This window comes from Acomys russatus, chromosome 7 (assembly GCF_903995435.1).
Source record: "Acomys russatus chromosome 7, mAcoRus1.1, whole genome shotgun sequence".
NCBI lineage: Eukaryota > Metazoa > Chordata > Mammalia > Rodentia > Muridae > Acomys > Acomys russatus.
The window spans coordinates 1,444,186-1,516,274 of NC_067143.1; positions in this window are offsets into that span (position 1 = coordinate 1,444,186).

The window sequence follows — 72,089 nt, forward strand, 5'->3', positions numbered from 1 at the left end:
ACCTCCTTGCATCTGGGCAGCCACCAGAAGGCACCATGCATGTTTAGGGTTGGTCTTCCAATTCCTGGATAACCTAATCCAGAAAATCCTTCATTGGTTCCCACAGAGGCCTTTTTCTCTTAGTTGGTTCCAGATCCTGTCATGTTACAGACTAATCATCATAAGGGCTGACTTTGGACACTCCCTGAAGCCAATCAGGGAAAAGTCTCTAGGCAATTAGAAGTACCTAGGGGAAAATTTAGTGAAGCCAATGACCTTAGTGGCCTTTATAATTTCCTTCAACAGCTATCTATATCTTCATTTAAGTATAAGAATGGATTTCTAGTTTTTTTAGATATGGGGAAACTGAGCCACCAGAGCCCTCATTTTCTCATGGTGACATGGATATTACACACGATACCCAGCTCATATAGTCATCTATGAGTCTCCCCTCAGTAGGCTGCCTCCTGTGGTCACCTAGTTACCTACCTGCTAGAAGAGACTCACAGTGCCAGAGAGCCCAAGGACAGAGCTTAGGACAGCTCCACATCTGAGAAAAGGAACCGGTACTTCTAAACAGGGACAGCCTTAGTACTGGGTTCCTGCAGCTGGACTGGGAGCTTGAGGCATTCCATATAGGGGCAATTAAAGGTGTTGTCCTGGTTAGTTTTGTGTTAACTTGACCCAAGGTACAGTCATAAGAGAGGAGGGGGCCTAAACTGAGAAAATGCCTCCACAAAATCAGGCTGCAGGCAGACCTGTGAAACATTGTCTTAGTGATTGATGGGGAGGGTTCGGCCCATGTGGGCAGGCCCACCTTGGGCTGGTAGTTCTGGCTCCTAACAGAAGAAAGAAAGCAGGTGAAGAAAAAAAAGAAAAAAGAAAGAAAGCAGGTGAGCAAGACATGATAAACAAGCAAGTAAGCAGCACTCCTTATGGTCTGTGCATCAGCTCCTGCCTCCAGGTTCCTGATCTGTTTGAGTTTCTGCCCTGACTGCCTTCAGTAATGAACAGAAGCTAAATACAGCCTTTCCTCCCCAGGTTGCTTTGGTCATGGTGTTTCATCATTGAAGTAACAAAAAGAACAAAGGGGACTTTAGCAAGGGTTAGCTAAATGGATGATCAATCTGGTAATTGATGGATGCCCTAGTACTCCTTGGACTCAGATATCCTCCATCTTTTATGCTCAGGCATCTTCTGCCCTGAAAAGAAGAATGGAGCAAAAGAAGTACCCATCACTCAAAGATGCTCTCTCCTACCAGAACAGCCTTGGCTCATGCCCTGGATCAACTTTAAGGAAGAAAACTCACCATTTGCCCTTGATAATTGTTGGCTGGTCTGAAGAGTGCAGGCATGGACACGACCTTAGAAGGAGTCACACTTATACTCTGCATGTGGGTGACCATCATGGACAGATATAGACAACCATCTCTGTGTCCCACTGTCAAAACAATTGGAGAGCCTCTGCAATTGTCACACCCTCATGCTTTCTCCTTTATCCTGCCCACAGTTAGAACATTCTACCTCTGTCAGGAAGTCTCAGCCAATTGCTGGCCAGAAGGACCACCACAGTAACAGACACATTCATATATCTGCAATCCCCAGAAGCCTTGTGCATTATTTGGTTTCAGTCCCTGCAGCCACGGCCAGACCTGCGTGGTCTCCACAGGTTTGTTCAAAGCAACACATTCTGGAGATGAATTACAAGATCAGAAGAGCTGGGGAAATTGGTGCTTTCAAACAACACTGCTGAGATAAAATTTAATGGTGGAAGAAATACGATATTTTGAAAACCTGAGAATAAACATGCTGCAGAGCCTGGATATGAAGTCATGCATGGCTGCTAGTGAAAACCACCCAATCATAGAAGAAGTCTAATAATTTTTAACAGTCTTGTAAATTCCCCTTATAAAATGAGGCCACTGTAAACAATTCTCCATATTTTTAGTATTTATAGAGTGCTGTTGAAGTTATTAAATGTGAGTGATTTTCATTGATAACTCTTGCTCTGCAGGAACTGCCAGCTGGCTCGGTGAGGATGGTGACAGTGTATGTCCCTTCAAAGGTCAGGTGTATAATGTTGCTGGTGCCATATTCACTCTGAATTGAGGGTTATAGGGGCCAGTGTACACTCATCTACTTATTTAGTCTTCTTTTTATCATTGCAATGAAACACTCCATACAGTGTTTCACACTACTTAGGAAGTAAAGAGGTTTATTTAGCTCACACTTTGGAAGTTCAAAGTCTAAATGGTGTGGTCCTGGCCCTGGGCCCATAAGGGAAGGCAAATTATGTAGTGTGTGTGGAGAAAGAAAGCAACCACATCTTTGTTGATTTTGCTTTTTCTTTGTTTTTCTCCATTTTTTGTTTTGTCTTATTTTGTTTTGAGACAGTGTCTCACTGTTCAGCCCTGACTCCTGGATATAGATCAGGCTGTCCTTGCATTCAGAGATGCATCTGCTATCCACTTCATGAATGTGCAATTTTAGGCATGTTGGCGTCCTATCAGGCCAGCAACCACACCTTGAGTGGAGCAGAGAGAGAGAACAGATGGAGATATACTTGCTAGTTTTATAACAATATCTCAAAAATGCTAAAGAGCATGTAATATCTAACAAAAAGTCACACACAAACTAACTTCCAACTAACTCCAATGACTTATGGATCCCCATGAAGACCTACCTCCTAAAAATGCCACCACTGCCTATGGACACCACTCTAAAGATAAATCCCAGAATGGATGTTCAACACACCCTCAGTGTCCTAATCAAAGCATAGAGAGGTTAATGACAGGCACTGGTTTCTAAGATTTAACTTTCTGAATAGAAAAGTAGAAACAACTATTCCTTCAGTCTATTTAGATATTAGCATGTGTTATCACCCATGTTGCAGAAGAAAGTGCACAAAGCCTTGGAAACTGTGAGAGTTAATCTTGGTTGTCAACTTAACTCCATCTAGAATCAAGTAAAACCCAAGCTGCTGGACACTCCTGGTAGGGATTTTTTCTTGGTCAGATTATTCAAAGCAAGAGGCCCAACCCTAAATCTGAGCCACACTTTCTAGTGACTAAAGGGACATAGAAAAAGTTAACGGTTTTTGCCTTCTTGTCCTCATTCTCGAATGCAAGTTCATTTATCCTGTTGCTGTGGCATTCCTTTGCTGATAGTAGAAAAAAACCTCTTTGGAGTTCCAGTATAGACTGAAGACCAGCAGCTCTATGGAGATATTCAGTCTTGTGAGATGAACAATTACTGTTTTCTTGGACTTTCTGTCATGTCCATCATGAGACAGCCATTGTTGGATTACCAGGAACATAGTCTGTGACCAGTAAGGTAAATCACACACACACACACACACACACACACACAGAGAGAGAGAGAGAGAGAGAGAGAGAGACAGACAGACAGACAGACAGACAGACAGAGACAGACAGACAGATAGACAGACAGACTGACACAGAGAAAATAAATATATATTAATTCTGCCAGTTCTGTCCCTTTAGAGAATCCCAACTAATACATGAATATGGCAAGAAAGAAAGAGGAAAAAGAGAAAAAGATGTAAAAAATGATTAACTTTTATGGTTTTTATATAACTTATGGCCTAAAGACAGTCAGAGATATTAATCAAAAGATCATATAATATTGGGGAGCTCTTGAGAGTGAAGGCTAGATTGGTCCTGTCTTTAAGGTCAAGGAAGTTTCTAGCAAGAAGCTCTTGAGCTGACAGCTACACTAAGAACAAGACTAGAAGTCAACTTAGAACATGAGTGAAAAGAAAACAATAATGGAAGCAGGTACAAACCCTCATAAGATTCCTGCTGGGGAAGAAGAGCATGATAGATGAGGAACTGGGAAAACAAATGATTTGGAGGTGGGGGGCAGAAGAGCACAGACAAGGAAAACTCTGTAGGATGGCAGGTCTTTACCCCAAGGTTAAGGAAGGGGCTCAGAACAGTGCAGCATCAACAAGTCAACTGCAGCGGAAGCTGCTGTGTGGCTGTGATGGTGGTGGATTTAGTAAGAAGAGCTGTACCACTGAATATAGGGTGCTACTAACTGAAATGGAAATAATGAAAAAATAGCAGGTTGGTGGGGTGTAGGTAATTTTTAGACAATGGGCTCTATGGTATCAATCATACAGTGAGCTGAGATGCAAATGTGGAGTACACAGGAACGGTCTGAGGTATAATGAAAGTGCATAAAACCATCAGTGTGTGGATAGTAATTACAGTTGTAGGCATGGCTGCAGCTTTATTAAGAGATGATATAATGGCAAGACATGAATGGAACCCTGCAAAGTCTACTTCAAGTAATTGTCAATTTGTAAATAAACTTGTCTAGGTGTGACCTGAGGGTCTGCACTTTCAAGAGCATCACAGGTGATTCTAATGCATGGCCCTGAAACCCATCATAGATAAAGAGAGAGACCACATGGCAAAGAAGACAAAGCTATCAACTAGAGATACCATCCCCAAGTAGAAGGCATCAGTGAGCATGCCTGAGTAGGGCCAAAGTCAGTGAGGTCAAAGTTGGAGGTGTCACTGAGTTCTAGTTTCTGTTGCTGTGATTAAAAAAGAAAATACTCTGACCCATAACAGCTTGAGTAGGAAAGGATATGTTTCACCTTAGAGCTTTCAGGATGAAGTCGGAGCAGAAATGAAAAGCTGTAAAGCAAGAACAGAGGTTGAAAATATGGAAGAACTCTATTTATGGCTTGTTCTCTTTGGTTCACTGTTTTATAACTTAGGCCTATCTGCTTGGGAAAAGCACTTCCCACAGTGTGATAGGCCCTTCTACATAAATTAGCAGTTAAAAAGATGCTTGTAGGACCAAGCATCAGGCCAATCTGATGGAAGCAAGACTTCATTCGCAGTTCCCTCTTTCCAGGTCACTCTAACTCGGTGTCAAATTGATGGTTGAAGCTAACTAACTATAACACACTAGATCTAGCAACATGGAAGTCATTACTTACTTTAATGTTTGCCCTCTTCTGGCCTGAGGTGTACATGTAGACCACTGTATAAATAATCAATAAATCTTTAAAAAAAATACGTTTGATAGTGACTGGTTAGAAAGAGTGAATGCTTATTGTCAGAACATTTCACAGCCACAGTGAAGGAGGACTTCTGACAGTCACTGTCAGGCTACCAGCAAGTGACCATGACCACAAAGAACAGCTTCACAGCACCCACTTGTAGACATCCGTTTGCATGGAAATACATTTTCTATGCAAAAACCTCCAAAACAAGAGACATGATGGATTACTACCCGGGACAGAAGCTGGCCTCTTGTGATTGAAGGTTGGAGATGAAGTAAGAGAGAAGTCTCACTGCCTGAGTTGTCTGTTAGTTGCTGGAATCTCACATCACTGGAAATTATGGAAAATAAAACTGATGGGAAAATAAGCTAGAACAGGGAGATAAAAGCTGGGCTAAAGGATGAAGGAAGAGTGTTCAGAAACCATACCTACCATGTTACAGTCTTTAAAATTCACACAACTATGTTGACTTGCTTATATCATTGTTTTAAGCCAAGAAAATTCTCAAGAACCAGGCATGCTGTTTAGAATTGAGGCTGAGAGACGATCCATCAATGTCAAAGATCCACTGAGAGATAATGGCACATTTCTGAAGACAGTATAACTCCCAGGAACTGGACTCCACTTCAGAGACTGCTTTAAAAATAATCTACAAGGTGAAGAGGCAGGCTTGGGTTTGAATTTCCTCTTAATCCATAGTCTACTGGTTACCATAGGTGGGTATTTCATTTCTCTAAACCTTGGTTTCCTGCCTGTGCCATGAGATTGGTAAAGCCCAGCCTTTATTGTCTCCTGTAACCTAAGAACAATTGAGCTCTTGCATATGCTCCCATGCAGGGTGACAACCGTGGTGTCCTCCTTAGTGCTTCTGGAAGTATGAAGAAATATTAGAATGGGTACATGCACATATGGGTACATCCATAGGTGCATATATAAATGCAGTAGTGACCTTTACATCTTCAGGGCTCCTGACATGAACAACTTAAGGCAGAGGAGCTTTGCTGTTCTATGGTTTCTGAGGGCTCAGTCCAAAGTGTCAGGGAAGGCAGAGTGAAGCTAGTCAGTTTAGAGCAGTGGGAGCCCATAGTGGAGGCAGTGCCCATCACACCTGAACAGCAAAAACCGTGATGGGAACAGGGATTGGAAATAACTTTCAAATGTGCGCTTTAAAGAAAATTTTATTTGTTTTTAAGAGATCTGGGTGTGGTGGCATACTCCTTTAATCACAGCATTTGAGAGGTGAGGCCAAGTGGATCTTTATAAATTTAAAGTCATTCTGGTCTATGACTACATAGTGAGACTCCGTCATATATATATATATATACCCTAGTGGCCTACTTTTGTCAGGCAATCCTTTCCTTTAAAGATGTGATAGCCTCCTGAAATAGTACTATAAGCTAGGGAACAGGTGTTCAAACCACTAGCCTGGGGAGGGGACATCTCAGAGTCAAACTGTAGCAACACCTGCCCAAGAGAACTGACAATATACACACACTACAGGTCAAGAACCAAGTGACTTTCCAAGCTTCTATCCTTGCCACGTGCCAAGAGAAAACAGATGATTTTCGCAGCAAAGCCAGAGCTCACACACATGGAGGAGCTTGGCTTAATTCCTGATGAGCCTGTCAAGAAAGATTTGGAGGACAAAGGAGTGGTTATAAAATTGGAAAAGAGATCATTGGGGCTCTAGTCTCAATTAGGAGACTAACTGTGATATACTTTATACATATATGAAATTGTTGGGCTTAGAGAGATGTCTCAGCAGTTAAGAGCATTTGCTGCTCTTGCAGAAGACCTAGGTTCATACCAAGCAGCCATGTGGTTGTTCTCAACCATCTGTATATCCAGCTCCAGGGTATCTGTTACACTCTTTTGGCCTCTTTTGGCACCAAACACAAGAATGATGCATGCAAATAAACTCACATATGTACACACACACACACACACGCACATGCACATGCGTGCACACACACACATATATAATAAACCTTTTTATTTTTAAATTAATTAATTTATTCACTTTACACCTTGATCATAGTCCCCTCCCTCCTCTTTTCCTGGTCCCTCCTTTCCTTCCTCTTCCCCCTCCCCCTCCCCTATTCCTCAGAAAAGGATAGCCCCACCCACTCACCCATTCCAGTTCATCTAGTTGAATCAGGACCTGATGACTTACCCTGTGTCTAGGTAAGGCAGACCCACCAGAGGGGAGGAATCAAAAGCAATCAAGAGAGTCCATGTTAGAGACAGTCCTGCTTTCATTACTAAGGGAACCCATGAAGCCTGAGCTGCCTATTTGTTACATCTGTGTAGAGAGCATAGGTCCAGTCTATGCATGGTCCTTAGTTGACACTTCAGTCTCTGCAAGCCCCTCTTGGCCCTGGTTAGTTGGCTTTATTGGTCTCCTTGTGGAGTTCCTATTATCTCTAGTTCCTTTTATCCAACCCGTCCCCCCCACACACACTTTTCCACAAGACTCCCTATGTTTCACCCAATGTTTGGCTGCAAGTCTCTGCATCTGTTCGGATCTACTTCTGGGTGTAGTCACTCAGAGGACAGCTATGCTAGGCCCCTGTCTGAAAGCTGCAAGTCTCTGCATCTGTTTGGATCTACTTCTGGGTGTAGCCACTCAGAGGACAGCTATGCTAGGTCCCTGTCTGCAAGCATAGCAAAGTATTGTTAATAAAGTCAGGGGTTATCTTTCTCTGCTGGGGTGGGTCTCAGGTTGTGCCAGGCATTGGCTGGACATTCCCTCAATCTCTGCTCTATCTTTATTCCTTCATATCTTGTAGGCAGATTGGCATTAGCTCTAGGTCAAACCCAGCTATACCACTCCAGGGTATATACCCAAAAGATACTCTACCATATACCAAGAACACTTGCTCAACTATGTTCATACCAGCTTTATTCATAATAGCACCACAATCTGGAAACAACTTAAATGTCCCTCAAGTGAAGAATGGATGAAGAAACTGTTGTATATTTATACACTGGAATACTACTCAGCTGTTAAAAACAAGGAAATTATAAAATTTGCTGGCAAATGGATGAAACTCGAAAAGATCATCCTGAGCTAAGTAATTCATATCCAGAAAGGCACACATGGTATCTACTCACTTATAAGCAGATTTTAGCCATATAGTACAGGATAAACATAATACAATTCACAGATGCAAAGAAGTTAAGTAACAAGGAGGCTCCAAGGGAGGATGCTTCAATCTAACTCAGACTGGACAACAGAAGTGGTTGAAGAGAGGGAACAAGGTAGGAGAGAGAACACAGAGAGAAATGAGGATGGAGATCAGACCTGGGGAGAGCAGGAGCGGGAGGACAGAGGTCTTGCAGAGAGAAAAGAAAACGTGGACAGCAGCATCTCTGTGACAAGCTGGAGAACTAAGACAGGGTAGGCTTCTAGTTAATATAGGTGACACTATAGACTGAAAAAGACACCCTCTAACTAGACAGGACTCCTAGTGGAGGGAAGGGAACACCAACTCACCCATAAATAAACCTTTTTAAAAGAACATTATGTACATATATGAAATTTTGTAAGAATAAGTAAGATTGAAAATGAGGAAGAAAAGGAGGAAAGGAAAGAAAGAAGGAAGGAAGGAAGAGAAAAACAGAGACAGACTTGAGGTGCTGCAACTGGTTATCAGCTAGAGGGCCAATCCTCAGTGTCTCTGAGGCAGCTGGCAGGACCACAGCAGCTAGCCACTCTCTCTCAAGTTCGCAGTGCTGTTAGCAAGTGATCAAGGCTGTAAAGCATGACCTTTATAGCATCATGAAAGCAGCTTTGTTCATTTAATCTTCTCTGAAGGTACCATTAATGATTTATTGATTTTTCTTTTTAGATAAAATCATAAAATTTCTTTGTACAACAGAAATTTGAGCTTGTGCCTTTCCCCTCCCACGCTCCTACTTTCTTTCTTTTTTTTTTCACACTCCTACTTTCCTGCTGACATACAAGAAATAAGGGAAAATAGCGCCAATACCAGGAGCCCAGTAAAAAGAAGGGACCCAGGATAGAAACACCAGGGATTTCTGCTGATACAAGAGCAGGGCAAGCCAGCAACTGTGATGTCCTGCCTACTGTAAGAGTCTGTATCATGTTCTGAAAAGTCTTGTGGATTTCCACAGAGCCTCTGTAGAACCAATCAGAATGAAGGTAGTGAGGGGAAGGGATGGCTGGCACCACTCTGACATCCCACAAGTATTCATTGATGCAAAGCGGCTCCATATTGCACAAAATCTGGGTCCAGTGGCATGGAAGTTATTGCACACTGATCATTATTAATCCTCCAAGTGGCACTGCACAGGCAGGGGGACAGAGGCCTTGTATATTTGCACTTTCTTGTTCTCAACAGTGGATAAAAAGGGCTTGGAAATCCACTCAACCTCTTGTTTCTGCTCATTTTTGGTAGGAGTCCTTATGCAGGGAAAAAAAAAAAAAAAAAAGCACCGGAATAAAGACTTCCTTACCTCAACATAATAAAGGTCATATATGAGAAGCCCATAGCCAATGCTATAAGCAGTGCGGAAAGTGAAAAGTCCACACCCACAGGGTCCACCACAAGGTGAGGATTTCCATTCTAGCTACATCTGTTTAGTATGATACTGGAAGCCTCAGCCAGAACAAGTGACAAGAAAGAGGGAAAAATTCCATACAAAATAGAAGAATCCCATTGTAGCTCTGTCTGCCAATGACATGATTGCATACACAGAAAAGGGTACACACAGGGCATGAACATGGACATAGGCACACATGCCCACATGTATGCACACACAGTTAAAAATAACAGACACATTCATTAAAGTTTCAGGGTGCAGAGGTTAAAGAGGCAGACAACTAAGTGGTTAGACATATTTACTGCTCTTACAGAAGTCTCAGGTTCAGTTTGAGAACCTATATCAGACAGAGCATACCTGCCTGTGACTCTAGTTCCAGGACACCTGAAGGCCTTTGGATTCAGGTGACACGCACACACATGATGCACATTAACTTGGGCACGTATACACATAATTAATTATTTCAACTTAAGTTTTAGGATCTAAAATTATACAAAGATAAATAGAAAATTTATGTACACACACAATTCAAAACAGAATGAAAAATCCCACTTATAACAACAAAAATAACATCAGTAATTAGGAATAAATTTAACCAATAAATGGACTAGTACACTGAAAACTATATGATGTTGATAAAGGAAAAAAATTTAAAACTTAAATTTATGAGATAATACCCTGAATACACATACTGAGATGATTCCTACTTTTAAAATATTTCTATAATGTTGGTTCTTTTTTTCCTCATTTTGACACAAACTAGAATAATCTGAGAGAAGGAAACCTCAACTGAGAAAGGGATTCCATTAGACTGGCCTTTAGGCAAGTCCACGGGGGCATTTTCTTGACAAATGACTACTGTGGATTGGCTCAGGCTACTGTGGATAGTGCCACTCCTGGGATGGTGGTCCTGAACTATATAAGAAAGCAGGGTGATCAAACCATGGTGAGCAAGCCAGTAAGCAGCATTCCCTATGGTCTCTACTTCAGTTCCTGTCTCCAGGTGCCTGTCTTGAGGTCCTGCTCTGACTTCCCTCAGTGATGGGCTGTGACGTGGAAGCATAAGTTGAAATAGCCTCTTCTTCCTCCAAGTTGGTTTATGCCATGTTTTATCATAGCAACAGAAAGCAAACTAGAATACCTATTATTCAAAGTAATCTACAGAGTCAATAAAATCCTACATATATCCCGGCTGCTTCTCTACTGAAAATAAAACACTATCCTGCACCACAGAGTGCCCAAAACCTTGGGCCAAAGGAACAAACTGAAACACCACACACCAAATGAGGATTCAGGCATAAATCAGCAAAACAGTGTGGGAGAGACAGGAGAATGGCATGCAGACCATAGAGAGCCAGACATTATCCTGGGCATCTGTGGTCAACTCATCTCTGACAAAACTGCCAAGAACAGTTCTGGGTGGGGAGGAGAGTCACTGCAATAGCCTGTGGGGAAAACCTGATATGCACAAAAGAGTTAAACCCACATACAAAACTCAACTTAAAGAAGATCCAAGAGCTGAAACATGTGACTTAAAGTTACAAAACGTTTGAAAGAAAACCCAAATAAGAATCTTCTGGACATTGGTTTGAACAAAAGTGCAGGCAGCAAGAGCAGAGGTGGGCATGCTGGCTACTAGACACTAAAGTTTCCGCTGAGCACAGCAAGCACACAGCAGAAAGGATGTGACCCACTGCAAGCCAGGAAATACTGCAAAGCACCCATCTGCATACAGTGAGTGGTCAGTACTCAAAAGTTACAATCAACTCATACAACTCAGTACCCAAAGAGTAATAATAACCTGATATAATACAGGCAAAAGGCAAGACTAGAAACTGCCCATAAATAACCAACCTGTATATAGAAAGGTCGTGGATACCTCAGCTGGGAAATCACCTTGTCTTGTGTGCTGCCCTGTGGGGCTATGCACAAGCATCAGAGAGGTGACAGCAGCCCAGCTTTGAAAGGATCCAGGTATTCACCAGTAAACCAGACCATCACTGCAGGAACAGCATGAGGCAGAGCAGAGCTTTTGAGAAGAGTGGGCCTTCGGTCCCAAGAGGTTTGCAAATTGCTTAGGTATAAAATCTCTCTCTAACATAAAAAGTGTGGCTGTTGTCATTTACATCTGAAAGCCAGACTTTTCTCACTGGGTTTGCTCAGTAACAATTAAATGAATGTTAATTTTACTGGTCAAACCAACATCTACTTGCAATAGCTAGAATTAAGAGGATGCTGAGGTGGAGCTTGGATCATGGCACAGTCTTCAGTACCCTAAACACAACACACACACACAGAGAGAGAGAGAGAGAGAGAGAGAGAGAGAGAGAGAGAGAGAGAGAGAGAGAGAGAGAGAGAGAGAGAGAGAAACACACACACAAACCATCCAGGGCCATAAGCTCTGTGGTTTTCTCTGGAAACACGAAGAACCAAGAAAGAGTCTCCAGGAAAAGAGCTGCAGAAGAGAGTGACCCAGGAGGGACAGGCATGGAGCAGACAGGGATCTGTTTGAAGTGTTACTGCCTTATTCCAAGCAAAAGATGAGAAGGGCAGGGTAGCAGAACAAGAGGACACATGAGAAGCAGGGGGTTGGCGTAAGTGCAAGGGACTAGTGGAGTTACAGAGCGAGCCAGAGGTGCAGGAAGAAGCTCAAGGGAGGGGAAAAGGCCAATACATATGTGACACTCACATCTACCCAGAGGTGTCCTGAAGGCAAACCTGCCACCAATCAAGTACCAGAATCTTTTTTTCTATATAAGTTAACTAAAACAGAGGAGGGGTCATAAAAGCCAGTCAAAGGATGCATAGCTAGCTGAGATTGCCTGGAACATGAAGCCAGTGTTGTTCATCAATGAGCTCTTAGCTTGCTGGGACCATAGCATGGCCAGGACACAGGACCAACAGTCCCTGGGGAGGAAATTGGACAGTGGAGGTACTCCTATGCTGAGAAGCAGGGGCTGGGACAAGTGCAGGGGACAAGTGGAGGTTCAGAGCAGGGCAGAGGAGCAGGAAGAAGCCCAGGAGAGGGAAGAAGGCTTCTTTCATACTCTCTCTCTCTCTCTCTCCAGCTTCAGCTCTGACCCTCCCCAGAAGAAGTGTAGGCAGTATATAGCAGATGCTTATGTTTTAAATAAAATTCCTGATGAATGGGGGTACAGTGAGGAGATACACAACAATGTGGACCTAAAGAAGATACAGGCATGATAGCATCTGATGAGTATACTGTGCCCAAGCACCTCAGCCTTGCTCCGGGCCCTACCTTCGTGCCCTAAGACTAGACATGACGTGTGGTGTTGATCACAGACCCTGGCCAGCACCCATTCCAGAAGGAGGTGGATCAGAGGAGTAAAGCTCCTGCCAAGTCTTGCCACCATAGCTGGGCTCAACGGGGCAGATTTAAAAGACAGCTCTTCTTTATCTAGCAGCAGAATACGCACAGGTCGAAACTGACTATGTATTACAGCAGCCCTGCAGCAGATTCTTATCCCAGTAGGGTTCTTTTTTTTTTATTAATTTATTAATTTATTCATATTACATCTCGATTGTTAGCCCTTCCCTTGTTTCCTCCTATTCCTCCCTCCCTCCCACTTCCCCCTTTCTCCCCTCCCCTATGTCTGTGATTGAGGGAGACCTCCTCCCCCTATATATGCTCTTAAGAGTATTGAGTCTCTTTTTGGTAACTTGCTATCCTTCCTCTGAGTGCCGCCAGGCCTCCCCATCCAGGGGACGTGGTCAGAAAAAGGGCATCAGAGTTCGTGTGAGAGCCAGATCTCACTCTCCACTCACTGGTGGAGAATATCCTGTTCATCGGCTAGGTCTTGGTAGGAGTTCAAAGTTTACTGCCTGTATTCTCCTTGGCTGGTGCTTTAGTTTGAGGAGGACCCCATAACCCAGATCCGCCTGTCATAAAGTTCTTCTTGTAGGTTTTCTGGACCCTGTGGATCCTACTATTTCCCCATTCTTCCATGCTACTCTCACCTAAAGTCTCAATAGGATGTCCTCTCCTCTGACCCACTTTCCTGGTAAGTAAAGTTTTTCATGGTACGTATCCCTTGGACTAGTGTCTTGATATAAGTGAGTATATACTGTTTGTCTCTTTTTGCTTCTGGGTGAACTCACTCGTTATGATAATTTTTAGATCAATCCATTTGTCAACAAATTTTGGGAATTCAGTGTAGCCCAAGCTGTCCTGGAACTTGAGATCCACCTGCTTCTGCCTCCTTCAGCAAATCCTTCTGGCCTGCGCCACCAGAGCCGGCCCCAGTAGGGTTCTTAGCACAGTTGTTCTGGCATGCTGCAGAGCTGGGACAACACGAGTGTGCCCCCGTGCCATCCCTTGATGACCAATAGGCTGAAGCCTCTGCTCCTGGTCATCACCATAACCTTGTATGGGAAACGCAGAACTGCTGCGACAGTGCAGGCAGGATGGACAGAGGCCTGTCTTCTGTGCCCCCATGGTTCACAGAGAACAAAGGACTTAGATATAGAGAAACTGTTAACCATTAAGTAGGCACAGCATGCTTAGAAGCAAACGCTTACAGTATTAGCACACCTTCAAGGTGCACTTCCCTTTAGCTTTAGCTAAAACTTTGGCACACATGCTGCTAATGTGGAGTGGTGTTTCTGCCTGCCATGTTAGCCTTTTACTGGGGTGTCTACATCTTCCTTCTTAGATTATGATCTTAAATTGAGCATGCTAAGGTGCCGGAAATGTATTCCTGAGCATGCTCAATTTAGGGAGGTGCATTCCTACATAAATATGTGTTGATTCCTTTAAAAATCTCCAGGTTCCCTGTGTTCCAGAAGCATCCTCCCTGCTGTGGGCAACAGATTTTTTTCCTACATCTTCTGGCATGCTTATTTTGGTTTTGTATTCAACAACTGCAAACCTGCTGTGCTCAGTTGCATAGCCTACAGGGTGCTAGGCTTAGTCCTTGAGAATCCTTCTTCTTCTTATCCTTCTAAGGTCTGATCAGATCAGACATCCATGGGTGTTCCTTACTCTCTTTTCCTGGACAGGACAAGATACCAACAACAGTATGAAATGTGTAGCCCTGGACCACTCCTTCCATGGACTTCTCTTTGCTTGCCTTTGGCCACTACCTATGCTTGCTCAGTTCTGTGTGGAGAGGAAACCGGGCTCACCCACAGTTAACCAGGTAGCACTGCCACTGCCACATTGCTTGTGACCAGCCAGACATATGGGCTGGCATATTTCAACCTACAGTGGATCCTGAAACTCTTTCTGGGTCTCTGAGCTCTGGTGGGATAACATGGCTATCCAGGCCTGTTCAGGTAAAGAGAAGCTGGTCTTTCCCCTTCTATAAATCATAGCTCCATCTCTTCCAGGTCTCAGTGTTTGCCCTAGTGTGATGCTTCTTCCTTGGCCCTTCTATTCAGTGTCCACATACTAAATCTGGGTCTTTGTCCCACAGGCTTCACTGGAGTAAGACTTACTACAACTGTACCACACGGTCTCCGCCATGGGCTTCTCTGAAGCTTAGCCATCTCTGGAGTCCACTCAATTCCTCCTCCTCTTCCTCCTCCTCCTCCTCCTCATCTTCCTCTTTCTTCCATGTCTCTGCTACTTACACAGTTCAGTAATTTACTTCTGAAAGAGCATGAGCATCGCCTTAGCCTTGAGAAAAGATGTTACAGAGACTATACCCAGACAGTATAAAGACAATTAAAGAATAGTTTGCTGGTTATGTGGTCTGCACCCCTCTTCAAAAGGAAACAAATACTTTCGTAGAGACAAAATCATAGGAAAGGTACATAGCCTGGCAGTCTGTGTCCAGTGTTCCCTGGGGTGGAGGTGCAGAGCAGGGTGAAGGCCAGCACTGCAGTATTAATAATGGATGTCGTGCTGCCTGGAGGCTGACTGTCATCAGTGTGTGTGCTCCACAGAAGTCCAATTAGGACTGAATTATACTAATCAATAGAGCAGCAGGACTCAGATCTAAACAAAGAAAGCAGCCCCTTCCACAGAGGGGATTTAGGAGGGAGATGTGTGCCATAATTAGGCAATGAGCCTGCAGGCTGCAGACTCTCAGGTCTTCTACGATATCTTTGAGAGAAAAATTTCCATGCTGACAAACATTTGACAAGCTCTGTATAAACCATAGTTTCTCAGGCCTTCTATAAAGAGAGAGGAGGAGGAGGTCGGTGTGTAACCCAGAGCAGGCCCCTGCAGTAGGAGGAATATGGCTCTCAACAACTGGCTGGTGACAGGCAATAGGTGTATCTCTTGTGCTACAAGATTCTTGTATGCAAAATACCCATCCTTAGGGTATTTTGTGGCACTTCAGCAAGTGCACATAATGTCTGGTAGGGGAATGCCAGATGTTGTCCTTTTCTGCACCATTGCAACTGTATTATACTGGTCTTTCTGTCCCTCTTTCTTGAGTGTACTCCCATATCTTGTTGGTCTGTAAAAAGAAGGGAAAACCCCCCTCACTTTGCAGCCTCCAGGCTTCTCCTGATGATGAAAGTCTCTGCTCTTTCAATACTCCCATGTAGTGTTCTCACTAACCAATTTGAAAGCAAGCCCACTCCTTGCACCCAATGCAGTTCTTAGAGTCGATTCCTTTATGGGACAGGCAGATAAGCAGGTCTCCTGACAATCAGAGGACAATGCAAGGCTTCTCTGAGGTCCTCATCCAGTTCCCCGGACCAGCCATCAGAACGCCAAACTGATTATCCTTACTCTCAGCCTCGTCCCTGTATACCTGCTGTGCATTTTAGAGTCTCTAACACCAGATTATCATCCAGATCACACAGAGCATCCCAGTCACCAGTCTTCCCATCTCTGGGAACCACATGTCACCTTTGCACAGAGCTAGAAAGGTCCCAGTTTGAGGCATGCTGCTTATGTATGTGTATAGATTTCTCACTCCCAGAAATGGAAGATCTAAGCCAGATCTATATTCCTACCAGGTCCCAGGCAGGCACTAGACAACTCACTCCTGGGAAGAGCTCCATGAGGGGATTGTGCTTCATCTTTCCATGTTGTAAGGAGAAGAATACAAGCTAAAGGAAGAGACCTCTCTCAGCCATACTCTCCAGTAGCAACAACACCTGAAGCCTCAGTGACAGGGAACACCTTGTACATTGTAGGCTCTGTTTCTTAACACTTAAACTTTATTATACAACCCAACTAGTTTACACAAGAGGGAAAAAAAGGTTAAAGGAAAAAAGAGTGAACCTTCCAGTATCCGTTCCACGGGACGGGTCCTCAGGTATCTCTGGCCTGCGTGCTGGTCCAGCCTGTTCGCTGATCCACATGCTCAGTCTCAACCTGCTACTGCTCTCCTCCCTGCTTGCCTGAGTCACGTGGGAAGGGCGGTCTCCTTCTCCCATTGAGGGTCGATTAGAAAAACAATAGTCCAGGTGAAGTCCCCAGGTCTGCTTCCTGAATTCCAGGCCCAGGATGGCTCCACTCAATCTATCTCAAGGTATCCATGGGGTGCCGAAGGGTACAGCCTGCCAAGACTACTTTCCCCTGTGACAAAGCTTACAGTCTTTCCCACAGTACATGACCTCAATTGCTCCCCCAAGAGGCTGCTGTCATTTACAGTGTCTCACTGTATAGCTTGTACTGGCCTAGAATTATGTATACTGGCTGAACACAAACTTGTAGCAATCTTCCTTCCTCCAAATTCTGGGATTGAAGCCTGGCTCTCCTACTCATCATTTTAAGGAGCTAAGTCCTAAAACTCTCTTTCTATTCAAGTCAGCATCTATATTCTTAGTGTGTATAACATGCCTTGAAGCCATTTAGACAGACTGGCAGCTGTCCCCTATCTATCCCTGAAAGTGTGAGCCCCCCCCCCCCATAGTCCATCCATCCCGCGGCCCATCACTCCTCCAGCCATCCATGTGAAACCATCTCCTGTTACATACATCAATCAGAGTACCAACTGACCCTGGTTCAGACCATTGTGATGGCTTTTCTCATGTGAAGAGGTCCCTTATTCCATTAGTGTAATTGTTCCAGCAGAGCACAGGGCACCATCTTTGAAAGCATAATGAGTCAGCTGCCTGACAATAGAATGTCTATAAATCACTGAGGGTTGAGGTAGTCCCCAAAGCATCATGCAGCACACACACACACACACACACACACACACACACACACACGAAACAGTGAGCCCTGATGGACTAGGATTTAGCCAATGGCCAAAAGAATGCATCCCTTCTCTCAGTCCCAAAGCTGATTGCAAGACTGGAGAGCACCTACAAAGATGCTATCTACACACACTGAAGCCTAGGGTAGGAGGCCTGCATGTCTCAGCTTAGCCTGCTGAGACCCACGTATTGGTCTCCTAACTCTCTGCTCTGATTTGGATACTGAATAGCCCTCAGAAGCACCACACACACAGGAAACAAGGTTTATAGTGTTTTCTGGGATTTCCTTCTGCTATGGTCCAGTTGAGTGTCCGCTAAAGGTCCAACTGTTTAGAGTTTGGATCCAGCATGGGACTTTTGAACAGCCAGTGAAATAGTTTACCTCTCCTATTCCCACCTTTGAGTTTCTGCCATGTCCTAAGAACAATAGCCCATTCAGTTGCTGGAGTTAGCCCCGAACACAAAGCCAGTAGTTCTTTGCATTGGAAAGTCCTTTTACAATTCCATAGATGTGATTGGCCACTACCTCCTCTCTCACCTATCTATTCTCCTTCCTGCAACATGATTCATAGCTATCTCAGAAGGCACATGTTGCAAGAGGGAGAAGATAAAAAATATAAGATGATTGTAGAATAAATATGGTTTAAATATATTATATACATATAGGAAACTGGCAAGATAAAATCCATCATTTGTATGATGAATACATGCTAATAAAGGGGACTGTTTTAATTAGTGTTTCTATTACTGGTATAAATATCAAAACAAAGGTATCTTGGAAAGGGAATGGTTTATTTCAGCTTAGAGCTTGTCCCACCATGCAAGGAAGTCAGGGCAGAAACTCAAGGCAGGAGCCTCGAGGCAGAACCTGAAGGACAGGCTGTGGAGGAAGATGTGTTGCCTACTTGCTTGCTCCCTGTGGCTTGCTCAGCCTGCTATTTTATACACCCTAGAACTACATGCTACCCACCATCTACAAGGGACTGGGCCCTTCCGTATCAATGACTAATTAAGAAAGTACCACCACAGACTAGCCTATGGGACTATCTTATGGAAGCATTTTCCCAATTATGGTTTCCTCTTCCCAACAAACTCTAGCTTGAGTCAAGCTGACAGAGAACTAGTCAGTACAAGAGGAAAGGAGGAAATGGGGTAAAAGCCAGTACTTTAAAAAGAGGAAGGAGCCAAGTGGTGGTAACAGTGGCGCACACCTTTAATCCCAGCCCTTGGGAGGCAGGGCCAGGAGGATCTCTGTGAGTTCTAGGCTAGCCTTGTCTACAGAATGAGTTCCAGGACAGCTAGAGCTATTACACAGAGAAACCCTGTCTTGAAAAATAAACAAACAAACAAAAGAGGCGGGAAGGGAAAGAGGAGGAAAAATAAATGAAAGACGAAGCAGGGATTGAGAGTTTATAGAAGATAGTCAGAAAGCAGGCCAGATCACTCAGAAGAAAGTGATGGAAATATTCTGGAAGGTCTTGGCCATTTGCACCTCAAAGATGTTGTACTTCTCTGAAGGGCCTAGAATGCTGATAGTTTAAAAACATTTCCCAATAAATGGATTAAAAAGGCTTAAACTTCTGTTTCCTCTTCCTCCATAGTCATAAAAGGACAAACACTTCTGGCATGGCCAAGGTTTGTATAGGCATATTTTTTGCAATGTGTTTTATGTATCTGAACTATGCCTCATAAATCAAATTTGGTTCTCTTTGCTAGGAAGTAAATTATTTATTCAAGCAGAGCACAGGACAGTAGAAGAAACATGGAGAAGAGTGTTTAGGGATGTCATTTGTATTTCCTAAGATGAGGCTGCATCCAGAGTGGGAGCTCCTGCCTTGCCAATGCTAGAATCCTTAATTTAGTGAGCTCTCTGTGGGCAGCCATAGGCTTCTGAAATTGGGTTTATATTGAAGATTCACTCATAGAATTCAAAGCAGGGGCTCTCACTTGGATGAAGCAGGATTCTTGACGGCTGACTGCCCAAGTGCAGCAGTGAGCATGCTCAGTGTGGTGTTCCAAGTGTCTTTAGAGCCCAGTAGACCTGTGATGATCTCATTTCAGCCCCTTTGTTTCATGTGGTGCTCCCTCCTCCCCCACACATCCTGTTCCTAGCTGACTTTAGTCTTTACCTAACTAAATGGGATAGTCCCATCTCTCTTCACAGGGTAATTACAAGATTAAAAGTGACAACTAACAGTGTCAAAGCCAAGGGTGTCCACAATGCAGGTAACAAAAACATGTTCTCACTTGCCAGGCCCCGTGGGAGATCTGTGACTGATGATGAATGGCTTCAATGTCAGCCAACTATCTTAAGAAGAAATACACCAGTTCAACTCATTGTTTTTCCCTGCCATGGTCTCCAGGACTCACACACCTACACATGGGGCACAGTGCACTCGAGGATGAATCAAGTAGAGACACCTTCATGTTATTTTCTCCACAGGCACTGAAGGGAGCAGGGGAATCCTATTTCCCAAGTGGACAATTAAAAATCTAGCTGCTGAGATTTGCTTTAAAAATCCAGAAAATACTGTGGCTGACTGTCCAGAAATAGAACTATATATTCTATACATATTTATCATACACACACACATATACATATAACCCCTGAAGGCTACCTGGGTCCTATAGCCCATGACCTTCAGACCAGAATTGCTATTCTCTGAATCTGATGAAAGGAAACATCAAGTTACAGCAAACAATGCTGGTGACCCGAAGAAACAAGAAAGGACTCAGGCTAGTGACATTAAAGCGATGGCCAATGTCTTGACTTTGGACTTCTGAATTCCAGAGCTGGAATAAAACAATTCCTTTTCATTATAAGCCACCATTTGGCCTTTTGTACAGCAACCCTAGGATATTCACATGGCGGAGGAGACCATTTGGATTCTCCAAACACTGGTCAGGGATCTGCCCCATCCAAATACCTACCAGTCATCTGCCCCACTTCCTGTGTGAGAGCCTCATGCAGAGTTATAACCCAAAATGCTGAAGACCTTAAAACCCATGTAAGTTTCAGTTATTTATTAACCCATATCCCTCAGAAAGGGAGAGTCAAACCTTCCAAAGGCATGCTAATAATTTTTGTTGTTGTTATTTCTTGAAACAGTGTTTCTCTGTGTAGCCCTGGCTGTCCTAGACTCACTTTGTAGACCAGGCTGGCCTTGAACTCACAACGATCCACCTGCCTCTGACTCCCAAGTGCTGGGATTAAAGGTGTGCGCCACCACCGCCAGGCTGATAATTTTTTTTAATGCTGACAAAATAAAAATATTTAGCAGAGTCCAAGTTGACTCCAAATTTAAGCTAAAACTAACCACCCCCTAAGCATGGCTATTTAGTGAGGTTCCAGGAGCTGAGGCAACAACTTGGTTCCTACCACCGTAGTGGGTCCAGGCACCACCTCTACCTCCTCCTCAGAACTCAAGTCACTCACAAGTATCCCACACTAGCAGTAAGCTAGCAATGAGAATGTATTCATTGGGGGTTTTTTAAAACCCCATAACCAAAAGCAACATGAAAAGTAAAGAGTTTATTTCAGTTTACAACTCTCAGGTCACTCGTGGGGCAGGAACTTAAAGCTGTAACTGATGCAGAGACCATGGAGGAATGCTGCCTATTGGCTTGCTCCACAGAGCTTGCTCTGCTTCCTTTCCTATATAACCGAGAATTCTCTGCCCAGGGTGGCACACCACCATGAAGTGGGCTTTCCCACATCATTTATTAATCAAGTCAGGGATGGCAGAAGCATACTGTGTTCACTACTATAGAAAAATTGATGGCCTAATTCTCAGACCTGATCTCATTTGGAAATGAGCTAATCGAGTTAAAAATTAGGCCTTTAGGATGTCCCTGCTAATCCAAGCTGATTGTCCTCCTCATTAAAGGGGGTGTTAAGGCACAAGATGTACATCAGAGAAATGTGAAGACACAGGGAGGAGACAGCCAAATGATCAGAGGGATGGAAACCAAAGTTTACCAGCAACCACCAGAAGCTAAAAGAGACCAGGAAATGCTCACCCAGAGCTACCAGAATGACACACAGCCATGTTGTTTTAGACTTCTGACCTCTAGAATTGTGAGACAATGAGGGTCCTTTGTTTGAGGCTACATGGCCCTTTGTTCCTAGTGACCCTTGGAAATTGATTCAGGCTATCATAGCTTGGGTTTTCTAGAAGTGGACTCAGAAACCAGAATGCAATCACAGGTAGATTGGTAGGCTGAGATTCTAGGAAACACTGATGGGTCGGTAGAAAGTGAGGCAGCCAGCAAGGGTGTGTCCCTGGGAGAGAGGCCACTGCAGGAAACAACAAAATTCATCTAGGAAAACTCTAATCAAGGTAAACACATACAAGCAGAGACCCTGTGAAGAAGTTGAAATTCCTCTATCCCAACTCCCAGGATCACACGGTATGAGCTACAGGGAGAGTTCTAGGAACCCTGAAGGAGGACCCAGGTTGAAACCTTCCTGACAGGAACCAAGCCAGAGAGACACTTGTGTCCTTCCTTTTGCTATCAGAACTTTCAAACAATGTATCCTAAGGAAGTGGAATACATACCGCCTCTTTCTACCCCCAGCCCCCTACCACCTCTGCTTGCCAGCACATGCCCATTATCTTCATACTTGAAAGAAGGAAAGGAAAAGTCTGAAGCCAGCCAGAGGAGAAGCCTGTCTCCCAGAAAGAGATTTCACACAATTCTGACAGCTTCTCAGACCACCTTGCAGACAGTATCTGCCTATCTCCAGGATTTAGGAGTGTCGTCTGACACCTGGAGACAATGACATGATAGGCCAGTGATAGTCAGGACCACACCTTGCCAGGACTGCTTAGTTATGCAGACCTCTTGGTCTCTTTTAAACCTAAGCCTCCTCATATCCTGACCCCAAGATAAGGTTTGGAGGAGAGTCTTTTTTATTTCTTTCTCTTCCCCATGTGGCCAAACTGAGTAAGCCTCTTTTCTTTGTTTTTTAGTATTGTCTGTTTAACAGGCCCTGTGAGGAAATGTGGTCAAGTCTAGCTTGTCAAAGCTGTTGGGGCCCAGGTTTTGATCCTAACAAATCCTGTAATAGGTTCACTGGCCAAACTTCTTCAATTCTGTTCAACTCTGGTTCTAGTCTTATCTCTGTTTTTCTTCTACATAACTCTCCTAAAGCTACCTTGCATTTCAGAAATCGGACAGACTGGCAGATAAATATTGTTTAACAAGGAATCTAAGTTATTCTCAGATAAATAGATGTTACATAGGACAGATTATCCCCAAGTGAGGAAAACTGTCTATGATGGTGAGGCTTCACCCCAGAGCAGAAGAAATCACCTCATGAAAGTGGGGTACTCCCCAGAACTGATTACATCAATGACATCTCACAAACCCCTTACTGCATCATCCTGAGCAAAGAATCACCCAGATTGCAATGGGCCTGCTTCCTTGGATGAACAACTCAATTACTTTTGCATTTTTTAAACTTAAAGCTCATATCAGTACTCAGAATGCAGATTTGGGGGTCATTGACCCGCAAATTTATCTGTTCTTTATAGTGTGGCCACATTGATAAAATCTCTATTCCTTGTCCTGTTAAGTAACCTTTGGGGGATGCCTGGATAAGCCTTGTCTGCAGAAACTCCAAAAATTAAAACTTTTGCCTAAGACTCCACTAACAACCAGGATGAAGCCATCAGACAAACAGGAAGCCCTGGCCAGGCTGTATGCAGTCAGTTCAGCATAAGGACATGGGGACATGAATGGGCCATATTTGGGGGGAGGGAAATGAGAGTCAAGAAGGCAAGGCTGGGGCCTCTACTGGACTCTGTAGGCAAGTGTGCCACATGTTGTATGAGAGAAGGGAAAACAGAGAGGAGATAACTGATAACAGTGCTCCAGTAACAGAGTTGTGAGGGGTCAGGGATTTAGATGGCATGACGAAGAGGGGAGGGCAGTGGAGAGTTGGGGTTTCTGGGGAAGATGGCCTCTGTGATCCCAGGAAAGGGACAGCAACCTGTGAGGTTCCCTAGTAAGTGAAGACAACTGGATTGAATAGATTCAGAGAGAAAACTGCCCACTATACCTCTCACTCCCCTCTCAAGTCTAGCTTCCAGGCCCATTGGAAAACACAAGCCTTTGAGAGTTAGGCAGATGGCTTTTCCAAAGTTTTCCCAGTTTTCATTCCATCTAAAGCAAAGGTAGTTTGAAACCCACAGGGTTTACATACTCTGCTACAATGTAAAGCTCAGAGTCTGTTTGCCAATCTGTAGGCTGTATTCCAGACTGCTTCAAAAGAGAGGGTCATCAACACAACCTCATAAATAAGTGAAAGAACTAAATAATGCATTCCAGCCTAATGTGGTTCTAATTTCTTCAGTGCTGGTACAAAAACTACTAACAGAAATAGCTCAGTGGAAGACCCTCAAAAGGAAACAGGAAGATGTCCCCTGCATCAGTAGCAGGTATATCAGAGAAACATGCAGGGACATAGCTGCCTCCCCGTTCTTCAGTTTCCTGCCTACCATGTACAGCTGCATGTGGCCTCACTTCCTTTTTGTATTTACTTCTCTATAGGACTGTGGACAATCGGTCCCTACTGACTGAGTTCATTCAGTTCCTCTGTTAGCAATGAGGTTGGAGCTCTGGGCACAATGGTTCTCAGAAGCATTTCTGGGAGAAATCCAGATCTGGACATAACAGGCACAGAATAAAAGATGAACCCCATGTGAAAGTCACTCTTGTTACCTTGACTGGATCGAGGAGAACCTAAGTAGTTAAGGAAGCACACTTCCCATCTGTCTGTGAAGGCATTTCTAGGTAAGATTAACATGCCAACCTCCCCCCAAAGTTACAGCTTAGACAAGAGACATCAAGAGAACTCTTAAAAAGGGTAATAAGGATGCTGAAATGTTGCTCTCCTCAGTTGATGACTTCTAACAGAGGAGGGGAGTGGGGCCAGGAGAGGTAAGGAAGGAAATGACTCTGTTCTATTTAAGGGACTGGCCACTGAAAGTACCACTGGACTCCAATGAGAATATAGACAACACAAATTGGACTTTGTCTTTTGTTTGTTTTTGGTTTTGGTGATATTTTGCTGGGAAGGGGGTCCCAAGAGTGGGGGCAGTAGGTGGGGGATGACAAGGAAGGATTGGGAAGTGAGTGTGATTGGGGCATGTGATAAGAAACTCCAAAAGAATCAGAAAAAAATGTTAAAAATATGATTAACAGATTAAGGAAGCCCTACCTTGCATGTGAATTTCATCTGGCAATGGGCTTCTAGAACAAAGGGACTAACATGTACTCCTTCTGTCCTGCCCCCCACCCCGGCTTTATCCACAATCCACACTGATGGATGAGCCAAAACTAATCAACTTAAGTGTTACATCTGTAGGATGTAACAGCACTGAGGAAATCTAAGCAGCAAACCCACTTTGGTTTAAGCCATGAATTAGCCCCAGCTTGCACAAGATGGTGAAAATCCCCAGGAAGCAATGCCTCAGTGCCACTGCATTCAGATAAAATAGAAAGCAGCTCTAGAACTGGCTAGCAGTCTATGCACACTGCTGTTGTACAGGAAGGAACTCCAGGCACTCAAGCCTCCTCTTTGGCTCCTGTACTTTCCTTGTTCCTTCTCCTGGGGAGAAGATGGATCAGCACCTTTGCACTCCTTCATCATTGTAGTATATACCATTTTGTATCCTGTCAACAAACCTTGACTATGAAAGTACACTAAAAAGATAGCATAGGATTCATGGGGTGTTGGAGACAGAGGTGGGCGGTTGCAAAGCATACCACCTGGTGATCAAATAAATGCTAAAATAAAGAACACTTAGCTTGGCAAAGGAAGTAGAGTACAGTTTTCTAAGGGATGGTACTTGTCTCGGTTGTACAGGACTCAAATATAAAAAAAATCCTCCAGAGCAAAGAAGCCTCAAGGATGCCAGCTCCCAGACACTCAGCATCTCTCTTGCTTCATCTTCACATTTTATACCTCAGAGATATGGAACCAGTGGCCCCTGATTTGCCAAACAGCTGGGATAGGTTCTAGCCTGACCCCTAGCCACATCCTTGGAACACCTAGAACAGGTCTGCCATGCCACCACAGGACTCACCCTCTCAGAGAAAGTCTACCTTAACTATATCCTGGGGTGTTTTATTTTTAATGCTGGCTGCAGGGGAACCCATTAGTATAACTTGACTTTTTCCAGAGAAGCGCGAGAGCTAATGGTTGCCTGAATGACAGCCACTTTCCTACCTGGGAGTTAGCTTGCATGGAATCCCCACTAATCAGCCACAATCATGTGCTATTTAAACATAACCTGTGGTGTAGTCTTTGTTGAAGTCAAGGCTGTCTAGCAAAGATAATGTTCATCCTCACCCACCGTTCAACTTGCTATGTGTGCACATATGTGACAGCCATTGCCACAATGGTGACTAATGTTTATTTAGCATCAGGTATTGGTGCTGTGCATGTGAAACAGCAAAACAGCTCTAGAACTCATGGAATACAGACCACCAGTTAGCATACCCATGAAGGGTGTGTCTAGGCAAGGAACAATCTTGAGAACTACGTGTCCTGAGGACTTCTTGCTGTTATAGAGGATAGCTCTTCTTGTTACCCTTGTGGTCCTCATAATCCTTTTAACATATGAATTGTGCGAGTACTATAGAGGGGGCTTCCAGCCCCTCACTGAGCAATATCATTGGCACTCACAATAACAATGCTTGATCCCTTTCAGGCACTGCTGTTGGGGCAGATTAATGATTCAACTACCACCCAGGAAAAGAACCTGCTGATGTAAATTGCTAACAATGACCACTACCCTTAGAAAGAATTTGTAAAAATAGATTGTGTCACAAGGTTAGGTAAAGATGTATTTGCTAGTGGCTCTGATGCAGAAAATTGTATGGAACAATTTGAAGTTAAAATAGTAAAGTTAGGGACTTTTTGAGGTTGGTGAGCAAAGACAATACCCGAATTAGCACTAACTGACGTGATTCTCTCACTGAAGCTGGACTTCATGGTGATTAATGTATTATACTTATTTTTATCCTCAGCTTCCTGATATGATTTAATAGAAATTCTTAATGAGTAGATGAGTACCTTTAGGACTTAAGGTAGAAAGGGCTGATTATTCTTATATAGAAGTATAGAATTGTGATTCTTTTAAGATCTTTATAAGATTACTTTTTAAGGTAATTGATTCTTTCTTTGTAACCACAAATTTCAGACAGCCAGGAAAGAGAAGCTGGCTGAGAAATAACCTTGCTTGCGTATACTCTGTTAATATATAACAATTTGCTTAGTTAGAAATGTATATGGGTTCTTGGAAATAACTTATTTTTCATGTTTGTTTCTCACCAATAATACATAAAACATTTGATCATGTGAAGCTATTGGGGAACATGTTTTTCTTACGTATACTCGTAATCATTTACTTAAAAAAGAAATAGGATGTAACCACATTGTAATTTTTGTAGTGTCTGAGAGACCTTCTAGGATATATAAGCTGTGGGAGAAATAATAAAGCGGTTGGAATCTTTTTCTATCCACAAAGATGTGTGTGTGTGTGTGTGTGTGTGTGTGTGTGTGTGTGTGTATGTGCATGCACATGTGTGTGTATATATGTGAATGTGTAAAGTAAGAAAAACTTGAGCTTGTTATAACCTACCTGTTGGAATATGTCTTACGTGATTATCAAATGTGTGTATGTGGTTCTTTTCTCTCCTTTCCCTTTCATTTTTAGATGCTTGCCACCATCAGTGGAAGTCCCCTCCCTCCCCCGCTTACATGGTAGCTGGAAGCCCCTGCCAGGAAGCTATCAGGACTGGCCTACTGCCAGCAATTGAATTCTGGCCCCTCAGTCCCAGACTATCAGCAGAAGCCATGGTCAGTAGCAATCAGTTCTGGCCTGAAAAGTTGCCCTCAGAAAAAGTCCACAGGGTCACCAGCCAGCTGCGGGATCCACTCCCCACCTCAGTTTCTCCAGTTGATGTTGAAGCTGGCCTCCAATAACCAGAAACTGTTCTAATAATGTTATAATGTTATAGTGTTGTCACCTTTAATTGGGACAGCAGCCTTCCAAAGTTCTAACAGAGATAAGTCTGTTTTCCAAGTGCACGCCAATCCGGGGAGGTCAGTGCAGTGAGACATCGGGCATGGTTGCAAGATTGGCAGCATCCGCATGTCTGGAAACATGACAGGATACACATTCTTTGAAGTCTCATGTCCCCTATGGCTGCTTTCCCATCACAGTCATATGACTGGGGCAGTGCTGATCATGACTACATGGTGCATAAGCTCTGAAGTATTTCCTCTCTGGTCCTTTAAATAAGTGCCTGCAACCATGGCTTATATGCCAGAGATCAGTATCAAGATCCTATCACAGGCTTGGGAGCTGCAATTCCCTACCAGGGCTTATTCTGGCCCAGACTGCAGGGGCATTCCTCACTAGGACCTTTGCCAACATTGTGCTGGCAAAGGAACAGGAGACACAATAAGCCATGTGCCTCGGCTGCTGTTTTGAAATACCTCCAGCCATTCACTCATGTCCATGCGCTCTTCCAGAGTGAGGGATGACAGGTATTTGTGAGTAATAGCACAGTCTCCAAACCTGTCAATTGCCTCTGAGAACATACTCAGTCTGTTCTTTCTCAGGATTCACCCCAGTGTCTGTCCCCTACGCAGGGTGGGTGGCCTAAACATGCCCAGCATTGGGCTCCAAGAGCAGCATTCAGGACTGACTCGAACAGGCAGCAGCAGTCTCTCTTTCTCTGTTAATTACAGGAATCATCTGCCTCATAGAGCCAATGTGCCACAGTGGACCAGTAACAGGACAACCCCGGGAACACTCCCAGAGGGTCCCAGGAGACTCGGTGAAGCTAGTCCCACATGTTTTGGCCCTTACACCTCTGTCCTGAGAGGTACCTTCTGCTCTCATTTTCCTCTTGGCCACCGGTAATGAAGTTCACAGAACACCTCCACCCGAGGACAGTTCAGTTTCTTCATATCCTTCCAGTCTAAACAAGGCTGACTTCCAGGAGAAGTAGGAAGTGTTTTTCCCAGCTTCCAAATTCAAACTGAAATGTAATGGTTTCTGTAGCAGAAACGGGAGAGTTGGGTAGTGACAAATTCTTCCATCCTCTTTCTCCAGCTTATGACCTCTGGCCTTCTACCTTGTCTCGACACAACATCACTGCCCGCCCCCCTCCCATGCAGCACCATGCTTTTGGGTTTCATCACTTCTGAGCCATAAAGAGAAACGAGTCTTTATTTTTATGCATTCCTCACACTCAATTATTCTGTTATAGTGACAAAAAAATGGATCAAGACATGACTGAGCCCTGCTTCTTGTGTCCAGCAGCCTCGGCTGAAGATTCTTCTGAGAGGAGAGCTCTTGAAACATTCGTTTTGTATCTCTTTGATTCCAGGAACATTCTTCAGGTAAGTTTAGACAAGCCCCATCATCTTCGCCATAGTTTTTGTGTATACTCTTCTCTCGTCAGGCTTTAATGGGACAGTCATCGTTAGCCATGGTCTCTGAGCCATATTGGGGAAACTGAGGCTCAGAGAAAAGAAGGAAGTTGCAGCCAATCTGAGTAAGTTGATTTGCATTGCCTCTGCTCCTCATTCAAAATCTCCAACCTTCTGGATTAAATAAGCCCAATAGGCAATTGTTATGGGTTCAAATAAAGTGAATGACATGTCTCTGGGAACTGCACAATTCTGAGCATGTAACACCCTACACTCCTGCCTTGCATAAGCCCAAGTGTAGCTTCTACATGAACACACTTTGCCCCTACTGTGACTATCCCATCACACATTCTTAAACTAGTACATATTGAGTTTACAAAAGGATTTCATCATGACATCTTAGTGTAGGCACATACAATAATAGTGTGAGCGTATCACCTCTCTGTAACTCTTTCTTCTCCCTCTTCCATTGCCCCCTGTAACTCTATACTTAGTATTTTGCATTTGGTTGAGAAAATTAGTAACAGTTGTTATGCTTAACAGTAATTGTCAGGAGCTATAGATATGTCTCAGCAGAAGAGGTTCTGGGTTCAGGTTCTTGCAGCAACATGAGGTAGCTCACAATTGCCTGTACCCCAGCTCAGGGCGTCTGATGCCCCTGATGGCATCTGTGGGAATATACCCTCTTCCTCCACAGATGCATGAATAAATAATATATATATATATATATATATATATATATTTTTTTTTTTTTTAATCAAAGGACTGAAGAAACGGCTTATTAAGAACATTTATTGATTCATTTTCTTGGCAAATGGCCTGGGTTCAGTTACCAGAACACCACACACACACAAACATACATACATACATACACACACACACACACACACACACACACACACACTAATAAATACATCTTTTTAAAAAATGAAGTTCCATCCATTTTCCTGGAAACATGATCTCTTTTTTATGGCCAAATAGAAGTGTACTGTGTACATATAAGAATAACATATTTTCTTTATCCATGGGCACATAGGCTGATTCTGTGTCTTTGCCTATTACAAATTGTGCATGTGTCTCTTCAGTTCACTAACTTTGATTCTTTCAGCTAATATTGCTGAGGGGACATTTGAGGAGGCTTCTTAGCAATTTCCATGGTGACTGTACAGTTTCTATTCCAATAGGCAGTGAATGAGGTTCCCTTCACCTCCTATCCTCACCAGCAATTTGGTTGTTTGATTTTATTTTTATAGTTTATTTATTTCATTTTATGAATATAAGCATTCTGCATACAAGTGTTTGTGTACACCATGTGTATGTCTAGTACCAATTGAGAGTGCTATAAGAAGATATCAGATCCCTGGAACTTACTGATGGTTGTGAACCACCATATGGGGGCTGGCAGACAAGCACAGGTCCTCTTCAAGAGCAACAAGTAGTGTTAAACAGAGAACCATCTCTCCAGACCCTGTAGTTTCTTGGCAGCCTATATGACTAGGGTAAGATTGAATCTCAATGTGGTTTTCATTTGCATTTCCTTGAGATTTTTTTTCATATATTTATTAGCCATTTGTACTTATTTTAAAACAACTCTGTTCAGTGTTCCCAAGAAAACTAACCTTTGGTTCTGGGAGCTCCTGGTACCAACAGGAATGGACCCCACCTTTTTTCTCTCCTGTCAGTAACATGTATTTAACCCACTTGTGCCTGTGACATTTATCTTCAATCCCTCACTTTCACCTAGTGTGTTTCTTCATAGACTTGGCACCACATTCTTATGAAAACACAGGTGTCCTTCTCAAACTCCATGGATCGTTAGCATCCCTGGGAGGTGCTGCTGTGTTTCTTAAATACACATGGCCCTAAGCTTTCATGGACCCAGAGTTGATTAGTAATGAGGAGGACCCTGGGAATACATGTTCTAACAAGAACACCAACCCATTGCAGAAGTGATTGTGATGCAGACTGTCTCCTCGCCACTCTTCCAGAAGCATCACTCTGGTTCGGTCTCTAATTTCCACCTGGTAGGGGATGAATAGCATCCTGTGAGAAAGTAACAAGTTCTTCTGAAGGTGCTTGAGAGCATGTGAGAAGTACTTCATTAATTTTCACCCTGGTCCTTGGAGGTGGCATCGTGATGGCTATAATTATCCCTCGAACACTTGGAGGGAGTGAAGTGTTCTTGGAGAACAAACTTAAGCAACAGGAGCAAAGTGACTGCCAAGTAGCCCACAGAAGGCTTGCAGAGGGACTGAGGTCACAGAGGAGCGAGACTACGGACAGCAGGCTCTTCAGAAAGGCCAGTTTCAGCCTGTGGTTCAGCCCAACCTCACAGAAGATGGTAAGAAGCAAAGAAGAAAGATCAGTGAAAAAATAGAGCCAACAAAAGTTGTCATGAAGACACTGTAGTGCACCAGTGAGCTTTATAAAACACTGGCTTATTTGACAATACTTTCTAATCAGGTGGCTGCACATAAAATTCCTAACCAGTAGATCATCCTTGGCCTTCTAAAGCAATGAACTCACAGTACTGAGTGACTCTGCATCTCTGACTACTTTGTCCTGGCTATGCTGGCAGACAGACATCAGACAGCCCAGTCCAGTCTGTCCATCATACTTCTGTCCCAGGTGAGATTGAGGAAGGGACTAATATTTTTCTTCATTACAGCATCACATATTAGACTTGTGAGGCTGTGTGGTAGACAGTGGTCTGACATGGGCATGGAAGTGCTTTAGAAGTTTTAAGATCCATGATCTCCTGTGATCCCATTCACAAAACCTGCAGGGGAAGTAAAGTTTTGAATGTTTTATCACAAGTTGAAGGAAAACATCACTTTGGCCTGCCCCAAAGTCTGGATGCCCTGCTTCCATTGCCAAGGCAAGTAAAGGGGGGTCACATTTGTAAGCTAATCAGTTCCTGCCCAGGAGAAAAGCTGCAAAACATTTGAACAAAGACAGACTTCTGAGAGACAATGAGCAGCTTTGGAGGGAGTTTATCACTAATAAAGCTGCCATATGCTTGGAGTTTTTCAGTGTTTTAAGATTAAGTTAACATTAATTTAACATTAAAGCCAGAAATTTAATAAAGTCCTTAAATAATATATCTAAAGTTCCATTTAATATGCAAAGCAAAGGAAAATAATTACACTCAAGCATAGAAAATATTTTATTATAAGTTCACAAAAACCCAAAAGAAAGATCTAGCAACACATAGCTCTTTCAGTTAGCAGAATATGAAGAAGCTGAATTAACTGATAGGTGCAGACATCTACTGTAATGCATTAGTGGGCTTTTTCTCACCATGGCTAACTGTCAGAGGGATAGATAATTTAAAGGAGGAGAGATATATTTTGGTTCCCAGCTTCACGGTCCATGAGCAACTGGTTTCATTACTTTGTGCTTGAAGCAATGCAGAGTATAATAGCAGCAGATGTGAGTCAGTGAGGACAGGAAGGAAGGACAGAAGGGGGCGTCTGCTTATCTGATGGTGTCCAGGAAACATACAGTAGCAGATACAGCCAGGTCAAAACATATCCATCAAAGTTATGACTCCCATTGATCCACCTCTCAAAAGTCATTCAGATTTTGAGTGTGGTTTGGCCAAGGTGTATATGAGCTAACTGTCTCCACAAACACCATCACAGCCACACCCAGAATTATGCTTTATTATCCCCTTGATCAGACTCTTAGTCTAATCTAGTCAGCGATCAAATTAATACTTATAAACAGTTATGTCGTTTTGCTTGTTTGTTTTATGTTTTGGTTTTTCCAGACAAGGTTTCTCTAGGTAGACTTTGGCTGTCCTGGACTCACTTTGTAGACCAGGCTGGCTCAAACTCTCAGCAATGTGTCAGCCTCTGCCTTCCAGAGGGGATTACAGATGTGTGCCATTGAGCCTGGCTAAACAGTTATATTTTTATGGTGTCTGGGAATCAGAGGGAATACAGGTACCTCTTCTATCAGCCAAAGGATCAGCCATCCCCTTGACTGGTTGTAAGCAACCATTCACACACAGTGTGAACCCACAGCTAAGGCTGCAACAAAACTGGCAACACAGGACTTCTCCAAGAGATTACCTGAGGTGGTCTGAACGTGAATGGTCCTCATGAGGTCTTAGGTTTGGATGCTTGGCCACTGTCTTGTGGGCAGAACTCTTTGGGAAGGATTGAGAGAGATAGCCTCATTGGACCAGTTATGTCACTGGAGATAGGCTTTGAAATTTCAAAAGCCCATTCCATTCCCAGTTTGCTCTCCCTGTCTATGCCTGGTACTTGTGGATAAGATGTATCTATTAGCTACTGCCACAGCACCATGCTTGCCTACCAGCTGCATGCTCCTTACCCTTGAGGACTTACCCATTGGAAACATAAGCCCCAAAATTAAGTGCTTTCTTTAAGTAAGACAGTACCCCCTAAACTGTCCTATAAGGTGGGTGGTTGAGATTCCAGAGTATCTGAGTGCAGGAATCGTCCAGTTCAGAACACTGATTATGGAACTTAGAGGCTGTTATCTGTGTCGTGGAGAGATGCAGGCATTCATTTTAGTTACATTTACAGAAGTGGAATTTGGATATGAAGCTAATATAAGGGCTTAATGTCTGTTGACTCAGGCCCAGTACAAACTACTTAGAGTGTTTTGTGCAATAGCCTACGCATCCTTTTCAGAGTGGAGGGATGTCTAAGATTCTAGCTCAAACTTAAGCCTGCAAGAGAAAACCTAAAGTATGCTGGATTGAAGATTACAATATTACAAATATTATAAAACCTGACTGGTCCTATTACCCTCATATTCTCACCTGTGCCATGATGTTTCCTAGGAGGACCTACAAGGTCTTTCTCAGTAAGCTTGTAAAACATACAAATAGAACACACATTGCTAGTGAATGCAAGTGTGTTTTATAATGAATAAAGCCCTTTCTCTAGAAAGCTATGGTGGTTTGAATAAGAATGGCCTCCATAGGCTTATACACTTGAACATTTAGTCTGTAGTTGTTGGAGCTGTTTGGGAAGGATTGAGAGGTGTGGCCTTGTTGGAAAATGTGTGTCACAAGCGGAAGGCTCTGAGGTTTCAAAGCCAAGGACATTCTCAATTAGCTCTCCCTCTGCCTCCAACTTGAGGATAAGGATATTAGATCTTACCTACTTCTCCCATGTCATGTTTGCTGCCTCCTCACCATACTCATCATCACAATGGTTATGGACTTTACTACTCTCTGAAATCATGAGCCCCAAATTAAATACACTGTATATCACCATGTGATCAGTTTGCTTTTGTAAATAAAAATGATTGACTAATCATTTGTTGTTTGGTTGTTTGGTCTGTAATATTCTTATTTATTTATTTATCTTATTCCAATTGCAGCATCCCCTCCCTGTTCTTCTCCCAGTCTCTCCTTCTCACCTCCCCTACATTGTACCTTACCTCTCCCTTTCTCCTCAGAAAAGGGGAGATGCCCCATGTATATCAACCACTCTTGGCATATTAGGTTGCAGTGGGACCAGGTCCATCTCCTTGTGAGGCTAGACAAGGCATCCAAATTAGGGGAAAGGGATCCAAAGGAGGGCAACAGATTCAGACAGCCCCTGCTCCTGCTGTTAGGGGACATACATGAAGACTGCCTGCACAATAGTAACATTTGTGCAGAGGGCCTAGGTCTGCCCCATGCATGCTCCCTGGTTGGTAGTTAAGCCTCTGAGGTTAGTTAATTCTGTGGGTTTTCTTGTGGAGTCCTTGACTTCTCTAGATCTCAATCCCTCCTCCCCTCTTTCACAGGATTCTCTTATTTCCACCTAATGTTTGGCTGTGCAGCTCTGTATCTGTTTGCATCAGTTGCTGGGTAAAGCCTCTCAGACGACAGTTTTGCTAGGCTCCTGTCTGCAAGTAGCAGAATATCATTAACAGTATCAGGGGTGGGCTCTCTTTCATGGCATGGGTCTCAAGCTGGACCTGCCATTGATTGAACATTCCTTCAATTTCTATGCCATCTTTACCTCTGAACATTTTTTTAAAGATGTATTTATTTATTTATTTATTATTTATACAGTGTTCTGCCTGCATGTGAGCTTATACACCAGAAGAGGGCACCAAATCTCAGTATAGATGGTTGTGAGCCACCATGTGGTTGCGGAATTGAACTCAGGACCTTTGGAAGAGCAAACAGGGCTCGTAACCACTGAGCTATCTCTCCAGCCCACCTCTGAACATTTTGTAGGCAGAAAATATTGTGGGTCTAAGGATTTGGAAGTCTTGCCTGGTTGCAGGAGATGGCCAGTTTGGGCTCCATATCCCTCATTGCTAGGAGTCTTATCTAGGATCACCCTTATAGTTTTCTGGGAGTGTCCATTGTTCTACGTTTCTAGATCAACCCAGACATGCTCCTCCCTCTGATTCCAGTCCTCTCTCATCCTACTTTTCCCTCTGTCCTCCCCTAACTTTATCCTTCCTGCTCACCTACCCATCCCCTCCCCGACCAAGTACCTTCCCCACAACCACCCCCAATGTCTATTCTATTTCCCTTTCTCAGTGGCATTCAAGCGCCTGCACCCCACCTTGTATCCTCCTTCTTATTTACCTTCTTTGGGTCTGTGGATTGTAGCCGTGGTCATCTTGTAATGTATTGCTAATATCTGCTTATAAGTCAGTACATACCACATTTGTCTTTCTGGTTCTGGGCTACCTAACTCAGAATGATATTTTCTAAATTCATCTATTTGCCTGCAAATTGCATGATGTCTTTGTTTTTAATGGCTAATCCATTGTGTAAATGTACCACTCTTTTTGTTCATTCTTCAGTTAAGCGACAACTACATTGTTTCCAATTTCAGGCTATTTTACAAATAAAGCTGCTATAAACATAGTTGAACAACTGTCCTTGACATGTTGTGGAACATAGATTGGGTTTATGCTGAGGAGGGTCTTATATAGCTGGGTAAAGCTGGGTTTTGAAGTAGAACTTTTCCCAATTTTCTGAGAAACTGCCAGATTGACTTCCACAGTGCTTGTACAAGTTTGCACTTGGACCAGCAATGGAGGAATGTTTCCCTTGTTCCACATCCTCGACACCATGAGATATCACTTGAGTTTTTTATCTTATTTGTTTTGATTTGCATTTCCCTGATGATAAGAACATTGAACATTTTCTTAAGTTCTTTTTAACCATTAGAAATTCCTCTGTCAAAAATTCTCTGTTTAGATCTATATCCATCTCCTTTGATTAATTTTGGTTGAAAATCTATTTTATTAGATATTAAGATGGCAATTCCTGCTTGCTTCTTGAGTCCATTTACTTGGAAAGCTTTTTTCCAGCCACTTACTCTGAAGTAGTGATTACCCTTGTTGATGAGGTGTGTTTCTTGTATGGAGCAGAATGTTGGATCCAGTTTACGCATCCATTCTATAACCTGTGTCTTTTTATTGAGAAATTGAGTCCATTGATGTTGATAGATGTTAATGACCAATGATGGTTAGTTCCTTTTACTGTGGTATTTGGTGATAGAGTATTTGTGTGCTGTCTTCTTTTGAGTTTGTTGTTGTGAACTTACCTATATCCTGTGTTTTCTTTTGTGTAGTTGACCTCGTTGGGTTGGAATTTTCCTTCTAGTAACTTCTGAAGGGCTTTGTTGGGACATATATATTGTTTGAATTTGGTTTTGTCTTGGATTATCTTGTTTTCTCCCTCTAAACTGATTGAAAGCTTTTCTGGGTATAGTAGCTAGGCTGCCATCTGTGGTCTCTTAGTGTCTGCATGATATCTGCCCATGCCTTTCTGGCTTTCATAGTCTCTGCTGATAAATCAGGCCTGATTCTGATAAGTCAGCTTTTATAAGTTACTTTGCCTTTTTCTCTTGCACTTTCAACATTTTCTCTTTGTTCTTAGAACTTTGATTATTATGTAGTAGAGATAACTGATTTTTTGATCTAGTCTATTTGGTGTTCTTTAGGCCTCTTGTATGTTTAAATGCATCTCCTTCTTTAGGTAGGAAACTTTTCTTTTATGATATTCTTTAATATATTTTCTGGTCCTTGGGACCTGGAGTCTTCTTTTTCTTCTATTCTTATTATTCCTGGGTTTCATCTTTTCACATTGCCCTTGATTTCTTGGATGTTTTATGTCAAGGACTTTTTATTTCCCCATTTTCTTTGACCAAATTGTCCATTTCTTCTATTGTATCCTCTGTGCCTGAGAGTCTTTCCTCCACCTCTTGAATTCTGCTGGTGATGCTTACCTCTGTTGTTTCTGTTCTCTTGTTTAAGTTTTCCATCTCCAGGATTTTCTCATATCATGCTTTCCTTTTTTTACTCTATTTCCAGTTTTAGGTCTTGATCCATTTTATTAATTTCCTTAACATGTTGTTTTTATTTTCTTGTATGTCTTTGATGGCCTCCGTTTTTTTTAATTATTATTATTATTTTATTTGATCTATTTCTTTGAGGGATTTTATTTCTAATTTAAAGGCCTCTATTTGTTTAATTGTATTTTCCTATATATCTTTGAGTAATTTGTTTTCCTCTTTAAAGGCTTCGATTTATTATTTATTATATTTTTCCTGTGTTTCTTAGAGGGATTTATTTGTTTCCTCTTTAAATGCCTCAAACACCTTCATAAGCCATGATTTAAGGTCATTTCATGTGTTTCAGCTGCACTGGAATATCCAGTATGGTTTTTTGGGGGGAGCAGGGGGTTCTGGTGAGGCCTTATTGCCCTGGGTTTTGTTGGTTGTGTTCTTATCCTGGCTTTTAGCCATCTAGTTGTCTGTGGTTTTGACTGTTTGTTCCTGGAACTTGCTGGGATTTCTATGGCTTTTGTGATACATTGAGTTCTGCCAGTCTCCTCAAGATACTCAGGACATGTATGCCGAAGGCTGGATATGCATGCCTCTGGATGCCTGAGTCCTATTCAGAGTTGGAGGGAAAGATAAGAGAACCACAAGCATGGGTGTTTTGGATCAGTGGGTTTCAAGTAGAGCAGAAGCTATGCTCTGGGCAGTCAGATTCAGCGATTCAGCTGGGCTCTGCCATCTCGGGCCCTGGGACCCTGTATGCTCCTATTGTTTAGTTGATCTCCACTGGGAGATCTAGTTAGACCTGTACCATTTGTTGAATATGCTTTCTTTTTTCCATTGTATAGTTTTTTGTTCTTTGTCAAAAATCTGGTGTTCATAGATGTGTAGGTTTATTTCTGGGTCTTCAGTTTGAGTCCATTGATCAAACTGTCTGTTTTTATGACAATACGATGTGATTTTTATTACTATTGCTTTGTGGTACAGCTTAAAATCAGCTATTTTGATACCTCCAAAGGTTCTTTTATTGTACAGGATTATTTAAGCTATTCTGGTCTTTCTATATTAAGTTCAATTTTGTTATTTCAAGACCTGTGAATAATTGTTTTGTAATTTTGATGGGAATTGCATTAATCTGTACATTGCTTTTGGTAAGATAGCTATTCTTACTGAGTTAATCCTACTGATCCACGAGAACGGTAGATCTTTCTATCTTCTGATATCTTCTTCCATTTCTTTCATCAAAGACTTGAAGTTCTTGTCATATAGGTCTTTCACTTGCTTGGAGTTACACCAAGATATTTCATATTATTTGTAGCTATTGTGAAGGGTGTTGTTTCCCTAGTTAATTTTGTAGCACATTTATCATTTGCATGTAGGAGACCTACAGATTTCTGTTGTTAATTTGAAACCAGCCACATTGCTAAAGGTGTTTATCACCTGTAGGAGTTTCATGGTTGAATTTTTTGGGTAACTTATGTGTACTATCACATCATAGGTGAATATCAATGCTTTGATTTCTTCATTTCCAATTTGTATCCTCTTGATCTTCTATAGTTTTCTTACTGATCTACCTAAAACTTCAAGTACTATATTGAATAGATATAAGAGTTTACAGCCTTGATTTGTCCCTGATTTTAGTGGAACTGGTTTAAATTTCTTCCATTTAATTTGATTTTAGCAATTAGCTTGCTCTATATTTTTTTGTTTAGTTATGTACCCTGTACCCCAATTTCTCCTAGACTTTTATCATAAAACAGTATTAGATTTTTTTCAAAAGCTTTTTAACATATAATAAGATGATATGTGACAGCATTTCAGTTTATTCAAATGTGGATTACATTGATGGATTTTCGTAAGTTGAATGGTCCTTGGTTCTCTGGGATGAAGCTCACTTGATCATAGTGGATGATCTTTTTGATGTGTTCTTGGGTTCGGTTTCTGAGTATTTTATTGAATATTTTTGCATCAATGTTCATATGGAAGATTGGTCTGTAATTCTTTCTTTGTTAAGTCTGTGTAGTTTGGTTGTCAGGGTAACTGTGTCCTCATAAAATGAATTTGCCTTTGTTGATTCTGTTTTTATTTCCTTGAATAATTTGAGGAGTATTGCCATTAGCTAGTCCTTTAAAATCTGGTAGAATTCTGAACTAAAATCATCTGGCCCTGGGCTTTTGGGGTTGGCAGAATTTTAATGACTGTTCTTAATTTCCTTAAGGGTCATAGGTTTATTTAGATTGTTTATCTGATCTTGATGTAGCCTTCATAAGTGGTATCTATCAACAAAATCATCCATTTCACTTAGATTTTCCAGTTTTGTGGAGTACAGGCTTTCGAAGTAAGACTTGCTATCTCCTTGGATTTCCTATGCACCCCCCTTTTTTTTTATTTCTGATTTCTCTCCACTTTATATTCTCTTCCTGCTTTTTAGTTAGTTTGGCTAAGAGTTTGTCTATCTTGTTGATTTTTTTTTTTTTTTTGAAAGAACCAGCTTTTGGTTTTGTTAATTCTTTGTATTGTTCTCCTAGTTTCTAATTAACTGATTTTAGCCCTGAGTTTGATTATTTCTTCTGTCCACTCCTCTTGGGTGTGTTTGCTGCTTTTTGTTATAGAGCTTTCAGGTGTTGATTAAGTCCCTAATATGAGATATCACTAATTTCTTTATGAAAGCACTTAGTGCTATGAACTTTCTTTATAGCATTGCTTTCATTGTGTCCCATAAGTTTGAATATGTTGTGCATTCATTTTTATTGAATTCTAGAAAGTCTTTAATTTCTTTTTGTATTTCTTCCTTGACTCAGTTGTCATTGAGTGCACACCTGTTCAGTTTCCATAGTTTTGTAGGCTTTCTGTTGTTTCTGTTGTTGTTGAAGTCCAGCTTTAATCCATGGTGGTCTGAGAAGAGCCAAGGGGTTATTTCAATTTGTTGTATGTGTAGAGACTTGTGTGTGATTGAGGGAGTATGTTTTTGATTTTGGAGAAGGTTGCTTGAGGTGCTAAGAAGAAGGTATATTCTTTTGTGTTTGGGTGAAATGTCCTATAGGTATCTGTAAGTACCATTGGATTCATAATACTACTAGTTTCATTATTTCTCTGCTTATTTTCTGTATGGATTACCTTTCCATTGGTGAGAGCCTCCTACTATTAATGTGTGGAGTTCAATGTATGATTTAAGCTTCAGTAATGTTTATTTTATGAGTATGGGTTTCCTTGCATTTGTGGCATAGATATTCAGAATTAAAATGTCACTTTGGATTTTTTTTCTTTTGATGAGTATGAAGTGCCTTTTCCCATCTCTTTGACCAATTTTGATTGAAAGTCTATTTTAGATATTAGAAAGACTACTTCAGCTTGCTTCTTGGATCCATTCACTTGGAAAATCTTTTTCCAGCCCTTCACTCTAAGGTAATATCTATTTTGATGATGAAGTATGTTTCTTGTGTGCAGCAGGAAGACGTATCCTGTCATTATATCCATTCTGTTAGCCTGTGGCTTTTTCATTGGGTGATTGAGTCCACTGATGTTGAGAGTTATTAATATCCAATGATTGTTAATTCCTGTTATTTTCATGTTGTTGTTAGTAGTTGTTAGCACGTGCATGCTTCCTTTCTTATGGTTTTGCTGGTGTGGAAGTATTTATTTCCTGCATTATTGTTAGTGTAGTTAACCTGTTTAGGCTGGATTTTTTCCTCCTAGTAACTTCTGTGTGGATGGATTTGTGAATAGATACTGTTTATATTTGGTTTTTCCATGGACTATTTTGTTCTCTTCCTCTATGGTAATTGAATGTTTTTCTGGGCATAGTACTATGGAATAGCATCCATGGTCTCTTACGTGCTACAAGACATGAGTCTGGTCCCTTCTGGCTTTTAGAGTATCTGTTGAGAAATTGGGAGCAATTCTGATAGGTCGGCCTTTATATGCTCCTTGGCTTTTTCCTTTGAAGCTTTTAATATTCTTTCTTTGTTCTGTACATCTAGTGTTTTAATTATTATATGGTGGAAAGATTTTCTTTTCTGGTCCAATCTATTTGGTGTTCCATAAGCTTCCTGTATATTTATAGGCATCTCTTTCATTAGGTTGGGAAAATATTTTTCTAAATTTTGCTGAAAATATTTTCTAGGTCTTTGAGTTGGGAATCTTCTCCTTCTTCTATTTCTATTATTCTCAGGAATTTTTCTTTTCATAGTGCCTCAGATTTCCTGAATGTTTTGTGTCAAGAATTTTTCTGAATAATGTATTAATTGCTTCTATTGTATATTCTACACCCGAAATTATCTCTTCTATTTTGTTGGTAATACTTATGTCTGTAGTTCCTGTGTTCTTACCTAGGCTTTCTATTTCTAGGATTCCATCAGTTTGTGTTTTATTTATTGCTTCTATTTCCATTTTCAGGTCTTGAAGTTTTATTCATTTCTTTCACATGTTTGATTGTATTCACCTATATTTGTTTAAGGATTTTATTCATTTCCTCCTTAAGGACCTTTATCATCTTCATAAGATTGCATTTAAAGTAATTTTCTTTTCTTGTGCTCAGCTGTGGTAGGTTACCCAGAGCTTGCTGTAGTAGGGTAGCTGGGCTCTGATGGTACTATATTGCTCTGGCTGTTGGTTATTGTATTCTTATACTGGCATCTGGCCGTGTGAGTTTTATGGCTATTATATATTCAGGTTCTGGTTTCTGAGTTCATCTTCGCTGGATGGGTTTTTTTTTTTAACTTTTTTCTCTTGGTTTCTGTTTCCTCTCAGTCTTCTGACCTGAGTGGCCTGGGTTTCGGGTAACCATCCGGTCTTTGGGTCTAGTAGGATGTCTCTCCTGAGGGTTTTATGACCTGTGTGGCTTCTGAGGTTTGAGGTGATAGAGTTGCCTCTGGGGTGCATGGCCCATGGTCCCTAATATCTGTGTGGCCTCTGGGAAAGCAGGTCAAGTTGGGGGTTAAAAAATGGAGCATAGGGTGTGGGGTGCAATTTACCTCTGTTAGGTGTGCTTTCAGGGTAGTTGGTGGGCAAGTGCTTGGGGCAGGATCTTACCTCGTGTCCTTGGTTCAGGCAGATTTCCAGGAAAACAGACAGAGTTGTGGGACAAGATGATCTGTAAATTCTTATGATACTTAGTTTATAGTCTATATATTCCCCTGAGCATGCTTAAAGCCTTTGGCTGTATTGTATCGCATTCTTCACAATAGTTTTTGCCATGTCCAAATCATGTCTGAAGCTATGAAGATAAAATTTGAAGGCTTCCAACTTTGAAGCCATGTCAAGAAGACACTAGGAGACAGAGATACAGTCAATGAGTAATCTTGTCAAGGAAAGAAAACCCTCTTTCAGCCCCTTCCAGATGGATTTGTTGAGCAAGATGGGGATGCTGGTCACAGATGATGGACTGTACACAGAAGAAGCCAAGAGCAAGCCATTCAATCCACCCTGAATTAAACCATAGTACCACAGAAACACTGAAGACCATTTGGGATAATTCAAAGTAATTTTGGTCCACAAGACCAGTCAGTAGTAAATCAGCTGTGTTAGTTTTAGCATTACTGGAGCAAAATACTTGATAGAAACATCTCAAGAGATGATTTATCTAGGTTCCTAGTTTCAACCATTTCAATCCATAGTCCTTGCTTCTATTTACTCTGGACCCACAATGAAGCAGAAGATCATATCAGTTGGAGGATGTGGAAAAAGGCCTCATAGCAGACAGTAAGCAAAGAGAAACGAAAGGCCTGGAGACTAGGTGCAACTCAGTGACATACTAATTCCAACTGTTTACACCTCTTCAAGTTTCTAACAACTCCAGAATAGCATCTCCAGCTAGGCTCATCAATTGATGACTCTGGGGAGAAGAATTCACAGTGAAATTTTACCAGGCAAATTGTAGATTTGTTGATTAGCTCCCATATTCCATAGAAACATCTCCCTCATAGAGGGAAACTCCTTCAAGACTCAGGATGTGGAGCTCAATAAATAACTCCGTAGTAAGTAAGGGCACATACTACTCTTAAGGGTGACCCAAAATCAATTCTCATCATCCCTGCCTTGTGGATCACAATTGTTTGTAAGTTTTGCTCCAGGAACCCTGATATCCTCTTCTATCCTCCAATGGCACTTGCTCATAATTCCTCCTCTACAATGACCTTCCATTTATCAACCATTAGCTCTTCTCCAGTGAGATACTCTTTCTGGTTTTTCAATAATCAGTACTAAGAGTTAGTGGATTGGTATCATTCATAACAACCAACAAAAAGTTCACATATCTTTGCTCCAGTCTATATTCTCCTCTCACCTGTATAGGGTGACAGATAGCTGGCTGACAGGTCACAGTAGTCCATCTGGGAGGCTGTCATACATTGGAACCATGTGCATACCAACATCATTGGGTAAGTCTCCATCTCCTTCCTTAATTTGATGAGCTTTTGCTAAGGAAAATGTTGGAGGTGATTTGAGTCTATTCTTTGTAGTACAGGTACCAGACAGAGCTATAACTTTACAGAAATAGGGCTGGGTTTAACCTGCATTTTCTGCTGAGATATGCATGGCACTTAATCAAAATATTGTTTGTGCTATGGCTGACAGGCTATTGGACTGAATTCCCTGTTTTTATCACTGACATATCTCCCATAGAGGCAGTGCTTATGGCAAGGGACCATATATCTAAAAGAGTACAGCATTATTTGACCCCTCTAAATTCCAGGTCCTCAAAATTGCACAGAAAGCAGTCAACCACTGAGCCATAACCAAAGTTCTCACTTTTAATATTTTCAGTCCTAGGAATGGTAGACCCTCCTCACAGTTAATAGTTGATAAATTTGGGGAACAAATTACTAAATGTAGCAACACCAGGACATAGGAATCAAGCAAAATAGGCAGCATATGGAAGGAATATTCCAGAAAAGGGGGGAAGGTGTTGTCCATATTTATACAGTGTTGTTACTGAGATACAAGCATAAAATTGTAGTCATGTATATTAAATATGCAGAGAGTTGGAGAGTGTTAAAGCAGTTGGAAATTAAAGCAAGAAAATACTCTTAGGGAAAAATAACATCAGAGGAGTAGGATACACAAATCTAGGATACACAGCTCCTGCAACACTCCACTCACCCTCAGATCACATACTAGTGATGGGACTTCAATACTCATAGGAGGAAAGAAGTGCTAGAAAGGAAAACATGGGCCAACATGGCATCTATCATCAAGCTTGGGAAGAGATAAGAAGAGCTTGGAAAGACCTCAGGATTCCCATTGGAATGCTGGAGAACCGCACCTGATGGTATAGGTTCTATCCCATATGGAAGGGATTTCCCCTAAGCCTAAAGATGAAAAAACAGACTTACTCAAAATCAGTGCTTTTAAAACATTATTACACAGGACCCCCTTGCACCTGAGAAATGTTTACATGACCACAGGCATATAAAATAGACAGATAAGGGCTAGAGAGATGGCTTAGGAGTTAAGAGTACTTGCTGATATTGCAGACAACCTGGGTTTGATTCCCAGCATCTTCAGGGAAGCTAACAACCATCTATCTGTACATTAAATTCCAAGCAAATACAAATTAAGTATGTATATATATATATATATATATATATATATATATATACATATATATATACTTAATTTATTCATATTACATTTGAACTGTTATCCCATCCCTTGTATCCTCCCATTCCTCCCTCCCTCCTGTTTTCCCCCTACTCCCCTCCCCTGTGATTGTGGCTGAGGGAGACCTCCTTCCCCTGTACATGCTAATAGGGTATCAAGTCTCTTCTTGTTAGTCTGTTATCCTTCCTCTGAGTGCCACCAGGCCTTCCCATCCATGGGACATGGTCAAATATGGGGCACCTGAGTTTGTATGAAAGTCAGTCCCCACTCTCAACTCAACTGTGGAGAACGTCCTGTTCATTGGCTAGATCTGGGTAGGGGTTCAAAGTTTACTGCATGTATTGTCCTTGGCTGGTGCCATAGTTTGAGCAGGACCCCTGAGCCTAGATCCACCCATCATAATGTTCTTCTTGTAGGTTTCTAGGACCCTCTGGATCCTTCTGTTTCCACATTCTCCCATGCTTCTCTCATCTAGAGTCCCAATAGGATGCCCTCCCCTCTGTCCCACTTTCCTGGTAAGTGAAGACTTTCATGGGACATACCCCTTGGCCTAGTGTCCAGATATAAGTGAGTATATACCATTTGACTCTTTGTGCTTCTGGGTTAACTCACTCAGTATGATCATTTCTAATTCAATCCATTTGTCCACAAATTTCAGGAATTCCTTGTTTTTAATAGCTGAGTAGTATTCCATAGTATAAATATACCACAGTTTCTTTATCCACTCTTCTACTGAGGGACACTTAGGCTGTTTCCATGTTCTGGCTATTATGAATAAGGCCACTATGAACATGATTGAGCATATGTTCTTGATGTGTGCTGGTGCATTTTCTGGGCATATTCCAAAGAGTGGGATAGCTGGGCCTTGAGGAAGCCTTATTCCCATTTTTTTGAATAGTACCAGATAGATTTCCAAAGTGGCTGTACTAGTTTGTATTCCCACCAACAATGAAAGAGTGTTCCTTGTTCTCCACATCCTTGCCAGCATGTGGTGTGGCTTGAATTTTTGATCTTAGCCATTCTGATGGGTGTAAGATGGAATCTCAGCGTTGTTTTGATTTGCATTTCCCTAATGACTAAGGAGATTGAGCATTTCTTTAAGTGTTTTTCAGCCATTCGATATTCCTATGCTGAGAATTTTGTTTAGTTCTGAGCCCCATTTCTCAATTGGGTTATTTTGTTTGGTAGTGTTTAACTCAAAAAGTCAGTAGCCTTCCTATATACAAATGACAACCATGCAGAGGAACAAATTAGGAAAACTGCACACCCTTCACATTAGCCATAAGCAATATAAAATATTGTTACTCTAACCAAGCAAGTGAAGGACTTGTTTGAAAAAAAATTTCAAAACTCTGAAGAAAGAGATGGAAGACTACATAAGAAGATGGAATGATCTCCCTTGTTCGTGGATCAGGAGAATTAACATAGTAAAGATGGCCATCTTACCAAAAGCAATTTACAGATTCAATGCAATCCCTATCAAAATACCTACACCCTTTTTTTTAAAGACATTGAAAGTTCAAATCTCAACTTCATTTGGAAAAACAAAAATCCCAGAATAGCAAAAACAATCTTGAACAATAAAAGATCCTCTGGATGAATCTCCATACCTGATCTCAAGCTGTACTATAAAGCAACCGTAATTAAAACAGCATGGTACTGGCAAAGCAATAGGCTGATTGATCAGTGGAATCGAAGACCCAGAAATGAATCCAAACACATATAGTCACTTGATTTTTGACAAAGAAGCCAAATCTATTCAATGGGAAAAGGATAGCAGCTTCAACAAATGGTGCTGGTCTAACTGGATGTCTTACATGTAAAAAAAAATGCAATTAGACCCATATTTGTCACCATGCACAAAACTCAAATCCAAGTGGATAAAAAACCTCAACAAAAAACCAGAGACACTAAATCAGTTGGAAGAAAAAGTGGGGAAGAACCTGGAACACATTGGCACAGAAGACAACTTCCTAAACAGAGCACCAACAGCCCAGGCCTTAAGGTCAACAATTAATAAATGGGATCTCATGAGGCCGAGAAACTTCTGTAAGGCAGGAAACACGGTCAACAGAACAAAGTGACAACCTATAGACTTGGAAAAGATCTTCACCAACCCTACATCTGACAAAGGTCTAATATCCAAAATATATAAAGAACTCAAGAAATTATACACCACCAAACCTTAAGCAAATTGGAAAGTTTTCATTTACTCTTGATTGTTTTCTATTCTTTCCTTCTGCACCTCTTACAACTTTGATTGGACGCATACTGGAACCTCCTCTCTCACTTCATGATTTATACACTTCTATATGCTGTTCTGTTGCTTTGATTCTGTTTTACTGTCAGTGTTTATTTTCCATTTCTGTAATAAAATACCATGGCAAAGGCAATTTAAGGAAGAAATTAATTATTTTGCCTTGTATTTTCAAAGAAGTACAATCTACCACTGTGGGTAACATGTCAGCATACAAGAGAGGCATCATGGCCAGTGAAGGAGTCAGGTTTATCACCGAGCATCTACATCTAGGAAGCAGAGAATGAGCAGAAAGTAGACTAGAGCTATAAAGCTTCAAAGACCTCTAGTGACTCACTTTCTCCAGCAAAGCATCTTCATTATAAAGGTTCCACAACCTTCTAGAAGGACACCATTATCTGTGACCAAGTAATCAGATACATGAGCCTGTAGGGAACATTCTACATTCAAAGCACAATCATTATATTCTGGATAATTTTCTCAGAAACACCTATTCTGTTTTTTGCAGATAGCAAAATATTCATGTTAGTAAAACTCCATCTCATTCTATATTCTCTCATCTACTATGTGTATATAACATTTTCTATTTTTGGAATTATATTAAACATATTTCTTTCATGTTAAGAGTTTAAGAATTCTGTTGTCTGGTATGTTTTCAGGTTAAATATATCTTCTGACTCCTATACCTCACCTTTTATATAGGAGGGTATTTTAATTCTGTCATGCTGTATCTCTTGAACTTTGAAATTTTATTTCATACTTAATTTGAAGGCAAGGTCCACAAAGAGGTTTTAAATGGTTTTAATCCATGTGCCCAGAGGTGCAACTAATGGAATCAATTCAGATTAATTTTTTGAAGAAGTATTTTTAATCAATGCTTTGATTTTGAACTGCAAACCTATATGAAGGTTTGTTTGTGACTATAAATCTTAAGAGTTTTAATTTTTTATTTATTTAATGTGTGTGTGTGTGTGTGTGTGTGTGTGTGTGTGTGTGTGTGTGTGTGTGTGTGTTCAGTGTCTATGGTGACCAGAAGAGGATGTCAGATCCCCTAGAACTGGAATTACAAATGGTTGCAAAGCCACTGTGTAGTTACTGGGAACGTAGCTTATATCCCCTGTAAGAGCAGTAAATACTAAGCCATCTCCCAGCCCTCACTTTCTCAATCCAAAGGTTGAAATGGACATTCTTCCTTACAGTTTCCTAGTGGCATGGTTTATTATGTAAGCTAGTGGTTTGATTTTCATTTTTGCTTAGTATAGCCATTTGAGCTTTCAGATTTAAGTGGAAACAGAAGGAAAGTAAGGAAAGGCATTGCTACATGCCTTTTCAGATAGGCTATATATACATATGGTATACCACAAACTGTACCATTCAAGGTCACCCAATTTGGCAAACAGGAGTAAGATAGTGGTAAATACTGTTTGCTTCTGGGTTCCCAGAAGATAAAAGCATATTCTCTTATTGCCTCCAGGGTTTCTGATTTTGCTTAGAGTTTAACCTCTGACTATCCCACACTGACATGCCTCTCGGTGATATATTTTCCAATATGTTATACAGCCAGTGTTTCAAAAGACTGATTTGACAAAATCCTGAGTCCTGTTTTGATAAATTTGGAACTCTTGACACTTTCTTTATATAACAGTAGTATTATATCAAGTCTCTCTACTACTGAATGTTTGTTTTGAACTAAACATAGGCGGTGGAAAACTCCACATTATTAGTCAGGCTTGTAAGTCCTGTACATACAAGCTTCTCTAGCTCCATTTCTGCACATCATCTCCCATGCACCTTCTTTTTGCCAGACCTGGTTTAAATAACTCTTAGTTATCAGAACAGACACCCCATGCCCCCTTCTCCACTCGATTTTCAATTACTATTTCCCCTTCTTTCATTTTAACCTTCAGTTACTGTGGCAAAATCCCCAACAAAGCTTCTTAAAAAGATTTGTTTTGGCAGCATGGTGGGGAGGGTGTGGTAGAGCTGCCAATAGCTCACATCATGGCATATAGGAAGCTCCAGGTCATGGCCTATGGGGTGGTACAGCTCATATTCAGAGTGGTTCTTCTTTCTTTAGTTCATGATCTGGCGGTACCCAGAGATGGGATCCTAGGTGCCTCCTAATTCTACCAAGTGAATAATCAAAATGGATCATCATAGTCTCTTTCTTCTTTCATAATCTATCACCTCTTCCCTAACTCTCATCTCTAGGCTTCAATTTAAATATCGACTGTTCTATAAGTCTGGATTTGCAATTCTTCCTGTGCCCACACTTTACCAATGGTAATGTAGTTTATACATTTGTTGGTCTATGTGCTCAAAGACTCAGGATATACCTCCCACCCAGTGGATATGGATTGTTCACTTTTTATATAACAAACACTTGCTGAGAGAACACTGCCATTGTGACCCTCAGTTGGAAACAAAGTAGAAACGCCTGTGAGTCCTCTAACTAAATTTGTTTATCAGAAGCAAAAGCTGGGTGTCAGGTAAACACAGTTATCCAGAGGTGTCAGTGGTCAGTGGCCAGTGGCCAGGCTCAGCAGCATGGCCAGATCCACCCAAGGAAGCCTGGAACTTAACCAGAAGCAAACGGCAAATGGCTCTGGATAGCTAAACACTCTCGTTGGTGAAAATACCAAGTCAGCCTTCACAAAGGACTGAGCTCAGAGTGAGGGGGGTAGAACCACATGTGTATAATGCAGTTGGTTGCTTCATCCCATCTATAGATGGATGATGCCTAAGGAAACCCAGGTTTGTATCTAGGTTGGTGAGACTTCATCTCTGACCCTTCATTATCTACCTACTTGAGAAGAAAGAACATGATAACAAATAATGACTTCAAAGGAGGAGACTTGCTAAGTAGCTAAACCACCTGAATCCTGGTTACATATTAACAAAAGAAAGAAATCCAATACAATTGCTATTCTCCCCACCAGCCCGGCCCACAAGGAATACAAAGAGTGATGAAAACAGAGCCCTGGCTTCCTGGGCTCTCAAAGTACATGCTTGTTTATCATTCAAAACGTGTATGTTTTCCTTAAGGCCTGTATGGCTTTATTGGCTAATCTCATGTCTCTCCTCTTTCATTGAAATCAAGAAAAGAAATTCTACCCTCCCTCAAATCTCCATTATCTCCTGGAGGACAGGGAACTAGGACACAGAGAGATCCCACCCGCAGGCTCACCCTCTGGTTACCTCATTTTTCTTCACCTCTCCCTGAGGTAGGAATCTCTATTGTAATTGTTAACGTGGGTTCTATAAGAAGACACAGCAAAAGCCATTTGCAAAGGCAGATGCAAAACTCTGTTTATTGTATTTTATTACTTAAAAATAGTTTATTTTAGCAATGCTTTATTAATTCTTTGAGAATTTCATATATTATAATTTGAACACATTCTTCCTACTACTGTTACAATCACTTTCACCCCTTCAATCCCATCCCACCCAACTATGAGATTTCTTTTTTTTTCCCTCTATCAAGTTTAGTTTGTGTTGCTCTGATAGTCTTAGGAGTGTGGTCCACTCTGATATATGGTATTCCAAGGGTCACATCTTTAAGGAAAACTCAGTATGGCTCAGTAGTTGAAATTCCTTAATGCTATTGCAGAGGCTGGGTTCAGTTTTCAGCATCCATGTGGCAGTTGATGACTACTTATAACTCTGACTTATGGCAATCTCAACAGGAATTCCTGCCCCAAAGAGACACTGGAAAGGTGAGTTACCAGAGGATGGCATTGGTGTCAGATCTCTCTGAATCTTGATTCCCTGCCCACCTTGCCATAAGTGGGAGGCTCATAGAGGCACGAAGAGACAGAATCATAAAACACAATATTCTCTATTGGCTCCCTGCAATGCTGCATGCATATGGTCCACATACATACACATATATGCACACATACACACATGAAGTGAAATAAATAAATATCTCTATTTTAGTTTTTAAAACCTCAGTAAGGCCATGTTTCTCCGTTTCCCAAGTGAGAAAGTGAAAGACTGAAGCTTAGGTCTGAGAAACCAGAGACTGGAAATCATGAAACTATACCAAAAGACCCTAAGTGTCAAGCCAGGAGCCCTAGCTCTCTCTGAAGGCAAGACAGGATCATTTCATAGTTGAGTTCCCTGGGGTTTTCTAAACCATGATCTGAACCTGATGGTCCCTTATGGAAGAACTATATAAAATACAGAACGCAGATTAGAAATGGCTGTGAAACAGTAAAATAAACAATAAAGGCCCAGGGCAAGTAGCTCAGAAATAGAGGGTGAATTCCTTACTAATGCAACACACACACACACACACACACACACACACACCACAGATAATGAGTGAACTCACAGCCTTATAATAGGAATGGTTTATGTCTTACTTAGAGGGGATGACACTTTTCAGATCTAGCTTCTTGCTTTATGGGATTATGATTCTGGTTTTCTCAGTCTTAGCTTTCCAAGAAAGTGAAAGATATCTCAATATTTTTTAAACAAAATACTTTAAAATTTTTTTGTTATTTGATAGTTTATTTATCTGATGAACTTTAGTCTTGTTCATTTGCATTTTTGTTAGCTTCATTAACTTAACACAGACTAAGAGTTTCTCAGAGGAGACTTTCAGCTGATAATTGGCTTGGTCAGAGTGGCTTGGTGCATATCTGTAGGGCATTGTGCTGTTTCCAGATCTCAAGACCCCCCAAAGACCACCAGGACTCGATATCAATAATACACATAAGGACCTTTAATTTTTTGACTTGAGTCTCGCTTTGATGGTCACCAACCCAGTGGTATCCAGAAAGAGTCCCAAACTCTGAGCTGAGGGTAAATTTATAGGTTTCTATCCCTCCCAGCACCCCAAAGCAGGGGACGTCCAGCCTGTCAAGTACCTGTTGGTTGAGTAATATAAGGAAGCCCAATGTCTAAAGGTGACGGGCTACAGAAAGAGGTGCCAAGACCACTTATGACTTAACTTTCTTTGTTCTCTTTGTTCACTACCTTTTCCGGGGAAGTGTCTGGTTTCTTATTAACCCTATCTCCGGTGGGCAGGAAGGAATGTGGCCATAAAACTGGGTCTTTTAGCAATTCTATCTCTGGTGGGTAGAAAGGCTGGTTCCTCCCCGTAGCTGGCCAGATTATTTCCTGTATGCCTATTTCTTAACCTTTGCCCTAGTAACCTTGAAATCCAATTTTAGTTCTTCTCAGTTGATTCTCTCCCGAGAAGTAGTCATCACACAACAAATCAAATCTTGATATACCATGGCAGATCATCCAGAATTCAACTCCAGCATTCTCAGAGAAGAGTCCTTTTATTGTGAAGCCCATTTTCCTCTCATCCATACCAAGTTAGTCTGGAAAGCCATCATATGGAGTTCCTCTAAGAGGACTCAGTGCATCATAGTATAAACCTTGCCATAAGTGAGAGAAAGCTTACAGAGGCACAGAGAAGAGAGACAGAATAATAAAAGCATGAATACAGGAAGCCATGTTTTCCAGAAATAGAACTACCATACCTTAATGGGCCTGCAAACTCCAGGGAGAGCACAGAGCACAGACAAAGTTGTCTGTAACCACAGTGCTACTTCCGTCAATCCAGCGCATGCCCTTGAACTGGAGACTGTTCATTTGACATCTGTTTACAAATTAAGCAACTGGAGGTGCCCCAAAAGCATTCATCTCTTTTACAACTTCCTTCAGTATGTATAATATTAGCAAAATGTCCCAACGGCTGGTAAATCATCTTTAATTCCTTTGGAACTCGTTGTAATAATGTGAACCATGATGGATTCCTGTGGTATTTAAAGAACTGGATTGTCAATTAGCTTTTATGAGATACATCACAGTCATCAGCCTTGCATCAGACCTCCTTTTCCAAAGAAGCAAGTTATTAAAATGTACAATAATTTGCTTTTATTATAATCTATCTAAAAGCCAAAGTGAGTTTCCAAAATAATTTAAAGTTTTAAGTTGCAATCTAAGAGACCTTTTCTTCAAAATGACTGGATAATGTAGCATCGCCATTCTTGGTTAATTATTTTGCAGAGTGTGAATTTCAGTTAATCGTTTCTTGCAGGGACCAAATAACATAGGTGCTTCCTAATAGCCTCTCCGGGAATAACTACTGTCCTTTCAGAAGCTAATTAATCAAGCGATGCTCATAAAAACTTAAGTAACTACCCACCAGGGTAGCAGTCCCCAGAGGCCTGCTTACTCCTGGAAATCACTTGCCCACTGTGTTGACCTTGGCAGAGAGAAGGGCAGTGAGTCAACCTGACTTGGCGCAGCACCCACCAGGGACCATCCCTATCATCTAGCATGGTCATTGTCTCAGGACAACCTGAAACTTTTCAACCTTGTCTTTATTGCTGGTGCCCTTCAGAACTTACCAGTGCTACCTGTGGCTCAAGGAAGCAAAGATAGATGGGCTTTCATGGAAACAAGGAGAGACCATGTAATGCCCAGTTCTCTCTTTTAATTTTTTAAGCCACTTCAAGTTTAACTTAACCATCATTTGTCAAAACCTTGAGGAAATCAAAGCATTAAGTGGTATTTCTCTACTCTTCATCAATATATGACCCATGGGACCAGCATACAAACCCAAGTTTATTTATTCCTAAATAAAGTGGTCTATAACTCTGCCCTCAATAGTTCCACTCTCAAAGTTACCTAATAAAACCAAAATTAATATAATCCTGTCTTTCTTCACAGTAACCTGAAGACCCTTAGAGGAAAAACAACAACAACAACAACAACAACAAACAAAAAACATTCATTTCTGTGCCTGTAACATCTTCCTTAATGGTAGACATATATTTACTTAATAAACATACCCAGCAACCTATTAAAACAGATGAAAAGACCCACAGCCAAACATTAGGAGGAACTGGAGGAGTCTGGTAGAAGAGTTGGGGGAAGAATAGGGGGACCCAGAGAAGACAAGCACTTCACAAAAAGACCAATAGAGTCAATTGAGGACTATGAGGGCTTACAAAGACTGAACCACAAACCAAAGATCATGCATGAACAGCACTTAACCCCACTACATATATATAGCTGATGGGCAGCTTGGTCTTCATGTGGGTCCCCTAGCAACTGGGCTATTTCTAACATGGAATCTACTGCCTGCTTTTGGATCACTTTCTTCTAACTGGGCTGCCTTGTCTGGCCTTAGTGGAAAAGCATACACTTAGTCCTAATATGACTTAATATGCTGAGGTGGGTTGTGAGGGGGACTCCTCTTTTCTGAGAAGTGGAGGGGGGTAAAGGGAAGTGGGTGGGAAGGTAGGATCAGCAGTAAAGGAGGGATGGGACTATGATAGGGATGTAAAGTGAATAAACAAATTTAAATTTTTTAATTAAAAAGAAAATTGATTAATGATAAGACAATGACATTTCATGCACATATTCTAAAAATAGGACATAATTTGGATACTCTCAAGGCTTCTACTATCCCTTTAACAATCAAGCTTATAAAGGAAGCATAAAGTCATATATTTTCTGTTTCAATGATGGGAGAATGGAGAATAGGGGCCAGGGGAGACAGGTCAACCAATAATGTGATTGCTACACAAGAATGAGAACCAGAGTTTAGAACCCTAACACCCATGTAAAACTCCAGGCACAGTGGAGGATGCCTGTAATTCCCATTTGAGAGGCAGGAAGGATAGATGACTTCTAGAACTTGTTGCCAGTCATTCTAGCCAATCTGTGAACTCCATGTTCAGTGAGACAGTTTCTCAAAAACTAAAGTGGAGAATGATAGAAGAAAACAACCAACACTGATCTCTGACCTACATACCTACACACACACACACACACACACACACACACACACACACACACACACACACATACACACATGACTTAAAAAAAAACATTTTGAAAGCAAACCATCAGAGCCAGAAATGAGTGATGGGTAGATTTGCTAAGGTCTGTACTAGAATCTCCGTGACTGACCTGCCACGACAACATCTCTACTACTTTTATAGCAAACTGTGAATGTTAACTTAAATATATAATCAGTACATACAACAAGTTTCACCTCCATACATGCACACATGCACACACATGCATGCACACATGCATGCACACATGCACACACAGTCATCCATGTACCGTGACAGGTAAGTAAAGTAGCTTCTAGTTGATAAGCTCTAGTCAGTGGCAATCTCCCTCTGTTGGGCCTAATTTAAGCAACCATGTGCCTGCAATTCTTACTGATTGACACTCCATAGTGATCATATACTGGGCTCATCTTTGTCAATTTTCTTCCAGCTATGTTTGCAATTATTGATTAGTGTTAGAGAAGGGAGAAAAAGGCAAGGGAGAGGCCGCTAGAAAATGTGTAAATGGAGTGGGTACAGTGATGATGGCATGTCAGTCTCTTTGGTTTAATAACCTCAATCTATTTTCCTGATGCAATAGAAAGAGCCTGATGGAGGGCTGATCCCATCCTGTATTTCACAAAGGAGTGCCTCTGATATGGGGGAAAACCCCTCTGAACCATGGTGTGCCCTACTCACTTTCTTAAGATTGGGCTGAGGAGCCAGAAGAGCAGTGGGATTATTTATTGAAAATGCCTTTATCTAGAAATCAGCCAAGGACCAGTTATCTGAAATATATGCAAGGTTTTAAAGTCTACATTCAAGGTTTAAAACCTTTTTGGTTATGAAAAGTGTCCTACCTGGCCTCTCTTTGTCTCATTTGGGAGATTAAATGGTAGCCATATAGTTGAGCTACAATTCACTTGGCTCTGAAGAAGCCATTATCATTGAAATTCAAGACCCTTGGTCTAAGGTGTCTTAGAGGACTACAGTATGCTATATACTATCTATTAGAGTGGAGAATACAATGTGAAATTAGGCCTTGTAGAGTTACAAGAGGAAGCCATGTATGCAACAAAATATAGTCACCGTAACAACTGATTTGCATGGGTTATATGTCAACCTATACACCTGAGGTATGGAATGCCTATTAAGGGAATAGCTAGTACAGTCAAGAATGTAGCAAGCAGGGTGTTTGCATCTGTTATAAAAATGGGTTTGGTTTCTACATGAGTGAACATTTAAGGACATAGCTGAAATCAAAGCAGCAACCTGAGTCTGAGAGGATCTGGGACAGAAAAAAAAACAAAGAAATAGCCCAGGAAAAAAAGAGGCTCTAGATAAAACCATCCCAACATCTTTCAAGAATAAGGGGAAGATTTTTCAAGAATAAGGAGAGGAATTTGTAAAGTCACACTGATCAAATGCTGACCAGCAATGTCCTGAACAAAAAGGAAAAACCAGAATAAAACTGTCATAGTTAGTTTCAGTTGCCAACTTGACACAACCCAAAGTTACCTGGGAAAAAGAAGTTAATTGAGGAATTCCCTCCATTATACCTCCATTATATTAGCCTATGGGTCCATCTATAAGGCATACTCTTGATTGTCAATCAGGGTAGGAGGGGCCAATGCACCATGTGTGATACTATCCCTAGACAGGTGGGCCTGAGCTTTATAAGAAAACTGAATGAGAGCAAGAGACAAAGCCAAGAAGCAGAATTCTGTGGATTTTGTTCCAGTCCCTGCCTCCAACTTTGTGCCGGGAGTTCCTACCTTGCCTTCAGAAAAGTAGCTGAAATTTTGATGCCAGTTTTGAATGCTGAGAAAGTTCAGAGCTTAATTGAAGTTCTGACTGGAACAGTCTGTGACGCTGTTATGCCCAACTCGTGAGACCACTGGAGACCAGCTGGATGTAAGATACACAGGGTCTTTTTATTGAGCAAGCTCTAGAGTAAGGACTGTCACTTCCCAAGAAAGTGAGGAAGGTGGCGGCCTCGACTCCTTAAGACACAGGGTTTATAAAAGAAAAAAAAAAACACAAGTGGGGTTTTTTAAGCCTTGGCTTTACATGATTGGATAAGGAGGTTATAGGGAAGTTGGCCTTAATGCTGATAGGATATGATAGAGTCAGGGGTTTGGGCCAAGCCACAAGGGGAATCTTATCTAATTTTTTTATCTGCTGTAACATTGTGGGTTTTTCACCTTATTAGTTGGCCCCTGGGTGCTAACTCCAGATGTTACCAGGCATACTCTTGTGAGCTTTCTGAGAATTTGGGGAACATAGGGGGAAAGGGGGAATTTATTCTGGGGGCAAGACAGAGGCTTGGTACAAGATGGCTTTTGTTTGGCCCCCATAATTCCCACTCTGACTGGTGACTTTAGGGGCTAATCTTAGCCTCTTCAGTGTCTACTGGGAAAAACTGTTGTCTGAAAACCATAAGCTATATAGTCCCTAGTCTCCCTTTGACATATTGGATAACCTTATTTTCTTTTTTTAGCTCTTTGTCTCTCATGATAGAGAGTTGTCTTTGACTTAGCATCTCAACTTGCAAAGTGGGAAAGCTTCTTCCTGCTGACATTAGGGGCATTTTCATCATTATGGGGGCCTAGAAAGCCTAAAAAGCTAGGCAATAGCTAATGGGGCACTTATCAAAAGCATCTGTTTAGCTGATCCAGCTGAAGAGACAGGGAGTGGTCATATCTGCGGTACTGGTTTATATCAGCTTTTAGCAGGTCCAGATTGCAGCAGCTCTGGATAGTCTGTTAGCCAGGTGACAATCTGCTGAGACAAATACAAACTCAGGACAGAAGTTAAAATTGTGTCAATAAGACAGCTGGAGTAGACTTATGCATTTGAAACCAGTAAAACGCATGAACATTCTTTTCCCAGTCCAGAAGACTTGATATAAAGATTGGACAGACTCGTTTTTAGCATGATGAGAAGTACCCTTGAGTCTATATTCAGAACATAACCAAAGGGAAATTAAAATCTTGAGCTTGGGACTGATTAATAAGCAGCCAGTCCTCTGCCAGTTTACTATCACTCTATCGATCTTATTTTAAATCTGTAACTTGTATATATGTCCCTTAAAACTTTTAAAGATTATTTAACTTTTATAATTTTTATTTATCAGCACTTAAATAGTTTTTAGGACCCTCAAATACTTTAGATTTGTATATTTAAGCTTTTATATCCTCAGTCCTTATATAAACCACATCTTTTTTTTTTTTCCGTTATTCACCAAGAGACACAGGCCATTGAGTTACACTAAAAACTGTTTACCATTTAACATGAAGCCTGTGAGCAGGGCAAACCTGTTGGTCTGTTTAAATAAGAGAAGAGACCTAGTGCCTAGTTGTTTTTACTAGCTAATAAGTTGACTAATGTACTAACAGTGGATTTCATTGTTCTCTAGCTATCAAGCTACCGTGAGCTTAGCCATCGATGTAATCAGAGACCTGAGAAGGATAAATTGTAACCTAGACAAATGTATGTATCAATCAAAATGACAGAGATGACTAGCTAAGTCATATCCCAGTAAACAGACAGTGTCCGACTTGTCTCGTGGTCTCATGTGGCAGCATGTCACAATAAGCAGAGACAGTCTAGTATCAGGCAAAGAGGAAGAGAGGACTGTGAATATGAGGAGACTGACCTTACCTTGTATTCAGCAATATGAGACAATAACTCTCTGGGTGTCCAAATTGTCCACAGTTAGGCTGATCCATAGCAATTGTTGAGAGCAGTTTTGCTGTGTGACCAGAAACCACAATCCAGGGTTATGTCCAAGTCTTCTGAGACCTTGGGAACTAGTGTTATTATCTGGAATTCTGTTTTTATAATATATTTATATATGTTAAAGGCCATATTCATCAGATCTCTGAAAAGCCTGAAGGTCAGCATATCTGAGCTGAATCTTTTGTCTGTCTTTTGTTGTCTGTTGTAAACTACATCTTACAAACATAGAACAGAATGTTATAATCTGTAATCTGCAGATAAGTGTTAGAGGACTATATCTGTCTAATTTTAGTATATCTGAATGGTTTGTTTTTAGCTATATATTGACAGATTATTTTAGAAAAGGCCTGTGACTAACTGAACTAGTACTTAACAAACCATAAGCTTTATTTACCCTAAACGGTTTGTGATAGTAGCTCCTAAAAGGACTGGAACTTTATAACTGAAAACTGACCATCAATTTCTATCTCCCAGTTATATGCAATTATTTACCTCTGTTTAATTTTGAAACAAACATAGGAAGCCAAATAAATTCCATCTTGAAATCACTCATGACCATAAGCACAGTCAAAGATATTTTAGGAAGACAATCATTTATGAGGCAACCAATATTCTGCACATCTTAATCATTTTTAACAGTCTATAATAAAATGACAACCATAATTTTTAGAAGTCAAAACTAGATTTTTAACAGTGTAAACAATTGAATATCTCTAAAGTTAATATATTTTAACTTAAAGGTATCTTTAGAAACACTCATTTTTCAAACTACAGTATAGCAGTCTGTTAATCTGAATCAATTTTATAACCTTAAATACCAAATAAAGAATATTTTGAACTAGGATTGAATCACATACACCTGTGTTATAAACACACATGTACTCATATATTTTATTTTTATTTTTAAATATATTTTATTAATGTATTCATATTACATCTCAATTGTTATCCCATCCCTTGTATCCTCCCATTCCTCCCTCTCTCCCATTTTCCCCTTACTCCTCTCCCCTATGACTGTGACTGAGGGGGACCTCCTCCCCCTGTATATTCTCATAGGGTATCAAGTCTCTTCTTGGTAGCCTTTGATCCTTCCTTTGAGTGCCACCAGGCCTCCCCATCCAGGGGACATGGTCAAATATGGGGCACCAAAGTTTGTGTGAAAGTCAGATCCCATTCTCCACTCAACTCTGGAGAATGTCCTGTCTATTGGCTAGATCTGGGTAGGGGTTCGAAGTTTACTGCACATATTGTCCTTGACTGGTGTCATATATTTTAAACAGGAGTTTGAACTTAATTTTTAAACATCATATTTAATAAGCAAATTATAAATCTTTAGATAAAAGTTCACAGTATAATCTTAAGCTACATAACCTGGGAGTGCAGCTATAATACCTCATTAAAGGAACGTTGTTTTGTGTCCCTCAGTAGAAGAGTGGATAAAGAAACTGTGGTACATATACACTATGGAATACTACTCAGCTATTAAAAACAAGGAATTCCCGAAATTTGTGGATAAATGGATTGAGCTAGAAATGATCATAATGAGTGAGTTAACCCAGAAGCAGAAAGAATCAAATGGTATATACTCACTTATATCTGCATACTAGCCCAAGGGGCATGTCCCACGAAAGCCTTCACTTACCAGGAAACTGGGACAGAGGGGAAGGCATCCTATTGGGACTCTAAATGAGAGACGCATGGGAGAACAGCAAAATAAAAGGATCCAGAGGGTCCTAGAAATCTACAAGTAGAACAATATGATAGGCAGATTTGGGCCCAGGGGTCCCACTCAAACTAAGGCACCAGCCAAGGACAATACAGGAGGTAAACTTTAAACCCCTTCCCAGATCTAGCCAATGGTCAGAATATTCTCCACAGTTGAGTGGAGAGTGTGATACGACTTTCTCACATACTCTGGTGCCTCACATTTGACCATGTCCCCTGGAGGGGGAGACCTGGTGGCACTCAGAGGAAGGACAGCAAGTAGCCAAGAAGAGACTTGATACCCTATGAGAATATATAGGGGGACGTAATCCCCCTCAGGAACAGTCATAGGGGAGGGGAATAATGGGAAAATGGGGGGGGGGGAGGAATGGGAGGATACAAGGGATGGGATAAACATTGAGATGTAACAAGAATAAATTAATAAAAAAAAAAAAAAAAAAAAAAAAAAAAAAAAAAAAAAAAAAAAAGGAACGTTGTTTTAAGTCTTATCTTTTATAAGTCTAGTTTTAAATACAGGACAATACTTACGTAAAAACCTTAATTTAAAAGTACCTTAAAGTACCTTTAAAGACCTGTTGGCTTAACCATCTTTAATAACCAGTAATTTATAAGCAAGTTGTAGAAAACACAATAAATTTATATTTTTAAATGAAACAAGTTAAATCAAACATATAGTGGCCATATATATTAATACATCTAAGACAGACAAACAAAACTAATTTTTTTACTTTGTCTAACTGTAATTTCAAAGAAAAGTACCTTGTCACCTGTTGAACCCAATCAATTAGGCAGGAGTTGGGGCTTTCCAGCAGTGTCCTGGATCAGGTGACCAGTGTACCACACTTGGAGGGCCAAGCTTGCAACCAGACTGTAAGCTGGAAAAAAGCTTTCACCAAGGCCAAAAGGCAGAACAAGAAAGTCATCCTCTTTCCCTTTTTAACATCTACTGACAAGTTATGTGTTCTTTCCCTAACGTCCTTAAAGTGAGTCAAGACACGGTCCAGGGGGCTGGAAGCAGTCTGCCCCATGACGTTAGTCCAGATCTTTACAAGTGTCACAAGTCTCAAACAAAAAATTACACACAAACACACACAGTGGCTTGCCACGACAGAAAATGAAAGTACTGGCTGGGGAGCGTTTGTCTCCACTCAGACACAGAAAGATGAAGCAACCCAGTTTGAGGTGCTCTGACCTCCCCAGTGAGACAGTTGGAGTCTGTCCTCTGGAAACCAGTGTTTCCCGTTTGGAAACTAGCATATCCCCTTTGCCTCTGAGAGTCTGGAACATCTGCATGATCTAGCTCTTGGCACTGAGCACAGCCCCGGCCCATGAGAGGAGGCCCCGTGAGGCCTGTGGTGTGGGCTGTGCAGTCCTTGCTTAGGCTCCACTTGAATTGCACCCCCTCTTCGAACACCATCACACACACACACACACACACACACACACACACACACACACACACACACACACACACACACACACACACACACACCGTGGTCCTGAGTCTTCTAGATATAAATTTCTAGTTTTGGATCGTTTTGTTGAAAGGAGACCTTGAGTAAGCTGCCCAACCCCTCTACTCCCTTTTCTCTACCTATCAATGAAACAATCGTGGGACTCTGTGAGGGTTAAATCAGATGCACTTGGCCCACACCCCTCCAGACCTCAACCCAAAAAGCTGAGGTGGCGGCAGTCCAGGGTCCCTGGGAGCTCACCTGAGCATGGTCCCATGGTCCTGCGGCAGGAGGGCATGGGCATGGACGATCCACCTGATAGGATTTTTCCTTCTTTCTGGGAAAGATCAGCACTACGTTATGGAGCTCTCAGTATGTTCTTTTGGTGGCTGTGCAATCACTGCTGTTCCTCGGATCAGACAGTGTACAATTGACACTAACTTAGGTGAACTCGGCTTGGGTATTTGTAATATATTGTACTAAATGTTTCCTCCCAATCAGGCCTCTCTTGGCAGAGAACATGCCTGTGTAGCTCTGGAACACAATCCTCCTCCTCAGAACGCATTGAGGACCTCATCTTTCGAACCCCATGCAGCCCCACGCCTACCACGCAGTCCCCAACTTCTGACCATTTTGGCTGGAGACAGTTTTATGTCTCAGTCAGTCTCAGAGACGTTTCCATGTGGAGGCATTAGCAAATCATGTTACCTATCCTGTTTGGTCTTTTTTTTTTTTTTTCCTTTTTTATTAACTTTTTTTTATATATACATTTATATTATTACATCTATATAAAATAAACTACATATAGCAAGAAGAACCACGAACATTCAGGAATTACATTCATGTTATACTCATAGTGTTTTGGCTGTTGGTATTTGGCAGCCTTGAAGAAAACATTTTCCTATCTCTGTGAGTCTAAAATACTGAATGTAACTCAATATCTATCATATCTCATCTCTATCAACTTAAAACATCTATCTAGACCTAAAAACATCTTTTTTTTTTTTTTTGAGGTCTTTTTTTTTTTTTTTTTTTTTTTTTTTTTTTTTTTTTTTGGTCTTTTTTTTATTTCTTTTTTTCTATCCACAGTCAAGATCTTCACTAGGTCTCCCCCTATCAAATCTTATTTTCAAAAGTTTGAGTGGAACACATAGGGTTTTGTTCCTTGTTGAGACAAAAGCATATTTTCCTCCCCAACACAAAATATTTTCTATCTTCCATTTTGGAATTATATCCTTTATATTCTGGTATAATTCAGAAGTCCTTTCTAAAATCCAGTGTTTCTTAGCAGGTGTACAACTTGTCTCATTTAAAAGTTTTAAAATCAATAAATCATTACTTGACCTATTTTTCGGAGATTTCCTCTTCTATTTTATGACCATCTTTTAAAAACATTTTGGACCACTTCAAAATTGATTGATCTATAGAATTATAGTTTATATCTGTGCCGTGTTTTATGTCATAATGTCTATAAAAAAAAAAGTGTTGTGTTCCAATGGATATACATAAGCCTCAATTGGCAAAGCCATCCTCAAGACAGTCACCAGGATCCAGGTAGGGAAGAAGAAAAAAGCAGGAGCCAGAGACAGACTGAAAAGCTTCAAGGCTCTGAACTAGTAAGGTCTAAAAGAGAAACTGAGTCTAAGAAAGTAAAGTCACTGGATCCTGACCCATCCCCCACTCTGGAACGTTATTGGGTCCACAAGTGTTTGCTTTTCTGGCCAGCAAGAACCAGGCCAGCAAGAACCCCTTCTCAAAGGGGTTTAGCTTCCTGCCTTGGCTAGGAAAGTCTGACTTTGATAAGCTGACGTGTTTTTGTTGTTGTTGTTTTTAATTTTTTAATATTTTATTAATTTATTCATTTTACATTTCAGTGGTTATCCCTTAACAAGCTACTTTTTTCCTTTTGCTTTGCTTCTCTTTGTGTATCAGTTTTTGGTTTTCTGCAGTCAGCTGAAGGCCTACTGGCTTTGAGGGGGGGAGTCTGTCTGAACCTTAGAAATTGTGGTTCCTCTCTTTGAGCAGAACTAAGAAACTGTGGTATCATTTTATTTTCTACATAAATTCTTGCTAGATTACTGTAAATTCAGCCCCATGTTGGGTACCAATTGTTGAAATTATTTTTATAAAACTGTGTTTGTTTCTCTTGGCTTATTTCTCAGTAACTTGTGCGACTACTTTGGAAATCAATCTGTTGGTTTCTCAGAAAACTGGGAATATTCTACCTCAAGAACCAGCTGCATCACTCCTGTACATATACCCAAAAGATACTTCACCAAACTACAAGAATATTTGATCACCTGTATTCATAGCAGTATTATTCATAACAGCCGGACTAGATACAAACCAGATGTCCCTCAACTGAAGATTGGAATACTATGCAGCAACTAAAAACAAAAACATGAAATTTTCAGGCAAATGGATGGAACTAGAAAATGTCATCCTGTGTGAGGTATCCTAAAGCCAGCAAAACACACAAGGTGTATTAACTTAAAAGTGGATATTAACTTCAAAGTACAGGATAACCATCTTATAATCCACAGACACAAAGAAGCTAAGTTACAAAGAGGGCCCAAGGGAGTATGCTTGTATCTCATGTATCTCACTCAAAAAGGGAAATAAAATAAACATAGAATGTGGATGGAGGGAGGGTGTTGGGTGAAAGAGGGCTAGGAAGGAAACACAAGGGGTCATGTGCAAGGAGGACTAAGGGAGAGAAAACTGGAAGGAAGGACTGAAAATTTGGGGGCAAGCAGGGGAGCTCTGTGGTGAGCCAGAAACCTAGGACAAGGACAACTCGCAAGAATCTATGAGGGTGACCCTAGCTAAGTCTCGCAGCAACAGTGGATATGGAACCTGAAATGGCTACCTCCTGAACCAGGCAAAACTTTCAATGGAGGGATGGAGACACCAACCCAGCTGCATAACCTTTAACCCCACAATTTGTCTTTCCTTCAAGATGTACAGGAATAAAAATGGAGCAGAAATTGTGGGAATGACAACCAATGACTAGCCAACTTGTTATCTATCTATGAGACACACACACATACAAATTATTAGTCATTTTCTGTTATACTTGCAGATAGGAGCTTAGCATAAGTGTCTTCTGAGAGACTTCACCCAGAAACTGGTGGAAACAGATGCAGATGCAAGAATTGGGAATCTTATGAAGGAGCCAGAGAAGTCAAGAACACCACAAGAAAACAACACACTCAATTAACCTGGGCCTATAGGAGTTCACAGAGACTGAATTATCAACCAAAGACCATGTAAGGGAGAAACATAGTCCCCCACAAACATATGTAACAGGTGTGTAACTTGGTTTTCATGTAGGTCACCTAACAACTGGAGCAGGAGTGGTCTCTGACTCTGTTGACTGCCTTTAGATCCCTTTCCCTTAGCTGGACTGCAATGTCTAGGCTCAAGAGAAGAAGCACCTACTCCTACTCTCGACATAGCAAAGCAAATTGATATACATAGGAGGCCTCACTTCTCTGAAGAGAAAGGGATAAGGATATGGGGGGAGTTGGAGGGGAGAGGAGGGAGAAGATGCTGTAATTGGGAAGTAAATTAAATTAATTAATCTATATACTTATTATTAGATTTTATCTTATATGTGTTTATATGCTATTATGTTATTATTTTTATATCTTATATTATATTTATAGATTAATAGATTTTACCTTTGTTTTATATTTATATATTATTATAATATTAAAATTATTAATATAAAGTAATAATTTTAAAAACATAAATTTGATAAAATAATGGTCATACAAAAATCAATAGAAAATAACTGAACGTCCCAGAACAGATTAATAGATGTATTAAGCAATGCAAATGCAATTACATGGAGAAAAGGAAAATGTCTTCAACAAGTTTTATAATACAAATAACATATAAATAAATTCTATATATACTTTTCACACTATACGGACAAATGAATCAAAAATAAATGTTAATCTCAAGACAAATACAATAATGGAAGTGTAGAGGAAAGCTTCTTTGACCTTAGTATGGAAAAGATTCTTAGAAAAGACACTTTAAAAGACATTTTTTATTGTTGAGTTATTGAATGCAGATTTTGTGTCCTTTCTAAGAATTGTTTCCATACCAAGGTCATAGAAACTTTCCTCTACACTTCCATTAGGGTGTTCCCTAGTAAGGGGAGCAAGGACTGACCCTGCCATAGACTCTGTTGCCTGCTCTTTGATCAATTCCTCTTGGTGGGAGTGCCTTAGCAGGCCATAGAGGACTAGGATGCAGGCAGTCCTGATGACATTTGATGGGCTGGGGTCAGCTGATAGGGGAGAATGGCTCCCCATCTCTGAGGAGTAGGAAAGGGGCATGGGAGGAAGAAAGGAGGGTGGGAACAAGGGAGGGGACTATGATTGAGATGTAAAGTGAATAAATTAAAAAAATAAATTGAAATAAAAAATAAATTACCTTTCTTCTTAAGAAAAAAACGTCATTTTTTAAAAGATGAAGACTACAAAAAGTTATATCTTATATGAAGATTTACAAATGGCCACTAGACACACACAATAATTTTACACTATTAGTAATCATGGATATAAAAATTAAAACTGCAGTGAGCCACTACTACACAACCATTATTGTGTCAAAAATGAAAGAAAAAAAAAAGATGGTTACCAAATGCTAGTGAGAATACAGAGCCATCAAAACTCACATGTGTGACTAGTAGAAGTATAAATGATAGAATTGTTTTAGATACCATTTGCAGAGTTTCTTAACCTTTTAAGAAAGCTAAGCATATGCCCATGTTTTAGAAATACCATAGTGAAGCATTCATTCATGGAAAATGAAGAAATGTGTCAATAAAGTTCCTTGCAACCAAGTGTTCATAGGAAGGTCATTCATAACAATGTGAACTGGAAACACTAAGGGTTCTTCAAAAGAGATTTTGGAGTAGGGGTAAAATGCTATCAATATTGCTAAGCCTCAGAAGAACTTTGTTGAGTGAGAAAAGGCAGATATACATACAAAAATGTTTACAGTATGGTTCTATTTATTTGAGATTTTAGAACTGATTGAAGTATGAATAATAAAGGAAACTGAGTGAGTGATTTTTCTGGAAAGAAGGCATGATGTTTAAAAGAAAAAAAAAGTCACCAAAACTTCTTCCCAGGGTGAGAGTAATGGCCCATGTCTTAAATGTATGGGTCTATATGAGTGGAGGCATTTTACAAGGCAGTTCAAACTATGTGTTTGAGATCTGAGTACTTTACTACATGGAATTGTCAAGTTGAAACATCCCCATTATTTGTGAGGGAAGAGGTTCTGATGTGGTACCAAACAGCTCCAGATTCTTCATGTAATAAGACCTTACTTCTCACTCAACATATACTACAAAACCAGGCCTTGTAGCACACACCTATAATTCCAGCACTCTGGAAGGTGAGGCAGAAGGATCATCGTGATTGCAAAACCAGTCGGGGATATATAGTGGAATTCTTGGTAGAACACAAAACAGGCTACAAAATAGCAAACAACATTCCCAAGGAGAGGCAGGCAGATCCCCCTGAATTAGAGGCAAGTTCCAGGCCAGCAATTAAGTTATAATTTAATTAAATGATAAAAAGTGTATTTTACATTACTGACCATTTCCTTCCTTCTGGGATGTGAGTGGTGAGCAGTCTTCTCATATCTATATCTTATCACAGAACTTCCTCCTGTCTTCTTGTTGGAAGAGAAAACACTGAATCATGCAGAGATTTCCAACCACCTCTGTAATGCTCTCTTTTTTAAACTCTATTTGGGGTGTTTAGGCCTCAACAACCCTTCTAACCTCCTAACCCTATGTAGGCGAAAGAGGGTTAGTGAGGAGAGGGGGCCCTTTACTCCTCCTGGCTCTTTAGGATCAATTGGGTTCTGGTTCTTTTAGGCTACATCCATCTCTGTCGACAGCAGAGGCAGCCGGCAGTCTCCTCAGAGTTGCTGAACCCTGAAGCGTTTCTCTCCAGTTGTCTGCTCCAAACCATGACACTGCTCATCACCAGTCTTTACAAACTGCTACATGCTACACGCCAACATCGCACATACCACCGCTCTCTCTGGGCTCCTATTTACATCCTCAGAGCCCTAGACTGTGTCCTCTTTGTGCTGCATGAGAAGCCATTAGCAGCTAGTAAGAGCCATGCCCTTCACAAGACAAGTAACAGATGTAGACAAGCTCAAGCTCAGATTAAAATCCCACACTTGGGATTAGAACAAAAACATGTTTACATAACATGACTGCATTTACAAAGAAACCAAAACTTCCACTACATACCTCTGCTCATATATCGTATCCTATTGTCCAGGATCAATCATGGCCCTGGCTAAATACACAGGTGCAGGGAGCCTAGACAAAGCCAGGGACAGAAGATGACTGGACACTGTGCCTGCCACGACCCTGTTCTTAAGGTCCTTCTATTTTGAAAAACAGACCGAAATTTCCCATGATCCCTGTGGTCAGACCTGGCTGTAGTAAGCAGAATGCCCCTATTCTACTAGGGGAGGAAAACGAATTAATTAATTTCCCTGCTTCAAATATCAATGAGCTATTAGTTCCTGATAGATACAGGGAAAGAATTCTATAAATGTACCTGAAGAAAAGATGGCAATGGAAAAACAAAGTGAAATTGGCATACAAAGTTAGAGCAGACACACCTCCAAGATCATCAGGAGACAGTAGTTGGAGAAGGCAACTCTGAGGGACAAATAGTGGCAAATGACTGACAGACCAATCTAGCCAAAAATAAATTATGATTGGGTTTAATGGCTACACGGGGCTTATGCTGCCATGGAGAACCTAGGCAGCAGTAAAGACAACAGGGCTGTAAATCTGGTCTATAAAGACAGTTTTTGTTTTCTGAAAATGCCTATTGTTATAAGTCTAACTGTAAAACAAAGCCCTAGTGTAGCTACACAGAGAAGAAAAGGCAAAAAGGAGATGGGAGATAAAACCCATTTTGAAATTACCATGTATATATTTGAAATTTGCACAAAAGGATTCCACTACCACAAAAATTACAAGAGGAAAACTATGATTGGCAGATCAAACAAAAGAGCTCTCAGGGTCTCTACTTTTGTTTATTTTTTTTATTTTAATTTTAATTTTTATTATTTTAATTACATGTATCTGGGAGTTGCTATATGCACATGAATGCAAGCGTCCACAGAGGTCAGAGGTGTCAGATTCCCCTGGAGCTGTGGATACAGGCCTGATGTGGGAATTAAATTCATGTCCTCAGGAAGAGCAATGTGTGTTCTTACTGAGACATCTCTCCAACCCTACTTTTAAAATGCCTGGAAGACACTGCTGATTAGAGGCTGAAATTTGGAAAGAAAATCAGAAAGTCTCTCTAAACCAGCACATGGAGCTTTTTGACCATGTAAGCACCTTTAAAAATCCACTCCTACCAGAGAATAGTCAGAAATCATAGTATACAACTATCCCCACAAATTGCTTATCTCTTGTCCAGAACACAGGGACTGGGGTTGCATGAGACCACCTCAGCGAGGGAACACAGAAAATATTAATAAACTTGAAGAATTTCCATCACTTGGCAAGAAAGGTAGAGTTTGTTCGCAGACTGGGTCTTGCTGTCATCAGTGCTGTTGATCTAGTGCCTGCCTCCACTCATTCCGGAAAAGTAAAGAGAAGGAGTGCAGTGTACCAAGGAAAGATGTCAGCTGTGGTCCTGAAGATTGATGTGGTTTGTTTAAGTGTGTTCAACCAAAAACAATTTGCGGAGACCAAGTCTATCCTTTCATGTTCGAGGGATGTAATGGGAGCATCCCATTTAGACCCTTGAATAATGTGATAATCCTGTCCTGGATGAAACAGAACCAACTCCAGTGGGCTTAGGAGTTAAACGTTGTGGATCATGACTGCAATCCTAGCACTTGGGAAACAGAATCTGGAAGATGGTAGCAAGCTCCAAAACAGCCAGGGATACATAGTGAGACACTTTCTCAAAATAAAATAATAAAAGAAAAAAAATTAAAGCCAACTTAGGGAGCTGGAGAAATGGCTTCATGCTTAAGAGCATTTACACTTCTTTCAGAGGACCTGAGTTTGACTCCCAGAACCCCACATCAGACAGCTCACCAACTGCCTATAACTCTGATTTCAGGGAATATGATACCTTCTTCTGGTCTCTTTACTTACCTGCAGTTGTCACACACAAACACCACACACACACACACACACACACACACACACACACACACAACTCAGGAGGCAAAGGCAGATGGTACTCTATGAATCTGAAACCAGTCTGATCTACATGAGAGCTCTAGGCCAAGGCTACATAGTAAATCTCTATCTAAAAAAAAAAAAAAAAAAAAAAAAAAAAGGAAGATATTGTATTTGTACATTTGTGCCCTACATATGTGTAACACCTATGAAAGCTAGAAGCTGGTGTAGGAATCTTCTGGAACTGGAGTTATGAAGCATATGAACTACCATGTGGGTGCTAGCAACCAAACCTGGGTCCTGCACAAGAGCAGCAGGTGTTCCCTCTTAACCACTGAATCATCTCTCTAGCCCTATTTTTTAAAGTTATTTATTTATTCACTTTATATCCTGATTGTAGCCCCCCTTCTCCTCAGGCCCCCTCACACACACCTCCCCCCATTCTTTCCACTCCTCCTCAGAGGGTACCAACCTGCCCTGGCACATTAAGTCCCTGCATAAATAGGTGTATCCTCTCCCACTGATGTCAGACAAGGCAGCTCAGTTAGGGGAAGAAGATACAAAAGATGACGTCAGAGTTAGAGAAGGCCCCGCTCCAGTTGTTGGGGGATCCACATGAATGCCAAGCTACACATCTGCTACATAATATGTGCAGGAGACCTAGGCCCGGTTCATCCATGCTCTTTATTTTCGAGTTCTGTCTCTGTGAGCCACCCCCCCCCCCCAGACCCAGGTTAGTTGATTCTGTAGATCTTCTTGTGGAATCCTTGCCTTCTGCAGCTCCCCCAGTCATTCCCCCAGTTCAACCATAGGATTCTCAGAGCACTGCTTAATGTTTGACTAGGGGTCACTGCATCTGTTTACATCAGCTGCGGGGTAAAGACTCTCAGAGAAGTTATGATAGGCTCCTCTCTACAAGCATAGCAGAGTAATAGTGCCAAGGATGGGATCTCTCCCATGATATGGGTCTCAAATAGAGCCCAGTCTTTGATTGGCCACTCTCTCAATCTTTGTTCCATCTTTGTCCCTGCACATCTTACGGACAGGACAAATTTTGAGTAGAAGGTTTTATTGGTGGCTTGGTGTCCTTATCCCTCCACTGGAAGTCCTACTGGCTATAGGAAGTGGCTACTTCAGGCATCCTATATCCTCTTGCTAGGAGTCTCAGCTAGAGTGACCTCCATAGACTTCATGGTGCCTTCCCTATCTCTGTACTCTGGCAAATCCAAGAGATGCCCCTCACCTCTGATTTCAGTACTCTTACCAGGTCCTCTCTCCCTTGCTTTCCCTGTTTCTGGTCCCAACTCCTGCTCCCTTCCCCATCCCCACTCCTATCGATTTCCCTCTATCCATCCACCTCCAATGCCTAGTTTATTTCCCTTCTGAGTGAGATTCAAGCATCCTCCCTTGGGCTCTCCTTGAAACTTAGCTACTTGTAGTCTGTATGTTGTAGCGTAGCTACCCTCTACTTTATGTCTAGTCCCATTCTTAACAAATCTCATCATCTAAGTTCAGTGGGGATTGAGAGTAGTACCTGGTATGCAAGCAGGAGGACCTGAACTTGATCCCCAGCGGAAGGAAAGACAGAAAGAAGAAAGTGGAAGGGAAAGCACCAGAGAACAACTGAAAGCCATGGTCAACTCAAGGACAGATGGCCTCAAAAGAAAGGAACAAGCCCAGGCAAGATTGACATAATTGTTTTCCTAAGGGCATACATATGAAGTCCACAGCACCCAGTCTAAGATGAAGCTGTCAGAACACAGGTGAACATTAACTGGAGAAAGTAGTCTCAGAATGCAGAAGCATCTACATCCAGGATCCTCATATCTGTGTGCAGTTTACTTAGAAACTTTGG